This window comes from Aplidium turbinatum, chromosome 1, assembly GCF_918807975.1.
Source record: "Aplidium turbinatum chromosome 1, kaAplTurb1.1, whole genome shotgun sequence".
Taxonomy (NCBI): domain Eukaryota; kingdom Metazoa; phylum Chordata; class Ascidiacea; order Aplousobranchia; family Polyclinidae; genus Aplidium; species Aplidium turbinatum.
The window spans coordinates 46,998,649-47,070,737 of record NC_137472.1 but is presented as its reverse complement, the minus strand read 5'-3'; the positions used below and the strand labels follow the sequence as shown (position 1 = coordinate 47,070,737).

General features: G+C 36.3%; 2 protein-coding genes across 2 annotated transcripts; one reads left to right on the top strand and one right to left on the bottom strand.

Annotated features, from left to right (window-relative positions):
• The first annotated feature begins 12,560 nt into the window (after positions 1-12,560).
• Positions 12,561-47,511, top strand: LOC145766441 (CD109 antigen-like). The gene is made up of 34 exons (XM_082578157.1): positions 12,561-12,569; positions 13,010-13,190; positions 14,842-15,038; positions 15,753-15,877; positions 16,523-16,631; positions 18,443-18,673; positions 18,992-19,074; positions 21,310-21,445; positions 22,795-22,974; positions 23,326-23,523; positions 23,890-24,042; positions 24,552-24,665; positions 25,088-25,142; positions 28,022-28,157; positions 28,717-28,831; positions 28,997-29,110; positions 29,426-29,653; positions 30,634-30,778; positions 31,069-31,264; positions 31,554-31,779; positions 32,607-32,687; positions 33,222-33,390; positions 34,041-34,255; positions 35,618-35,785; positions 36,550-36,725; positions 37,015-37,171; positions 39,067-39,172; positions 39,502-39,591; positions 40,144-40,332; positions 41,047-41,160; positions 41,995-42,184; positions 42,668-42,736; positions 45,304-45,494; positions 46,508-47,511. Exons 1-34 carry the CDS (start codon positions 12,561-12,563, stop codon positions 46,798-46,800), a joined length of 5,139 nt encoding a protein of 1,712 aa, XP_082434283.1. The 3' UTR covers positions 46,801-47,511.
• A 108-nt stretch (positions 47,512-47,619) lies between these two features.
• On the bottom strand, positions 47,620-71,281 carry LOC145781326 (CD109 antigen-like). The gene is made up of 36 exons (XM_082593105.1): positions 71,163-71,281; positions 70,677-70,840; positions 70,459-70,487; positions 69,297-69,468; positions 68,538-68,734; positions 68,261-68,385; positions 67,843-67,948; positions 67,245-67,475; positions 66,866-66,948; positions 66,422-66,653; positions 65,270-65,461; positions 64,867-65,070; positions 64,478-64,630; positions 64,261-64,371; positions 64,030-64,087; positions 62,579-62,771; positions 60,272-60,386; positions 59,675-59,788; positions 59,229-59,450; positions 58,616-58,760; positions 57,709-57,904; positions 56,952-57,177; positions 56,478-56,558; positions 55,840-56,008; positions 55,196-55,410; positions 54,629-54,787; positions 53,981-54,156; positions 52,635-52,791; positions 52,260-52,365; positions 51,957-52,046; positions 51,593-51,775; positions 50,825-50,950; positions 50,115-50,307; positions 49,366-49,434; positions 48,327-48,520; positions 47,620-48,100 (listed from the first exon to the last, which is right to left on the bottom strand). The coding sequence occupies exons 1-36, from the start codon at positions 71,273-71,275 to the stop codon at positions 47,820-47,822; spliced, it is 5,580 nt and encodes a 1,859-aa protein (XP_082449231.1). The 5' UTR covers positions 71,276-71,281; the 3' UTR covers positions 47,620-47,819.
• Positions 71,282-72,089: the final 808 nt, after the last annotated feature.

Genomic DNA, 72,089 nt, shown 5'->3' with positions numbered 1-72,089 from the left:
GTTCCTTAAAGCCCTTAGCTAAACACACGCGCAGAAGTATGCTCAGTCATCTTGGACAAAATTTTGACCCGCTGGGCTTTGGAGCGCCATTTTTTCTAAAAGCACGCCTTATACTTCAGCAATTGGCGATAGACAAGTTTGATTGGGACACCGAGGTCCCTGATAGCTTTGTTAAAGAGTGGGAAGAGTGGGAGTCGTGGCTTCGCTCTTTGGACGTGCTTAAGGATTTTTCGTTACCGAGATGGTATTTTGCAAACTCTGGTGTGTGCAGTCCGGATGATATTGTTTCATATCAATTGCATGGGTTTAGTGATGCTTCGAATCAAGCTTTCTCTTCTGTTGTTTACTTGCGTAGACTGGTTAATGGAGTTCCTAGTGTGTCTTTCGCTTTGGGTAAATCTACCATTGTTGTAAAAAATCAGTTTTCTTGGCCGATAGCTAGGAAAGAGCTTGTTGCCGCTTTGAATACAGCAAGACTCGTGAAGCAGGCCTACGAGGCATTGAAGATGCCTGACTGCATTAAATATTTTTGGTGTGATTCTCGTACTGTGTTGCAGTGGGTTAAAAACCCTGATTTACGTTTGAATAAGTTTATCACGCGTCGAGTTGAGCATATTTTATTGTTGTCTGGACCCCAGGATTGGCGTTATTGCCCTACCGATATGAACCCAGCTGATGTTGGCACAAGGCCAAATCTTATTACAAAGAAAGAATTTCGAGAGTTGTGGTTGAATGGTTCTAGTCTTCTCTATAAGTGTGAAGAAATCCCATCTGTAGAAAATGCCACTCCAGTACCTGTCCATAGCCTATATCTTCGTGACGAAGAGGAGTCGCTTGACGTTGGACAGGGTGGTCTTCACAGATTGATCGAGGCCGCACCTTCTTTGTATGTTATGAAAAAGAGAATCGCTTATTTGGTTGCTTTTGTTGAATTTTTGTGCTGTAAAACTAGAAAGCGTAGCTTTGTGAGGCCAAAACTGGATGCATCTTATCTTAACAGTGCTTTAGAGTTGGCTGTGAAGTTTGTTCAGAAGAGCGTGTATGGAGATGTGGTGCGTTTAATGACCAAGGGATCGCCGGATGCCCTTGAGGAAATGATAAAGCGGGGTAGTGTTGGCGCTTCGCAACGTGAGAAGGAGCGCTTGAAAGAATTACGTTCACTTAAAAAGTACAGACCTTGTGTAGATGACGCTGGTGTAATCTGCATTGAAGGGCGCTTAAGTAATTCTCCCGAGATCTCTCTTGAAGCAAAGCATCCGATTGTTTTGCCTTCGAAACACCACTTCACTAGGCTTGTTGTACTGACGCATCATAATGGAAATGCGCACTGTGGAGTACAGCACACTTTGTTGTCTACGCGACAGAGGTTTTGGATCGCTAATGGTAATGCCTCAGTGAAGAGGTATCTTAATGACTGTGGTGTATGCGCGATTGAGAAAGCACGACCTATAAGGCAGCTCATGTCTGATTTACCTTTGTCTCGCACAACTGCGCATAGGAAACCCTTTTTTTGATTGCGGCTTAGACTATCTTGGACCATTGACCTTTGTTGAAGGTAGGAGTCACAAAAAAGCTTGGGGACTCTTGTTCACATGTATGGCATCTCGCGCTATTCATGTTGAGCTGGTTACGTCATTGTCGCTGAGTGATTTTTTACTTGCCTTTAGAAGGTTTACGGATTTACGTAGGCAGGTTAATGCTATCTATTCCGATAATGGAAGCACCTTTCAGGCGGCATCTAAGAAGTTACCCGAGTTGATAAAATCAACTGAATTTCACAACGCCCTGAGACAGAAGCAGATAAACTGGGAGTTTATACCTCCGTATGCTCCAGCGCAAGGTGGCGCTTGGGAAGCAATGGTAAAACAATTTAAAATTGCATTTTTTCACATTTTGGACTCTTCAATACGTAAGCCCAATTTTATTGAACTGCTTACGTACACCAGCAGTGCTGTTCGGATCGTGAACGAACGCCCTTTGGTACCTTTGAGTGACGACCCTAGGGATTTTACTGTCATCACCCCTGCCTCCCTTTTGACCTCATGCTTAGACCCATACTGTGCTGTTGGGAAACCACATGATCGTGACCAACTAAGAAGGGATTATCGGTTCAGTTTGTCACTTTCTCAGCAGTTTTGGAGCAAATGGATCAATTTTTACTTGCCAGGTCTTCAGGGCCGGAAAAAATGGTTAAAAATGGCCGAGAATTTGGAGCCTGGTCAACTTGTAGTGGTGGGTTCTCTCCAAGACATTGGTAAACGTGGGAAGTATCAACTTGGGAGGGTGCATGAGGTAGTTCCACAAATTAGGAAAGGGAAGCCTGTGGTTCGTAGAGCTAAAGTTGCCGTCTGCAACTATGATGAGAGTACGGGGAAAGTAAAAGTAGACTACGTGTTGAGGGATATTTCGTGCCTCGCCCCCGTAAAGAACACCTAAGTGTTACGGTTTGAGCCTGGTTTTGTCTGCGGTGGCCGACACTTGTCTGAGGCCAGAACAGTCGGTTATTATCGCAACTATTGTATATAGCGTCAATTTAGCGTGTGCCTATGGTACCAATTTCATGTACCTTCGTGTATTATTCGTATTGTTGTTCATTCTTTGCATGCCCTTTGTATTTGCATATTAACTTAAACGTGAGTGATTCAAACAATTTGTGTATCGTGTGTTTTTATTCATTGGCTCACAATTGTCGTCAATTCTTTTTTAGTTATGCCATGTCAGACTGTCATAACTAGGGGCCGCAATGTTCCAGCCAATTGTTCACCAAATCAAACGTCATATAAAAACCGTTATGGTCTACTAAACCTAGCTGGCATCTTACGTCATGGAAATTGCTAGAAAATGTCCAAATATTGCACCATCAGTCGTAAGACCTGATGAAATATTGCATCACTACCTTTGAACACCGGTTTGAATTGCGTGACAATGACTTTCACTACTGCGTCACAGTACTGTGTACGTGCATTTGAGATATTGCTATCTATTCTGGTCATTCGTGAAATGGTTGCTTGAGAGTTAGTCGCACATGTAACTGTTGGCTTAGTGCTTGCTAGCTGGACAAAAATTCCGTCTTTTATCTAAGTAATCTGTTCTGTAGTGACAAGTTTTAGTGGTGTACGGTGTTGCACCCCGATTTTCGATAGCCGCGGGCTAATTTTACAGGAATACAATTTGGAATAGACGTTTCAAAGGAGTGTTTCTTTTTCGGTCATTACATACAGACGAACGGATCCGGAACTTTATGTTACAATTTTCCCACGAAGAGATTATGGTTTACCGCTGTGACCAGGCTGCCTGGTGGAAAAATGTAGCCTACAAATTCAACATACAACAACGAACTATCCTAAGAACGTACAACTTTAACAAAGAAGTCTCTATTAGGGGAGACAGGGGCAAGTTGTGCAAGTCCCCGTTTGAAAGGAAATAAAGAGCGTAATGAATCTTTAACGCCATTATTGTATTTTACCTATAATGCCTTTGAAGCACGTGAATTGCAGTTATCAGTTTTTTGGGCAGGTTAGGCTTGATCAACGATATAAGGTGTTTAGGTCTTAGGATCTAAATTCTGATGCAAACAAAATTTTGATTTTTTGGATGCACAATAGAACTAGTCAAACTTTAGCAGCAGGGGTCAGTAGACATGTGATGTAGCCTAGTTGTATTTTCGCAGATTAAATTTTTTTGTACATTTGTTAGTTTTCTTGAAATTTTTTGTTCTTTAAAAAAAAAAGTGTGAATGGGGCAAGTTGTGCAACTGTAATATGGTCGTAATATGTTTCTCAACTTGCCCCTGGCATTAATGTTGCTCAACTTACCCCATGGTGCTACACAGCTTGCCCACCATGGTGTTGCACAACTTGCCCCGGAAAATAATCATGGGCAAGTTGCGCAATCGTTACTTAAACTTGAATACAGTGCAAAATAATAAATAAAACCAACCAGTTTTTGTCTTAAAACTTGGCTTATTAGCATGTTTTTGAAATGCAATACTTGAGTCTTCGAAAAGTTAGTAAAAAAAAAAAATTAGATTTAAAAAAAAACCTGCTCAACTTGCCCCGGTCTCCCCTACGCAAAAAGGCAAAGCCAAAGACGGTTGCTCATGCTAAGGGAAGCATATAAATGTACAGAATTTATAACAGTGTCTGGCAGTTTTTCTATCACCGGTATTATAGAAAAAGTATTATTATAAAAACAATTCTTATGTTAGTTTTAGAATCTATAATAATTTGTAGAACTTCAAATAAGTTGTGATAGGCATAGGCAACTAAAATTGCTATTTGTTAGAATTAGTGAGATTTATGAAATTGTCGTTTTTCTTTAATAAAAGTTTAGTAACTTTTTTCCTTAACTGTTGTAGTGAGGCTGTTATTTCCGCAGCACATGGCGGGCCGGTTCCGGCCCGTGGGCCGTAGTTTGGTGAGCTCTGCTCTAGACAAAAATGTTACGTTTTACTACCAAAATACCAGAAGACATCTGACAAAATCAAAATAGAGTAACATATTGAAAGCTATTGATGCAACATTGAGGCCTTTGAAAAAGCTGTTTTTCAAGGATGATTTAGATGTAGCCTAGTAAAACATTTCAGAAATGCACAAATTTATCAGCTAACAATGTCACAACTACTAAAAATAATGTTGCTCAGCGGCTACAAGACAACATTTAATTATAGTCTTGTTCCATTTTTCCCGATCATGTAAGATTTCAATAACAACCTTAAAAGGTGTGTTTTAAATCGTCTTTCAATTTGAATGATCTTGTTGAAACTCAGTCATAAATAGCAGCAATCCTTACTGACTGCAGCTTAGCCGCAAAATGAACCTTGTAGTTAACCAACACTAACGTCTAGTTAGTTGCAGCTTATCGTGCTATGGCGCACGTATGCCAAAATATAATCTCCTATAATTGTATTGCTGGAAAACATGTTTGTGTGAAACTACTAAGAAAGCAAACGAACTTGATGAACTTTATGTTTAGATATTTAGTCTAAACTCTGAGTTAAGATTTCTAAAATTATTTAGATGGTGGGTCCTTTTACGTCTTTGAAATAATGGCACATTCTGATTAGGCTAACTTTTAATACAAAAAAGTTACAAAAAAACAAGAAAAATTGAAAAAAATTCTCGGTGCAGTAAATTTTTGGTGCTATAAATTTTTCAGTAGGCTACAAATTTGGAACAAAAAAAAGCGTTCATTAACATGTTGTCATCACTAAGGCCGCTGAACTCAAATCTGAAGTGAATTTTTCTCTATCACGTCAAGTTTGTACGATATCAGTAAGCTAGGGCTACCACATGTCCGCTTTTAAGAGGATTTGTTCTCTTTTTTCAAGAAAAATGAATTGTCCTTCGAGGACACTAAAAAATGCTCAAATGTCCTCTTTTTTGACAATTTGGGTTTTCATGCTTATATTTTCAACGGGATTATATTGCTTGATGACGTTTCAACGACGGCTTGTAGGCTATTTGTTTTCTAAACATTTTGTATACCAATGTACTGTAACATGCTGATTTATAAATTCTACAAGAAATTGGCACATTTTATGGAACCTTTGTTGAACGTTCATTGGCTGGTACACTGTAAGATATTAAATGACATTTCAAAGGCAATGCTCATTGCTCACACTTTCCCAAAAAATTATTCTTTTACCTACATACGTTTTACATACGTTTGGCGGTGGGACGGCGCAACGGATAAGGCGTTGGCTGTCCAATTATGCAAACCTGGTTCGACTCTCGGCTTCAGCCGGTTGTTAAAAACACCGCTCACCTCTACCCAGGCTGTAATAAATTCGGTGGGCGTAGTTGCTGAAGTAAAGGCGGTCGAGAGAAAGGAATTGGCCACCCTACTCTCCTTAGTGCCGAAGGCTTAGTACAATGAGAACCTTATCTTCTCATACCCGACACTCGAATCAAGTATGGAACCCCCCTTTACCTTTTACATACGTTTTAGCCTATATTGATATCGTACAACGCTGGTAGACGTTGTTGATTACCAACTCAGTTTGATACTTGAACAAATCGAAACGAATGTTTAAAAACTGTGCAATGTGTGTAACATCTAACCTTACAGCAAAAGAAATCGTGGCATGGATAGGCGTACAGCTTTGCAAGGAAAGGAATCAGCTTTTTAGTTTACGCCGTTTTTAGCATCTTAACGGTTATGTGCAGCCTACTGTTTTAGTCATAGGCTATTTCTTGCAAATAATTTAACAATTTTGTTAAGGCACATTTTCACAAAAATTATTCTTTTACCTTAGTGACCATTTCTTGTTAAAAAAAAGTTAAGGCTTGACCTGGAGGTCACATTTTGCAGATTTTTGCAATCATTGCTGTCTGACTGAAACTGTCCAAAAATTAGGTATTTTTTCACTTTTTGCTTACTCTTAAAAATATAAAATCGTTTGTCGTCTTAAGGAAGCACTAGAAATGAGAAAAAATAAGTTGAACGTTCAGTCAACCTGTTTTCTTGTTTTTTTTTTTATAACTTTTGCTGCGTAGGGCTATACCGTAATGATCTAAAAGCATGTAAAAGTTTCTTCAAGCGTAAAATTTACTTGCTGGCGAAACGTGTCCTCTTTTTAGGTGATGAAAATATGGTAGGCTTAAGTAAGCACCATATTTAGTTATTTTCAGCGTAGGCCTACAACAAAAACTCGAAAGCAAAAAAATGATAAAAAGTCAACAAGAATGTTAACAAGCAAAACAATGCTTTCAATTGGTTTAAACAATGTCACTAATTTGCTCATGCTTGAATTTTTTTTAAAATATCGTCAGCACTGCCTTTAATCCAACCGATCTTTCTAGCATGGAGGCTTAGCCAGTCATTAAAGACAACGTCAAGCTAAGGGTGCCTGATTTATAGTCCTATAAATCTAAAAAAACAGTTTGGCACCAGTTTTGCTAGCAGTACAGTTATGTTTCTAATAAACAAACTCATCTCTGCCTTAACCCATAGTTTTCACATATTTTTTATCAAACGAACCTCAATACAAATCGTAGACAGGTGTACTATTTCTGGTACCTAAATTAAAAGTGTAGGCTACGCTTACTCCCAATTATAGGATTTTCCTTTAGTGGCCAAACTTTTATAGCATTGTAAGAATCTCGCTGGTTCATCAATTAGTAAGAAATCTTCATTTCTAGATGGAGGAAGCTCAATAGCTATCTCAGAACCATGGTAGAAGATGAAGAGTTAAACGGCAAGCTAGATAATAAACTTAAGATTTCTTTCTGCTTAAAATTTGTATATTTTTGTCAAACAAAAACAACTGTTTCTTATGATAGTAGTTTATTCTTGCCACACCATTGACAGAGTAGAGGACATTCTCTTCCTTTTACCGTCATGTGTTATGAAGTTATGCGTTAGCCTACATGTACAGCATTGCAATATGTAGGCTGGAGCAGTGCTCTTCAACCTACTTTGCTATGATCCACCCTTAAAAAATGTTGTGACAAACTCATGCACCTTAGGCTATTTAGTAATTACGCAATATAAAATATTCAAACAAAATTAACAAAATCATATTCAAGACTCTATTGTGGTTACTTGTTATTAGTCAGGGCACATCGTGAATCTAGGATGGTAAAAGGAATAGACCCTCGACCCCAAAGGCTCACACGACGACGACGAAGGCGAATCTATAAATCAAACCGAAGAATGCTCTCCCTTTCAAACGTTTCCCTCATCAATGTGTGTGACTGAATTTCGTTTTTGAGACTTGATTTCACACAAATAAAAAACACTTAACGCATAAAAATGTCGTTGGCATTTAAACAAGCATACACATTGCCTTTTCAGCTATGTTTCAATAGGCATTAATTGTGGCGTGCTGGCATAGCAATAGTTGTCAAAATTGTCTTGCAACAAAGATGGGCATCAGTAAGTGGAAGCATTTGATCTTGAAAATGTTTATGTTTTTCATAAAGTTGTTAATGTGTTAATTTTAGGCTGAAGTGTTATGTTGCAGTATGGTAGCCCATGTTGAATAAAAAGTGAATTATTATAAAATCCTGATGTGATAGTCAAATTCTGATTTCAGATTCGAGCTCAACGCACCAAATGTATATGGAAATGGTTGTTGGTTTGTCCTGTAAAAATTTCTTGTAGACCAATGAACCTACACACGGATCGTAAATCAACGTTTGCGATCATCGTGGGTATAGTTTGTCAGCTGATGAGTTTCCAACAAGCTTGTCCTACAACTCATTATTTTAAAGGGATGCTAAAGGAAAAACCTGACTTGGCGATTTTCCACTTTCTTTCTGTTTAACATGCTACCATAAAACGATTTTCAATGAAATTTTGCCCCATTGCGGTCTGACCACCATTGCGCGCGTGCTTTTGTCAGAGCCTTCAAAACTAGATTGGGCTTGAGCAGCGAAGCGTGCGACTGTACAGTCTGCGTCACTAGAGACTAGCAATCAGCTGATCTCGCAATAATTGTTACTGCGGCGATTTGACTGTAGGTTATGTATGTATGTATATCAAAACATCAGACAGTTTGCTCAAAACACCAGATGTGGTAACGTGGCTTTTGTTATTGCTGTCTGTTGTGACGTATTCTCGAGCAGTGTTTGCACTTTTGGTTATTTTGAAAAAAAAAGAAAATAAATGAAACATTGGACTTTGGGCCTTGCCAGCACCATTGAAAACATTTTTTTTTCGGTAATTTTTCTTGAAATGTATTCTTGAATGTTCAGTTTACGCATTTTAATGCTTAATTCCCGTTTGAAATTTTCATTTAGTATGCCTTTAAGGCTGAAGAGGAACATTCCTCAGGTATTCACGCACCACTTACACTTTGTGGAAAATTAATGTAAAACTACTTTAAATTAAATAAAGCCAACTTGAAACTAATTAGTATAGTAAATACTTGTCAATTTTTTGGCAGTACAAAATCTACAGAATGATAGGGATAAGGTAATGTTCCGAAAATCTTTCCACAATTAGCCTTATCAACATTTGTACATAATGCAATAAATACAAAACTAGTGCAAGGCTGAAGATGGAGCCAACAAATCAGACGCTTTCACACTGATTCAACGTCTGCAAACTGATTTGCTGATTCGATAAATTAACAAGCTGCACAGGCAAGATGTGTTTGCTTCTGCAAGACCTGTCGGCTGCATAGCCAAGTGGTGAGAAACCTAGTGAGACGAAAGGGATTCCAGTTCGACACGGCTCAAGAGGATGCTGTTGTATGTTCCCGTCCATTTAATCTAAACCTTCAACCACCAAGCATAGGCGTGAATACGGCAAGGCCACCGAGTTGACTAAAAATGTCTTCATAATAATCGCTATCAGAATAAAACGTGTGAATTACCGTACAAGCAAATTTAAAATGTTGTAATTTATCAATCGTGCTGCAAGTTCGAAAACTTTCACAAACCCCAAAACTCTTTGCGAATCCAAGTTGAGAACCGCTGATTTAGTTGTTTAATGATGTCAAAGGACATTTATGTAAACTAACACCAAACAACTAACAAGTCTCGAACTAGAAGATAGATTTCAAGTTGCTTTCTTGCAAGCACAAACTAACATTGCATTTAGCAGCAATCAAGAAACTGGTTATACCTGTTGTTCAGACTTGAGGTTGACCACGAACCGGCGCTTATTTTTCTCATCAGTCTGGATTAGCTGCACATAGGCTACGGTATTTGTTGCAATAATTCATTCTGATACATTAGCAGTGTCATGTTTCAAGTATAAGCCACACGTTCGTGATGAGTTTCTGTCTGGTTGCGGTCTGAACAAACAACCAAACAGCCTTATTTTACATTAGTCGAAGAGTTTTTTCTAAATGTTTTCGATTAGTTCAACCAGTTCAAACATCGCTTAGATGTAAGCAATAACATTTCCCTTGCCTGAGGTGTTTCAGAAAGGTATATAATGAAGCACTTTTAGACCAACAGTGTAGTGGCCGATTAGAAGTTATGAAAGTACGAGAAACCGGTTGAACATACCGTTTTGACGCCACAAAACGTTTGACCAAATGACGAGTGTTTGTCTACTTGTCCTGAAATGCTGCAATTTGTCCACTCTTGGACAATAAGTCAACTAGCACCAAATATATGTTTGCTCTTTTTATTGAATCTTTATCCCAGTACTGATAAAGCTTCTTTGAGACATTAATCCTGGCAGTTTTGCATAGGCCTACTTGTAGGGGCTTTGAACCTATGACGCAGGCCCGATCACCAAGTTTGACAGAGTAAAGTTTTCGATTGTTCAAGTGTTGTTTGTGAATTATTCCAGCCATTAAGTGCCGCTGAAGAGCTGTTCTTGAAATGCGTGCACACACCCGATAGTAGAGCCAGTGCCGCTTGATCTTGCAGCTTCTTTGTTTGTACAGTCAGGCGCTTGACTAACTTTTTTGTAATTTTGCGTAAACATGCAAAGTCGTTTTAGTCATTAATTTTTCCTGCATTTTACAAAGCTAATTTAAAATGTTTTTAAAACGTATTTTATTGTTTTTTTTAAAAAAGGTTTATTCAAATAATAATCAACATGTTACAGTTTACCATTTTGCATTTGGTTACTATTGCGGCAATTTTCCGATTGAACGTTGGATCAGCGGAAGCCGGTTATAGGTAAATTGTTCTTAAACAGTGTTCTTCGTAAAACAATTGTTCGCAAACAGTTGTTCGTAAAATTAAATCTGTAAAACAATTCTTTGTAAAGCATTTCTTCGTATACATCAATTCTCAATTGCATGCACGAAGAAATGCCTTGGAAACAATTGTTTTACGAAAAATTAATTTTACGAACAATTGTTTTACGAAAAAAGCGTCGGACACCATCGAAGCCTTACCGTAGTAGCCTAAATGTTGTAAAAGCATAGTTTAAATGTTATGTATTTGCTGCAGCTTACTTCAAAAAAGTAAACCTTGGTTTACTGCTTGGGCTTGTGGCGATAGTCCCTGTGTGACGTTCGTAAGGACGTAGATTCGACACTGCTCAAGAGCAAGTGGCTGTGTCTTGGCAAGAAACATAATGAAATGAGAAGTGAAAGCAGCCAATGTGACAGCTTTTTGTTGCTTTGTATCTCCCGGTTTTATTGCATAGCTTTGAATTGCATGTGCTATCTGCCGCATTACCAAGTGGTGAGAACAATCAAAAAGTTATCAGATTCTTATTGTTGATCTCCCCACAATCATTTTTAGTTCTGAGTCAAAGAGGACAACGATAAAAAGCTTTTCTAGACATTACAGAAAATTTATAATTTGTTTACCTTTTTTTGTCCTATACATCTGGTTTTATTTTCACCAGGCCCTGCGTTTGAAGATTTAGTGGACATGCTCTTGAGCTGTGTCGAACCAGCGCCCTTTCGTGGGTCGCACCAGTTCAATTACAGTAGCCTACATTGTTTTGAAATTTTCAAATTACATACAGTATGCAATCATTTTGAAATGTAATTACTTTCACGTTTCAATTACAAAAATTTGATGTTGTAATATTTATATTCATCGATGATTTTTTTTTAAAGTTTGATTTTGTCAAAGATAAGTAGAATTGTCTTTGAGAAAAATTAGTTTGCAATGTAGAAGCCTCTTTGCACCCCAACTAGTGTCTCAACAAAATTTTTGATATATTGCATGCAACTGAAATGTAATTGTAACTCGGATGAAAATTTTTTGAAACTTTATGCTATTACAATTACCCAGCAACAAAAAGTGCCCATTACAATTACATGAAAATGTGTAAGGTAATTAGGTTTACTGTGATGCCACTGTTCCGATAGGTGCAAGTAAAAGAGCTCGCTCCAGCTGAGAGGTGTTTATCTACAGTATGTGCATTACAAGTTTCTTTCAATTTAGGAACAACACGTATGCGCTTTACATATCAGAAGTTGTCCGGCCCGGCTATCCAATTCTGTACACTCTTTCCAACCTTGTCGAAGGAGACAATGCGATCACTGTTGAATCATCTTTTCGCACAAGCGACAACGAATTCGTCCTGCAATCATCACATTCTGTGCCAGGAGGGGAGTGCCATTCTTTTATCAGTTCTAGTTTTTATTGAAAATGAAATTAGAATACACTTGGTATTGGTTTAATCAGATTAAGCAGTCTTTACAGTAGACTGAGTGATCAATCAGTTATAGCATCTATTCTCTTGTTCTAGTAGGTTTTGGTTCCACTCCAGGCCTGGTCCAGACAAAGAACTTGAAAATGGCACCAAGTAGAGTTAAACCTTATTGAATCGACTGTTTATCAATTTGAAGTCCGAAAATAAAATCTATTTAGCTCAAATTCGTAATGAACTTGTTAAGTGCGAGCTCACTCGGCTACTTTCTTAATTTTGAAACGCATTAAATTTTTTAAATCTACTAATAAATTTATGCTTGGTCTAATTGTACTACCATTTTAATAAACTTTTAAAAAATATTTGAAAAACTTCACATTTTGTTGAATCCTACATCTAAATTAATGAAAAATTGAAAGTAAAAATCTCAATCATGCAACTACTTTGTTTATTTGAACGTACCATTCAAATAAACTGCGACGTTACAGTTTTGTATTTATATTAACATTGTTTTTACAGGCTCTACTGTTGAAGTTAATATGGGAATGGTAAGAAACTTTACAAAATCATTGTTATTGTTAAACATTGTTTAAATCACTGTTATTGTTAAATCATTGTTATTGTTAAACTAAACTGGATTACTAGTACAAGGGTTGGTATTGTGTATTCAATTTTTATATTGGCAGAACAAAAGATGAAATAATGATTTTTTGTCATCCTGTGACTTGTATTTGTTTTTAAAGTAAAAATCTTTTTTGGAGAGAATAAGAAAATCTTTAGCTAACGTAGCTAGCCTCCCAGACAGCAAAATTCGTCATTTTTACATAGATTCGAAATTTGTAATTTTACGTCTACAGACGTTGAATCAGTGTAAAAATGGCGGGTTTTGTTGTTTGGGAGCTATGCCGTTAGTGTGATATGATTTTGGGAACACAAAACAGAATGATTTACCTTTAGTAGTCTGTTATAGTAAATTTTGTTTCTTCAGATACCATTTGATTTGGACGAAAGTAAAAATTTCATTTTCAATATTTCGGCCACAAGAAGGTCAGATTCGGGAGAAATGGAACTAGCTTTCAATGATTCGTCAACACAGTTTAGATTCGTTGTCAAAGCATTTACTGTGCTCATTCAAAGCGACAAAGCAATCTATCAACCTGGGGAAACAAGTACGATTGGATATTAGAAGGAGAGTTTTCTAGAAGATAATGTAGACTAGATTCAAGTATACTAGGATATATCTGACCAGTAGGCCACATTGACGCTCTTTAAAGTGGGAAGGTAAAAGACACTAAATTTCTTTCTTTCTTCTCACACAACCGAACTCTTCATCATTTACCAAAAGCTTGTAGCTTATCATAATTATTTTAAAGCAGACATTTGTGTTGATAAAAAATACTTTTTTACACTAAAAGTATATCCTGCTGCAAAACTGTCTGCCGTCCTTTTACCATCTAACTACAGTTAGCCGTACTGTGAGATCGCAGTTCATTCAATCTATTAATCTCGAAGAACCACAACAGTTGAGAGATATCAGCTCTTATTTCTTCAATTATATTAGTCATGGGTTTGAACACAACCGCATTGAAACATACTAGTAATATAGTAGTAATATCCTAAAATACACTAGTAATATCCCCAGTTCACTACGTCCCAAAAATTCCTGAAATTGACTTTCGGAAATTTCCGAAGTTGATTTCCAGAATTTCTACACTCTATACACCAATGGTTCTTAATCTTGTTTCCCTGTGGACCCTTTTAGTCAATATTCAAATCCAAATCTTCCCTACAAATTTAGTTTGTAAAAAATTCGTTTACATTAACAGTTTATGTGTGAGCTAGTTAAGCTGTCAGTTTCTGAAATGTTTAGATTTTACCATATTTTTGCTGTAATACTGCATGATTCTTTAGTATTTCTTTTAAAATATTTTCTTATCTAGGCCTGAAAAGGGCTGTATGACTAGCCGAGAACGTTCGCTTATTGATTTTTGTTTTTATAATGTTAAATGTAGTGTTTTTGCTGAGTGATGCCTGTTTATGGTTTTAAAACGCGAAAAGTAATTGTCATTGTTGGGGGGGTGGGGGCGGAAATTTTAAAGTTTTTCCAGAAGTCTGTCTTGTTGTTGTAGCCTATTTGTTGTATTCTAAAACCAGGGCTAAAGTTGGATTTGAAAACAAAAACGCCGATTATAACCCCCAACCCCCGTAGTATCAGCTACCTAAAATTCTTTGCGTGTGATTATTCGCTTTCCCAAAAAGGCGACTCTAGTTATGATATGGGCTGCGTAGTATCTGTGACATTACAGAGGCTGTCTACTCTTTTCATTACCAATTGATGCTCTCGACTTTTGAATGAGAGATATGAAGTCGCAAGGTGTATTTAGTGTGTGGAAACATCTTAATTCAAAATTAATTCGAACACGCTCTAAAGCTCTAGTCTAAGCCAACTTACAAGGCTTGAAAACTTCACAATCTTCAAACAAAACTCCCCCTACGAATCTCAAAATTTCCCTTTAGTGAAGAATTTCCCTCCGGTTGAGAACCACTGCCCTAAACAGCGAATCAGAAAGTTGCTTTGTGCCATATAGATAGATGTTGGCTATGTACTTTACCCGGGCGCTTATTTATAGAATAGGTTAGTCGTTGGAATTGCATCAGAGTGTTTCAAGCTTTTAGCTTTTTAAAAATAAAAGAAAGCCCGACAAACCCTTACAGCTCGTACAGTTATGTTTCTCAAGTTTGTAAAATTTTATTAGGGTCAGTGCATTCTGCTTTTTTCATGCTTGTAGGCCTACTGTTGAAATATATTTTTCTTTTCAGTACGTTTTCGTGGACTCTGTTTGCAGCCCGATCTTCGACCTGTTAGGGGAACTGCTGATTATCAGGTACAGGATCCCAATGGAAATGTAATTCTTCTGCAAAGAAATGCTTCTCTATCTCAAGGTGTAGTTGGGAATGAATTGCCACTGACAAATGAAGCAAGCAACGGAGAATGGACAATCACGTACACTGTTATGGTAATGTAAAATTATTTCAAAAGATGGTCTAATGCTCAAACAGTAGGCTAATCGTAATCTAATGCTAATGCATGGACAATCACGCCACTCTCCACATTAATTTTTTTCTATTTAAACTAAGTTACAATGGGCCTAGTCAACAGCAACACAACTATTTTGTGGCTTTCCAGAAAGAATTGATTTACTTGAAATTTTGTTGAGTAGTTTTAAATATCGTTTTACTTGATTCTTTGTTTTGTGTACTAAGACGTGGGCCCATGTATCTGATATCATACAAATATTGACAATCAAGGTAAAGACATGAGAAGAAAATTTCTGTGCGTTTAACGAACATTAACTCGACGCAATATTACTATTGAATGTAGAGTAAATATTTGGCACGTGAAAGAGAGTAGAAGACCTACACTTAAAAAAATTAAAAAATAGTTTTCAATTGGATATAGCCTAAAAACCGCTAACAATGGGATACATATGATTTTAACAAAAAACAAACTTTTGACAAACAAATTTGACAACAATGGAATAAGTGGCCTAGAAGTGCAAACGGATCTGTATTTGCAACATCGTTTAATAAGGTGAACAACTGAACATATGCTTTTATAGAGTGCTTCGAGGTTACAACAAGTTAACGTATATAATCACTTGAAGTGTTACTAGCGCATTAAGCAAACTAAAATCTGCATATCTACGATTGTATTGTTTCTTTATTTTCAGGGATACAAAAAAAGTCTTTCTGTCGTTGTTGAGTTTTACAAGTTGCCAAAGTTCGAAGTGTCAGTAGAAGGACCGTCATACATATGTCCCGAGACTGAAAGATTTACCATCAAATTAACGGGAACGTAAGATACCGTACTGTCATAATACAAATTCATACGTACAAGTAGGTTATGTTAAAATTTAACCGGGCATACGTAAGCTAAATGAAACATTAGGATAGAAACACTTACAATGCAGACGCAGAAAACGACGCTGGTTATGGGGTGCTAAAGGGATAAACTCTGTTCCAAAAGCTCAAAAAATACAAGTCATTGGTTTATTTAATTAATTTCATCTTTTTTATATTCTTAAAAATGCATGACTTTAATGGTACACCGCACCAAAAGATTGATGATATAAACTAGTTTGAACCGGTTAAATCTACATAGTTTCTATACTTTGCTTCGTGAGTGAGGAATGAATCTTTTTCAGAAATACTAAAGCAAGTAAAAGAGACGGTTCCATTGCTTTCCGTTTAAGCGTAAAGTGTGATACAATTTGAACAACTCTAATACAAACTCTGACACGTTTTTAAATCACTTAATTTTTAACAGTGTTAAAATCGAGTTTAGAAATTTTTATCAAAATTGAAATCGGATTCGCAATTTAGATCGTAAGATCATTGAAGTTGGTTAAAACTACTGGTATAAATATAATGCAAGCATATAATTTAATTTAATATAATTTTAGCCAAACTATTTTAAGCACAAATGAGCACTTTTTTCCAGTTATACGTATGGTGAACTTGTAAAAGGATCAGCTACCTTGACCCTCTCCTTGGAATTTGTGTACGGAAGATCAGAAGCAACCACAAGAAGAATTCGAAGGACAGTGAAGGTTGTAATGTAAAGCCCTTATAATGCATTGTTAAAAACTTATTTCACATGTCAAAGAAAGAGTTTTGGTTCAGTTCTGAGACTGGTACAGCTGGCACTTGAGAAGCCCTTGATCTTGGGGATGGGTTTCAATAAACTACAAACTATACAAAATCCTTTTAATCTAAATAAACAGACATTAAATATTTTAATTTTTTTGCGTCCAGCATCATTTTAAAATCATGCTCGTAAACAATTGACACAGAGTTTTGTTTTTAACAAAATAACTGAATAGGTATTGATAACTTTCAAAATGCGTGTCGTAAGGTGAGAAATATGAAGGTTGTTGGGAACAAAAAGTTAGAATTAGGGAATTTTTTAGATTTTAGGAATTTATTACAGAATTTGAGCCTTGCAAGAAAGGTTGCCAGAATTGCTTATATTTTTAGACCAAACTATAAAAATACGCTTGGCTCAAAAGAAATAAAAGGTTTCAAAATCGCAATATCGTGCAAGTCACCATACAGCCAAGCATCACTGTGTCATCTACATTAAATGTGCATTACAAAACAACATTTTGCTTGGTCTCATATGACTGTGAAACAAACTAGCTAGGCAAAATAGAACCAACTGATAGTGGGTTGTACGATTTTATGTTTAGACGTTGAATTATACATTTCTGATGTATCTTGTCATGTTGTTAACTCTGGAATACATGTGTGAGAAGTTATTAATTACTAGAACGACGTGAAAAAGTGTATACCGCTAACGACGAAAAGTGTCGAATCGATACCTTCACTATTAGCGAAACAACATCACTCTAGGTCACGTAAAATATTTATTTAAGCTGACATGTGTAGTTTTTGAGTTTCAGACTAAGTCAGGACAACAAATTATAAGTTCTTAACACTAAAACTGTAGTTTTTTGACAGTGTCCTGACAATTATTATTGATGCGCGACACATTCTTTGCATTCAATAAGTTTCTTATCACCAGTATAGCATTTTCCGCCGGTTGGCTTTCAGCAGTGCTGGCAGTGCCGGTCTGAGGGTATTTCGGGCCCTGTGCGGAATACGCTTTGCGGGCCCCAATGACAATAATCCGATTCAGTAGCGTAGCTAGGTATTTTGAAAGGGGAGGGCTTTTGACGGCCGTGTTCGCCGAAAGCGACACCCAGCGGCGGGGCGTCTGGGGGGCCTCCCCAGAAATTTTTGAAAAATTACTTTTAACTTGGTGCATTTTGAGAGCATCTTCGACAAAAATACCGGTACTTGGATACCGGTGCATACTGCATTCTCTGATAGGGACAGTAGGCTACATTACAGTATGATCTGCAATCCCTAATTTTTTGAGTAAAATTCGGCCCCCCTATGTTGCGGGCCCTGTGCGATCGCACGGTTTGCACACCCCAAAGACCGGCACTGAGTGCTGGCAAATGGTTACAGTGTTATTGTTGTCCAGCACATTTTCGTCGCCTTCTGAAAGATCTGGGGAGTTCTTCCTTTGTTCTGTTATGTATAATTTTTGCATTTTTGTCTGCAAAGACGCTACTCAGCTCATCAACCAGTTGCAACTTCGACACTTTCTTTGTTAGAGGTATATCATCTGATAAAAAAAATGATTCTTTTCACAATGTCTATCAACACAGTTCAAAAGTTACGCCATTGCCGTTACATGAAGCTACTGAAACTCTCATGGTGATAGAACTGGCGAAAATTAGAAAGTGTCAATTTCGACACCTCCGTCGTTTCAGTGTTAACTATTGACAAATGAAGATACACCCTCTAGATCCATTATTTACAAATAATTAAACTAATATTTGTTATTTTTCAGAATTTTGATGGACAAATGGAGTTTTACTTTACTAAACAAGAAATCATGGATGCATTACAATGGGATGGAACTTCCCGTAGACGCTTGGCTGCAGTTGGAAAAGTCACTGAAGCGCAAACTGCTATAGAGTTTACGGGTATCTCTGTTGTTGAAGTTATGGAAACCAAAATCAAAGTCGACACATTGTTCCGGCTGGACACGATTAAGCCTGGCCTCGACTACACTGCTTATGTAAGATTTTCCAGGTTTCTAAATAACGTTTATTTAGTAATCGTCTACTGGCATGCTTAAAAAGCTTTATTAGCCCATGGAAGCAGGAAAACACAGTAGGCTGTATGTAGTGTTTAGATTTTCATATGTACATTTGTCAAAGACCTTAATTTGATGTCCAGTCTTCGTGATGCTTATCAAATAATACTTATGTCAGTAAACGCAATTGATCCCTATAAAGTTTCAGAAGTTAATTGAAGTGTTGAAGTAAGCTCTTAGAATTGTATTTTTTCGTTTTTTTTTCCAAAAGATTAATTGTTTTTTTACATCTTGGTTTAGATTAGAGTTTCCGAGCAAGATGGAAAGCTTTTAATGAACGCAGATAAGCAAAATAACCAACTGATTGTGGAAATTCAATATAGGTAATTCTTACAACTATCTTTTGCAGCCTACCAGCTGGTTAAACATGAGTAGCAACCCCGTGCTGGCGTGCATTTTTTAGTGTCTTTTAAAGCGAATTTTTCTTAGTAATTTATATATCGTAACGCACTGTTTTTCTACTGAATAACTTAATGCATAAACCATTTCACCTGCAAGCTAGAACCGTAAAAATTTACTCTCTGTGACTTGGCAGATTTATATCTTGTGTCGCATCGTAGGTTATTATTGCCTTACTGTTTATTAATGAGCCCCAGACAAAAAATATACCAGTTACAAAAAGTGATATACCTCCAGTCAGCAAGCAAGTTACCGAAAAAAAACGACTGAAGTTCAAAAGGTTCTGAGCCAGCGACTCGACTGTGAACAGCAGCGATTCTGTTTTGCGCTTAAACCATGGAGACATACAGTATACATACAAACCTTACCAACATCCAAGCTTCAAATCTTATTGGAGGCTCACCTCTGCGCTAGATAGCAGTCAAAGGCGCTAGTACCGGTACTGTACATATCCGTAGTTGCTTGCTAAGTCGTTTGTATTTAAACCGATGCGGTTAGAACCTAAAGATGAGTGGAAAGTTTGCAATTTTGTTTGTCGTATCCAGGCTTACACCCGGTGGTTGAAGATTTAGATTAAGTGGACGGGAAGGCAAGGAAGCCAATCTTCGTGTCCACCTTCAGACATGCCTTTAAGTGTCCTGCCACAGACACAGCCGCATGCTCTTGAGCGGTGTCGAACCGACGCCCTTTCGATTGCTGTTTCAGTATTCAGATTTCAGTGTCGGCTGCATAGCCGAGTGGTGAGAGCCCTGGAAGGGCAATCAAAAGGTTGCCGGTTCGACACCGCTCAAGAGCATGTGGCTGTGTCTGTGGCAGGACACTTAAAGATATGCCTGAAGGTGGACACGAAGATTGGCTTCCTTGCCTTCCCGTCCACTTAATCTAAATTTTCAACTACCGGGTGTAGCCTGGATACGACAAACAGTTTGCAATAATCGAATAGGTCATAGTCTATTGAAAGCGCTTTCAGTTAGACCTATTCCTTCTCCTCTCTCGCTTCCATCGCGCGTCCGCTGTTACGAAGGAACCAAAATAGTTGAAAGAAGACATTTGCTCAATTGTACACGCGATCTGCCCGGTGAAGTGTAAAATAGGGTTTACATTTTTGTAGCGAGTAGAATTCTTCTGGGACTCTAGAGTGGTGAATATTGATTTCCACACAAACTTATGTTTAAGATTCAGGAATCACGCTACTTTCGTATAAGTTAAAGGAAAGTTGTGAAACTTGGACCACTGTTTAGTTTGGACCAACACCCATTTTATATTTAAAAGTGTTTGTTGTTCATGGTTTGTAAACAAATTGAATCAAGAGTTGAAATAATCCAAATCAACGAAATTTCGGCACATTTGATTGAGAAATGTGGCAGCCTTGTTTGAATTTTTCCTACCCTTCGAATTAATTTAATTTTGTTGCACTTGAGATTAGAAACTGGATCCTAGAGCTTCAAGCAATAAAGTTTTTGTCACTTATTATGCTGGTACACTGCTTAGTGACTAAGCTTGAAGTGCAGCAGATGTAATATTCTAGTTGCATAGTTAAAGAAATAATTAGTATTGCTAGATGCGAGAATAAGAGTATGTAACTCGGAAACAGAAATGTGTAACTTGGACCAGTCTTTTCGTACTCACCTAAGGTTGCTTCTTGTACCATGTACATGTTTTAGTCAGGGCATTTAAGGTTGCCTGACAACGCTGGAAACAGTGAAAGGCTTTAAATTTTTTTATAATATCATCGCACATTGGCAGATTGGTTTCTCGAAAGATCGCAATAGTGAAAACAATGGACGAACTATTCTTTGGCAGTAAGGGACAGCCCCAACCACAAAGAATGTCATTTTACATCGTTTCACCATCTCTACTGTATTCGTCTGATCTCTAGATGTTGAAAATATATGTCGTAGGCTAAGTGGGACTTGATGGATATAGCTAATAATGATCTTGACTCTAGGCCTACAGGTGCAAAGTTGAAAAACAAAAACCTGAAAAGAAAAGCAATGAATACAGTAGATGTACGATGAATACTGAAAGATGGTACAGATAGTACAGTTTGGTTTTGTAAAAAAAAGGTTTTGTATGCATGATCAAAACAATTGCTGTATTTCGTGGATACTTTGCACGACTTGCTGTTCTGATGAAAATGTACATGAATTTATTTCCAGATATGTCCAAACTATTGGGTTTGATGCTGAAGATCTCCAAAAAAATGAAGCATTGGTTTTCGACATTCCAGACAACGGAGTCATTGTATTAACTTTGAAAGCAAGAACAGACAATTTTACGTCCGTTACGTTTAGGGTAAGCATTAAAAACATAACTATACAAAAAACACAAATATTTTCAGTAGAATATGATTAACATCTGTATGCACATACGCGGAGCCGTGTGAGCACCATATCGCCCCTCCACTAGTGGGCCCCTAATATGTGTAGTGATTGCTACGACCAGAAAGCGTCTAGGGCGGCAAACTCATTCAATGTAGGGAAAAAATTTACATTCATCATTTTAGCAAAGAATAAACAAACTTTAAGATTTTATGAAAACAAACAGTTACTAGTCTATGCCGACAATGCAGAAGGGGATCAAGAAAAAAAGTTTGGAAAGGATCAGAGTTTCAACAAAGTAGAATTTATAACATAACTAAACAATGCGATGCAAATCTTAATGTCCAAATAAACGAACTGAAAGGGGGTGTGGAGGACTTGCCCCCAGAAAATTTTGACAAATACAAGCTTGTTTTGGTCACTTTTTAGGCAACTTGTAAGATAAATTTGACTTTGCACTAAACTGTAACGACACTCCGGACTGAAAAGCACAAACTGAACAAATGATGCAAGAATGATTACAAGTAAATTATACGATGAGAAACAGGTCACATGAGGGGTAAACTACATGCATTTGATAAACAATTAGAACACACACAAAAAGAACAATGAGCCACAGGCGAATAACTACCGGTTGAGAGACGGATTACGTTTGATTTTTAAGGCTTCCATGATCTTAGTCAGAAAATCAGATCTGCCTCGAGAGATGATTTTAAATCGGTCGATCGAGACATTGTCAGTGCACGGTTTACAAGAGGCCATGTGCTCTTTAATTGCACTTTTGGTTGTTAAGTTTGGGTTTAAGTGCTTTCCGGCCCTTGTCAACAAATGTCTGGTTGACACACCAACGTATATTATGTATGTCTGGTTTGCGTCACGCAAACAACTAAATTGATGCACAACATTCGAAGAATCCCAACGTATAATATACTCGTAATCATTCTTGTATCATTTGTTCAGTTTGTGCTTTTGAGTCCGGAGTGTCGTTACAGTTATAGTCAAATCTATCTCACAATTTTTCATTTTCTGTTTATTGCAGAGTTAATTCTTGATGACACACGTACGTGTCGAAAACGTTTAAGTTATTATGTAGTATATTTTGTTTTGTGCGTAATGCATTATGTTATGCCGCTAAGGTTATTTTGTTTTGTTTGTCTAGTATTCGAAACTGTACACCAAAGAAATGCTTTTGAAAATTTTAACCGGCATCCAACATTTTTTGATTTTATAATAATAAAAAAAAAAGGATTGCTGTCCGCCATGACGTAGCCTACCGTCACGATGTCCAACAATCGGTGCAAATGATGCATATACGCTTTTCAGCCATATGTCAACGAAACAGCTGAAAACATCCGCTATCGAGCTCAATGGACGGCAAACCGCGCTGAATCTCCTTCGGATTCATTCCTGCAAATTTCAACAACACAAGGCACTGTCGAACCCGGAAGCTTAGCTCACCTAAGCATCAGGACGACAGAACCTGTCAGTCAGCTCAATGTCCAGGTAAAAAATGCTTTCTTGTGGAGCACCATGCAGTATTTTAAAGTCACTTTTGAAACCACGTGCAACCGTATGAAGAAACTTGCTTTGTCCTGTTACCTGTAGGTTACAATTTATAATGTTTGTTTTTTATACTGTAGCCTACATTACTCTGCTGTGTACTGTGTAGTGAAGTAGACCTAATTGCTTTGCAAGTAGTTCAGTTTTAAACTTGATGAAACTTGAAAAATTGCTGGACAAGGTTTATTTTTTGCAGCTAATTTTACTTCCTTAATTTCCTACAAAAATGAATTTTTAATTGACATTGTACTGTATTGTACTAAATCGAATTTTGAGCACTTGATCATATTTTAGATAATTTCTCGGGGACGAGTCATCAGACAAACTACTATCTCAGTAAAAAAGAACGGCGAAAAAGTATTCCCTTTTCAATTTGAAACTACTCATACAATGATTCCGAACGTTAATGTGTTGGTTTATTATGTACGAGAGGACGGAGAAATTGTAGCCGATCAAATCCGAATCACTGTTTCCTTTCAACTACAAAACCAGGTTTTGATGAATTCATTATATTAGTGTTAAAAATCTACATAAATAAATAAAATATTTTAAATACCTTTATGAGTTTCATATAGCTATAATTATGTCGTCCGTTCTTTTTATCAGTACAACGTACTACGCTGCATGCCTACCATCCTACCAATCAAAGAGCCTGATTAGTAGCTGACAGGGGTACAGGTTGGGGTAAAGCAATCGCAACAGCACGTTTGTAGTTAGTTTAATTAGTTTCAGGATTTTAAAATTTGAGTTGATGTAAACTGTGTGAATTATTCAATGCAACACATGTTGCCTCACAAAAAAACAAAAACAAATTGTGCTTTTGTAACTTTATTTTATTTTTTTGTGTTCTTTTGAAAGGTCACAGTTGAGGGCCCTTCCGACAGACTCGATGTACAAACGGACGTGGACATTCGCGTCCAAACTTCAGCACCGGGCTCATACATCGGCGTGCGAGCGATAGATGAAAGCGTCCTTCTGCTGAGAACTGGAAGCGACATCACTGAAGAAAGGGTCAGCTTTAATCATGAACTTTAGAAAAAATAAGCTGTAGCTTGTTTGCTGTTACTTGACGAATGGAAAGTTTGCATATCAACAAACAAAATTTTATTTATTCTTTCCTTTGTCATTTTAGCTTACTTAAAAAAACACGAAAGCACTGTTCTTGTACTGCTAACTACAGCAGTTTGTACTAACTGTCACTAAATACGTCGCTGATACGAGCGTGCGCTGAAAAAATATGAAACCTTAAGTGCTAAAACGTAACGCAAAAATCTCAAGATCAGGCTACATTGATATAACTGCAAAAACGAACAGTCACCAATTAGCGCACGAATTTAATTGTTATTTATTGGGAGACTTTGGTGTAGATAGAGTACTTCTAGTGCTTTCACGGAAAATGAACACGATAGTTGCTTTGTACACTTGTGAAACGTTCTAGCTGTACTAGTGTAGGTCATTAATTTTTATTAAAATTGCTTTAATTTCTCCAAGACAGTGTTTTTTACAATTTTTTTTTTCAGGTTTCCGAAGATTTGAATGAATATTCTCCTTCCAATAATTTTAACCCTATTCTATTCCGCTACTGGTACTTTCCCATCCCATCCGGTGCCAGAGATGCCTTTACCGTATTTCGGGTATGTTAAGTTGTTTGTTGCACAATAAACAATCATGTTGATTTCCTTCATGTAAAATCGAGACTTATGCCTGGTGATTAAAGATTTTGATTAATTTGATGAGAGGGCAAGAAGCCAATCATCTTAACTACATTCAAGCATGTTACAAGCATCTTGTTTAGTCATGGCCGCGTAATTTTTAATCGGATCAATCCTATGTCTTTCAGGGTATTGTACGGCATCTCGCAAATCCTGTCGACATTTCAGCCATCATGCGGTTTCCTGCCATCATTTTTATTTAGATTTTTTACAGCATAGTATTTGTTTCATAGCAAGAGCCGTATTTTAATCTTGTTGAAATATTACTCGTCAATCAACAGAAATAATGTCTCCATTTGTCAATTTAGAATATTTTCATGCTTTTGTCTACATTGATTTTACAGGAAGCTGGGATTATAGTATTGACGGATGCTTTCCTTTATCAAGCTCCCACTCCAAGTAATGTGATAGATGATTTTTTCTTTTCTAAAAAAAGTAGCCTACTCATGATTAAGTAGCAGCACATTTGTCCCCTATCACAGATGTTTGATCATTTTCTCAATGGGGTTTTTCATGCAGTCAAACTAAAACACTTTTCCCCAAAGTTGTAATTTGATCTTTCAGATACAACCGATTGTAGTTTAAAACATGAAGATAGTTTTAATTTTGTATGCGTTGCCTTCAGTTTCTAGGTTTCTGGTCAAACTTTTACCTTTTTATTTTCTACACAATATTTTTAAAGTTTAAACCAACCTTAGAATTTTGTAAAAACATCACATAAGCAGCCAATAAGAGGCAATGAATGATTCTTCATTCAATACAAAGTGAGCCTACAAATGAAAAAAAAAGTATAACTTATCCACTTTTGAAAAGTTAAATAAACTTAAAATTGCCTGTCAGTTGCACAAATTGTTAAGGTCTAATCGCTGAAGGAGTAGTGAAGCTCTTCAAAAATGACCGAAGGTTAAGCTTTGGTGTTTTGAGATTCTATGATGCAAATACAATGAAAAGTTAAAAGATTGTGCAGATTAACGGCATAGAGTAGACCGAAGACTATACTACTGTAGGCTACTGTGCAATAATCAAATATTATATTTAAGCTGGTAGTTATCAGTAATCATCAAGCTTAGGCTACAGTAGGGGAGGATGAGGTAAGTTGAGCCACTTTTTACTTAAACGCTTCTACTAAGAAAACCGCTTGGTTTACAATAAAAGTGAAAGTGGCAGCATAATGGTTGATGCTTTGGCTTTAATTTAACAAAATTTTTTTTTTCATATCTCATAAGAATATTGAAAAAAGACATGTTTTAAATATTATGTCATTTTGGCTCAACTTACCTACCCCACGTGGTAAGTTGAGCCGGGGTGTGAGGAAAGTTGAGCCACTCATTTAAGTTCAATAACAAAAGCTGTAGCAATGGTAGCCTACATATAAAATGTTATGCAATTCATATGTTCACGAAATTATTGCCCAGCTATTTGTCCCGAATTGTAACATGGACTGTGACAAAATGGTGACGTCATCATTGCGATGCACTGTCATGCTTGAGCGACAACCTCTCATTATTTTTTCTCTATTCACTAACTCGTGCTTTCGCTGCTTGGCGAAACGTGGTTCGGCCTTTTACGATGTGATGATGATGATGGCATATGAGCAATCTTTCCAGGCTAGATTGGAGGGCAGGAAATCTTCAGCCACTCAGCAGTCTCGTTGTCCAGGACCCTCAGACCATGCGCACCGTGTGGAGGCCGGTGGGTTAGGCAGTGGTGGATGACATGGTCTGCGGTCTGTTCCGTTGCACCACACTCGCATTCTGATGAAGGAGCCAGGCCCCACTTGTGCATGTCCGAACGAAAGCGGCCGACACCAGTTCGCAGGAGGTTAAGCCTGACCCACGCAAGCCTTGCGAGGGACATCCATGGTGGACGGGGATTGGCGTCGGGTATGAAGTCACGGAGCGTGGAGGTGTGATTTTGCCACTCCGTGTTCCACATGTGGTTCGTCCAGTGTGCCGCACTTAAACCAAGTTCTTCTGCGCTCTTAAGTACGATGTGATAAATCTTTCGGACGGACGTATTAGAGTGTGCAGTGACTATTCCACTTCACAATTGATCCAGTCTCTTGTTGACAATATGTAATCTTCACTCAACACATGTGGAACTTGAGTCGAAAGTAAGAAAGAAGACAGGTTGGGTAGCAGTTCACTTAGCTGCTACCAGGAAGAAAGAGCAACATGTGAAAGGATAAATTTATTTTGTTGTGACAGTTCGACTGGAAATTGCGCACTTCCCAGCCATCGTCAACAAACGTCAACAGACGTTAAATCAATGTAGTACTAGCAGATCGTGTTAACTGAGCTGCAGTGCAGAAAATAAAACGATGAATTAATACACAATCCTGATTAAATAAACCTCCAAATGTGAATTTTCTAAATCAATTTCCGTTGTCTGTCAGATCTAAACTTATTCCATATGCCACTGATCAAGAGAGCATGGAAACCGGAATTTCTGCTGACGACAGAAAGTTTCTCCAAGTGGTCGTGTGAGGAAGCTTTAACAACATTCTCTTTAAGAAAAGCACACTCATCGTCTGCTGTGAAGACAAAGGACAACTTTTCCTCGGACTCTCCAGGCACTTTTTTTAAAAAGTTGGCCTCAATTTCTCCATCTTCATTGAAGCATTCAATTTACCAATGTAATGCACAGGTCGGGTTTTCCCTTGCATGTTGCTAGTAGGCTTCAGGTTACAAATAAGTTCAAACTTCAATAGACTAATGGACAAATTATTTTTCCAGAGATTTAGACTATTAAAAAGTAAAATACACTCTGTTATCTATTTAATGACTACATATATCATCACTTAACACTGGCAGCTGAAGTGAGGTAAGTTGAGCCACCGGCTCAACTTACCTGTACATCACTGGCTCAACTTACCTCAAGGCCGCCAGTAAAAGTTAAACGGGAATTTCTCCAGTCATATATGAGCTAGCAACCTCACTTTAATAGTTTCTGAATAAGCTAACATTAGTGATTACTGTTAGACATATCAATACAGGTGAATGCCACAGACATTTTGTACAACTCAAAAAATCTTTTTTTTCAAAAAGTTCAAAAAGCTTCCCAAAATCACTAAAAACAGTTTTTCGGTCTTTCTACGAGACAAAGGCCCATAATATTTACAGAACAGCTCCATATAAAATAAACGGTCAGGTAGATGGCAATAGAAAGTTGATGCGATTTTTATTTTTGGAGTTACAGGGGGTGGCTCAACTTACCCACTGGCACAACTTACCTCACCTTCCCCTAAGCCCTACATAAACGCATTGCTTATGTTTCAGACTTTCCTTATCTCGAAATTAGCAGAGTGACTGGTGGCAGAAGCGTCCTTGAAAGTAGTTCAGGTGATGGCCAGCAAGAGAGCAACGAACGATCTGAATTTCCAGAGACATGGATTTGGGAAAATACAATTGCCGGGTATTGCAAAAGTTAGATCATAAAGCTTAGATTACTTAACAATTGACATATATTGGTATAAACGAGCAGTAGGACCCACGTTAGCCAATTTTATCGATTGTATATTCCGTTGTAAGATGCGTCCAAGAAATTTGAAATAAAATAGCTTGCTGAATTGAATTAACACAGGACTCTTGCTATTCCGTTATGTAGCAGACATCACTGCTCACTGGTAGGCTACCCTAAAAAATTTAAAACAAATTATACTAATGATGGACTGCAGAATTCGTTAAAAAAAATAACTAAGGAGAAGATATCCGCATTAATAGGATACGGAAATAAAAATATTGTTGTTAATGCACAATCAAAGCAAAAAAAGGATGATACCTAGCAGAAGTTAACGAGACCAAGTAAAAAATGCTTTTCTATTCATTTTTTTGCTAATTTCATCATTAAAAACAATAAATATAAAGTAGAAAACTAATTTCTCTGCATATTTTTCTCCATTTTTCTTTCATTGTCAAACTGAAGTCTTCCAATCACCTTATTTACGTCTTAGTGATACTTTACTGTTTCGCAGTGATGACGGTTCAGCAACTATATCAGCCAAAACACCGGATACCATCACATCTTGGGTGGTAACAAGCTTCTCTGTGTCGGATGAATATGGTCTTGGTGTATCAAATCCTTATAAAGTAAGCCTATAAGAATCAAAGTCTTTGTATCATTGTTTAACAGTTATAAAACCCTTAACTTGTGGTTTAGTTGCTTAATGATTTACTTCGCTTAAGGCCTACTTGCTTGTTGCTATTTGGTGACTGTTTGATTATCTACAAATTGAATTTAATCTCCTTTTTTAGCTCACCGTATTCAGAGACTTTTTCATTTCAATGAATTTACCTTTGAAAGTTACTCGAGGAGAAATTGCCATTGTTCAAGTTGTTGTGTTCAACTACTTTGATCGAGACCTTGAGGTGAGTGATTGTTCTCGTCTGGCCAAAGAAAGTGTCAACTGAAAATCAAAAATATGAAAATGTAATAAAGATACACTTTCATGGCTACTTGAGTTTGCAATATAGAAAAGTTAACTTCAATTATATACCTCTTTCTAATCTGCAAGCCGTGTTGTAAATATTTTCTGATGAGTATTGTTTTGTCTATTACATTCACAATGTATTTGGACATTGTAAATGCCTATAGGAATAATCAAAAAAGTACAAAATTATACAACAGTAGCTGTTTTAAATCAACAAATCTATCGCCTCATAATAGTTAATTTATATTTTTAGGTTGATCTGACATTACATATAAACTCTAAGTTTATTGCAATTGACTTGCTAAGACCTGGAGACGACCCTATGGCAGCTGGACAAGTCCGTAATTTTGTTATCCCTGCCGGAGGATCCTATTCAGTAAAATATCCGCTCCGCTTTAATCTGCTTGGAGAGTGGCCTATTCGAGTTTCGGCAAGGTCCGACCTTGCTACTGATGCTGTGGTTCGCCACGTTTCAGTAAAGGTAAATGAAGATACAACAAAATAAAAAGATCACAAAATGATGATACAGTACTAGCAGTGGATCTAGAAAAACAATTGTAGGCGACACCAAATCGAATTTAAAAAAAATCTAATTAAAATTTGTAAAACCACTTTGATAGGGGATTAGGGAGTTTGCTTTAAAATACTTCTGGCAATTTTGACTTTGTTCTGATTGCTATTTGTGCATTAATATTTGTGAAATGATTTGTTGTTCAAGACCCATAGGCTACTATTTATTTGACTAAATTTATCCAATGAAAACTAGATTTGTGTAAAATTTGTAGCTATAGTCTATAAAATTGAAATTGAGTGTCAATAGTTTTATTCATAGTACATAAGGATTTCAATAATCTAGTTTTGGCTAAGCTTTTTTTTTTTTTCCATAGTCGTTGGAACAGCTAGCTATCATAAGCAACTTTAGTTTTCACGCTAAAAACGTTTTCAAAACAAAAAAATTGTTTTATTTTTACGGAAAATTCTTTTGTCATCTTTTATTTCGAGATCGTAGCAAGTTGGTTTCGCTTCGCGCATGAAAGAAACACGAAAGGCCAATGCATTAGAATCGTACCATGCAGAATGCGTCATGAAGTAAACATACGTTAACAAATCTAAACAAAACCCCCTAAAAAAATTAATCCTAATGAATCGAACTCGTTTGAAACAAAATCTCATCCAGAAAACTTCATATTTGTTTAAACACAAAGCTAAATTGGTTAAAAAATAAATATAATCAAATTCATAAATGAAACCAAAAATTATATTCTTCCATAAAATCTTGTTTAATTTTAGGTTAAGGAACTTTACAAATCTGAAAAAGTATTGAAGAAAGCCAGCCCAGGTCTGAACAAAAGATTTTAAGCAGAAGCTAAAGTATTTAAATTCATTTAAAACTTTTGCTTCGGTAAGCCGACATCTTTCTTATTGTGTGTTTTTATAAAATAAATTGTCTTTGAATTGCAGCCTGAAGGCATCCAACAGTGCTATTCTGCATCATCTTTAATAAACAGGGTTGAAAATCATGCGGAACCTACAACAGATGAACTGGTGGTGAGGCTGCCAAGTGGTGCTGTACCGGGTTCAGCTGTTGTCAATTTGCACGTCTACGGTAATTTTTGGCTTTATTCTAGGATTTTCATTGTAAAATTTTGGCTTCTTTGCTATGTGCAATAGTGAAATGCTGTTTATGCTGTGCAGTAAAACTACAGCTAGTCTAATAATCAACTGTGCAAGTCCTTTTCTCTTGTTTATTTTTTGAAAATTTGTCTTTCTCCTGTTAGAAACGACAACAAAACAAATTGATCGCTTTTTATTATGTCACATGTTAGCAGTTATTATACTTATAGGCTACTTATAACTAGTACATTGAATGCTTTGCAAACATTCTTTGTTGAATAGGCGACATTCTCGGGAGCGCAATGAACAATCTTCAGAGTTTATTGAGAGCGCCAGGTGGATGTGGAGAACAAAACATGGCGACGTTCGCTCCTGACGTTTTTGTGACGTTGTATTTGAACCATGCCGGCTTGCTAACAGAAGAAAAACGTGCCGAAGCTTACCGGCATTTTAGAGATGGCTATATGAACCAATTGAAGTAAGAAGTGAAGCAGTATAATTTTTTTTCAAAAATGAAGCACGCGACAAGGTGTGGCCTACAAAGTGTTGTTTCGTTTGATAGAAAATCTTTTCATATTTAATGATAAAATGGAAACAGCAACGAATTATTATAGGTAATGATTATTATTACAAGAATTATTGGTTTAAAGTCTTTTTAATCCGATTCTTTCTATCAGTGGAAACACTTTGGGGAAAACGAATTCTCTACTTATTTCTTCCAACGTAGAAAAATTTGGTTTCAAACATTTTTTGTTTCTCTTTTTCAGATATAAACGTTCAGATGGATCTTTTAGCACATTCGGGCAGAGAGATAGAGCTGGAAGCACATGGTTGACAGCTTTTGTGGCAAAGTGTTTTATATTCGCTCAGCAATTACAACCAGAATTAGTTGAAGAGCGAGTTTTGACGGAAGCTCTTTCATTTCTATTATCACAACAAACCAAAAATGGATCTTTTGTTGAGAGGGGAAGAGTTTGGAGCACTGGATTACAGGTTCAGACATCCCATTTTTGTGATATCCTTTATTGACTGATCATTATGAGCATAACAATGCGTGTTTTAGCGGTGTATTCGTCGTAGAAATGCATTGGTTTCAGCTCTTTTACAACCGGCAGTGTTCAACGCAAACGTATAAATAAAAGCGCGGCCGAGTACATTATTACCGTGAATTTATTCTATTGCTGAGCGTTCAGCAGAAATAAGATTCTTTACCACTTTCAAAGTCTTTGGTATCATCAGATAAAGTACTGAACACATTCCTACCAATTCAGAGGCGGCTACTAACCACCAAGCGGGATATGACAGCTTATAAAATAAGTTTGTTGTAGTTTAAAATCAAAAAAGAAGATTAGCACAGCTTGTGGCTGGTGTGGTTATGAATCTTTATCCTTGGACTGACAGAGCCTTGATAGGTTCTTTCTGATAGTTTTGCATTCTTGTAGAGGCTTTAGGCGCAGGGCCGGTTACCTAGACTGACAGAGTGAAGTTTCCAATTGTAAAGTGTTATTGTCTAGGAATTACACCATTCATTAGGTGCAGCTAAATGGAGAGCAGTTCTTAGAATGCGTTGCTCAAGCGCACACCTTGAGAGTCGAAGCAGCGATGCTTGATCTTGAAGCTTCTTCGTTCAAAAAGTCACACGCTAACCAACTGAGCTATTGGGCGGACGGACTATGGTTCAAACATATAACAAATACCCAAAAATAGCTAACATGAAAAGACTTTTTTTATCTGAAAAAAAAAACATTTTATGTATATTTTATATTTTTAATAAGATACTTATAAACGTTTGAAAATGCTTTAAACTGACTGATGTGCAGGGTGGAGTAGACAGCACACTTACTTTGACAGCATATGTGGTGATAGCTCTTCGAGAAACATTTTACTATAGGGAAACAAAGGTAAGTGCTGATGATGTTGAAAGCCTACTAATTTCCTCTTTCGGTCTTGCGTTTTGCTTATGCTTTTTCTGGTCATGCGTAGAAAAAAATATTTTAATAGTTTTAATAGTTTAATAGTTTATCAACATTTTGTGGCCAGCGCAAAATGTTTTTGTTGAAATCCGCTAATTTTTTGTTTCATGAAGTGTCCACAGTGCATTAATTAATTTGAAGCTATCTAATAGATTAGATAAAAAACAATGAATATGGCAAATTGATGAAACCATTGAAAGTAAAAGAAACTAGTAAAGTAATGACAAATCTTTGTGAACTCATTGTCATAACTGAGATAAGGGAAAGAAAGCAAAGCTAAAGTGATCCACTGACAACATTATTTTTTTGCACACTGTATTTTAACTGTAATGTATATAAGCTAAAAACCCAGCTTAAAGATTTATTCCACCTGTTGAGAACTTTTTCCCTTTCAATTAGGCTTACGCAGCCCATCCGCCTACACGTCAGCAACTAAACGTTTCTATGATTTCAAAATTGCAGGAAATCATTGACGCTGCTGAAAACGCTCGCGCATACTTGGAATCAAATCTCAACGCGACGTTGAATGATCCTTACACACTGTCTCTACTCACCTACGCACTGACTGTCTCAGAAAGCGGACAAGCGGGAAGAGCTCTTGAAGCGTTGAACAAATTGGCAACAAAACAATGTAGCCAATGAAGCTTTTAAAAACAATAGTGTTCTTTAGTGTTCTCAAATTGTTGAATCTTTATACTTCTTGTCACAAACTTCAAGCAATTAGTAGATTTTAGGCTACAAAATTATTATTCAGATACGAAAAAAAACCTTTCACAAGATGTCGTTTTTATTCATTGGAGTTTTTGCATCTTACTTCTTTAATTTATTTTTTTGCATTGGGGCTAACTTGATGCTTTTCTGTATGCCTGATTTAGGTACAAGAACCTAACCAATTCTAAGGCATTTTAATAACTTACCTCTACTTGGTCTATGCATTACGTTATTATAGTAAATAATACCGACACCTAAAAACACACGATCGACTGGATTGGCAAGAAAAGGGGAAGGTCTTCCTCTATAGCAGTGGGCTACCACAGGCTGAAAATGATTATGATGATTATTATTACAAGTCTACATATGACAGAAAAGATTATATTTTCAATCTTTATGCATAAAAATGTAAAACTATGATGTTAAAAAATAATTTGCTAAGTGCTAATTCTTATTCAAATTATGAAGTAAGTCATGCTTTCCCATGTTCCAATTTCTACTTTTTAATCAGAAGAATTTTAAATTGCATTTGCAAGAAACTTTCCTTTCTTATCGTACATTATTTTTCAGTGGGATATAAATACTGGCATGAAGAAACGAGTGGTGCATCTACTTATTCTTTGGATTGGCGTCCGCCATACAGACCAACTCCAACTAATGATATTGAGATGACAGCATACGCTATGCTAACCTATACAAGGCTAGGTAATGTTAATGAAGCAGCTCCTATTTTGAGATGGCTTGTTTCCAAGCAAAATGATCTCGGAGGATATTCATCTACACAGGTGCGGTTTACTTCTACGTCTTCATTTTACATTGTTACACTTCAGTAACGGTATCACACGGACTTGCTTCCAGGCAAAATTTTATTTTTAAAATAATGTTTGAAGAGAATTTTTTCTAAAGCCAAAGATTAAAAAGTATTAAAATGTTGGCTCTTTTAGGTCTTTGTACTAATTACAAAATTATTAATTAATTAACTAATTTTTCATTAACTAATTATTAAATTATTAATAAGCTAATTATTTATCATAAATAATTAATAAATTATGGAGATATAGATGATTCCGAACAAGGGTGAAATTCGAATATGACGTCTTTTATTTTGGTTCGATCGAGGCCTTAGAAAAAATAAGCTGAATGTTCAATTTGAACATAAAATATGATATTATTGTGTCAGTCACAAGAGTTCAAATGCACCTTTTAAATATCTTGTATTCACAAAAAGCTTTTCACATGTCTTCTGTTGATCCTACTGTAAATTTACAAGAAAGTGTACCATTCTTTAAATTTCAAAAGAACTATGATATATTCCATAGGCTATGTGATTTAACGAACCACAAGGGTCGTGTCACAATTCTTTCTAGTTCCCACACGTAAAGAGACTTTGGAAAGAATGGTGACGTAGTTTATTGGAATATTAGACTGTCAAATAAAGGATCGAGTAGTTCTATTGGTGAGATGATAGATAAAAATTCTTAAACTGTCAAATGGTTCACTATTTCCCAGCAAGTAAAGAAAATAAATTCTGATCAGCAAACGTCTTTGTCGATTTTAAAATAAATAGACATAGGCCTACTACTTGCAACAGCTACTTTACAATTGGCAATAACTTTCACTTTTACAATCTATTCAATATGGGCTAGAACACTGCAATCGTTTTCATTATACTTTTCATTACAATTTCATATCTTCATAATAATAATTAAATAATCAAATCATGCGGCTATTTGTGCTTGAACCAGAAGCTTTTAGAGACTGCGGGGTAAAATTACTCTTCTGGTCAACAAGTCAAAAAAGTTTCCAGAATGTCACATGCACAGAAACTTTCTAGAAGCAGATGTCACAATAACAGATTGCGTAACTAAAGGTTACTGTCGGTCACTAATCGTCGAAACACCACAACAAAACTACGCAATAAAATAGTTCACGCATTTTAGAGCAAAAGCGTAGCTTGCCTCCGGATTACTCATATTGATTGTGACAGGTTACCTTCCACAGGCTTGACACTTAAAAACTTGGGTTGGTCAACAACTTAAGTATCAACAATCATCATCTTTCATTTTTGACAATTTTTTTTACACTTAAGTAAGTCTTAATTAAAGTCATAAGCGTTTGAAACAAGTAGATTACTTTATTTCTTGTAGGACACCGTCATAGCAGTGCAAGCTTTATCTACAATTGCTCAATCTTTGACAAACCGAAAACAAGATTTATCCATATTTGCAAGATTTGAATCGAAAGACGCTACCGAGGAAAAATCCGCAACTTTTATAATCACTGAAGAAAATTCTCAAGTTTACAACACTGAACCAGTGAGTAGCCTATCTTAGATTCTCATTATTTCAAATTTAGATATACTGTATCATTTGACATTTTCTGTGTTTCTGTTTGTTTGTTGTCATAAACTTTAGTTTTATGGCCCTGCTAGCTACAGAATAGCCTTTCGTGAACGAAGAAGCTTTAAAATCAAGCGGCGCTGGTTCGACTCTCTGGTGTGCGATTGAGCAACGCATTCTAAGGACTGCTCTCGAATCAGCGGCACCTAATGGATGGAATAATTTCCCAGCAAAAACACTTCAACAATCGGAAACTTCATTTTGTCAATCTTGGTAACTGGCCCAGCGTCAAAAGCTTCTACAAGAATGCAAATTGCCAGGAATAACCTATCAAGGCCTTGTCAGTCTGAGGATAAAGATTCAAATACAAAACCAAACCTACTGTATAACCTTTCTGCCCAAACAACCTAATCATGCACGTTTCAAACCCAAATAGGTTTTACAACGTGTTGGCATAACGCTTTTACAGCTACTGCTGTCTTCGTCGTTCTGGAAACGTTAATGACAAAAATAAAATCGTATAATCATCCCTGGATATGGTGTAATTGTAGGCTACAATCAGTGTAGTACTGCAGTCTCAATTACATATACAGTTCTATACCCACTACCGATTTCTAACTGTATTGCCGTCGTACATCATGGCGAATTCCCATGGATAAAACCCAGGTTAGTTTTCTAAGTTAAATGGAAAGGTAGAAATCTTTGGTAATTATGACATATCCTCTTATGATTTGTACCAGATTCCTGCATTGGATGGAAAAGTTTCGATTGATTCGTTGGGAACTGGGATAGGAATAGCTCAACTTTCAGTTTGTTATCACATTCCGTCATCTCCTTATGATCAAGAGCCATTCAACTGCTCTGTTGATATTGTGAGCCCAAACAACAATAACGCAAGGATTTCTTTTTGCTGTGGGTAAGTGATAATGGAGGAGATAGCAGCTTGTTTCACTATTTAGCAAATATTTAAGCTTAAGCTACTACGGTGGAATTGCCAACGAGTGTATCAAGCCATTTTGTTTGTAATAAAATCCAGTCATATGCGCCTACTGACCGATACCTAGCATACTCAAGTAGCAGTCACTTAACAATTATTTATGTCCTTATGAAACTTTTTTCAAATGGCAGTTGCAGCTTTGTTTTCTCTTTGCCCCAGTTTAGTCAATTCATTGGCGGCAAGCAATAAAAACTATCTTTGGTTTCAGATTGCGCTCAGACGACTTGGAACCAACTGGCATGTTTCTCTTTGAAATTGGTCTTCTGAACGGATTCTCGGTTAATGAAGAAGAAACAAGAAAAGAAAATGGCCTGGCAAAGATGGTTGAAATCAAAGATGGGAGCTTAAACGTGTATTACGATGAAGTGAGATATGTAAACTTCATCCAATTTTTATTTCACATAAGTGACATTAAGACAAGATAAAACAACATGCCGACGGTAGCAGTGGCCGAGTGGTTAGCGCGTTTGGCTCGCAGTCGAGAGCCTACATGTTCGACTCCAGCCACCCGCACTTGCTGTTGTTTCTCTGGGCAAGAAACTTTACGATAATTGCCTCTACCCAGTGGTCGATTTTGAGTAATGGGTAGTACCAAATTTAAGTCATAAGTAGAGTAGACAACCGGAAACAGACATTGCCGTCGGCTGCAGCGTGGGTCAGAAGCAAGGATGCCAGACCTTGGTTTTTCCACCTAGATCTGGGTTTTTTTGACCAAATCTGGGTTTTAAGTTTTTTTATTTCAAATTTAGGTAAATCTAGGTTTTTTTGGTTTTTAACTTTGTACAGAGCTTGCACGGTATTAAGGCACTGGGATCTTCGATAAATGGTCCCCACTGCAACACAAAAATGATAAGGTAGCCTACTGGTAATGTTTTTTTGCATCAGCTACTGCAGTCAGTGAGGTACAGGATGCTAAAGAAATGATCCAACTTTATGAAAATGTGGATGACTAAAAATTGGAGTAGTACAACTATTTGTGTGACTGAACATTTACTTATTGTGAATTTGAGTTATTCTTTTCAACATTATGTTCAAATGAAAAAGGCTAAGCAGGGTTTATTGCTAAGAACCAAGTTATCGTAGTTGTACACCAAGCAGTAAGCAGGCATGATGATTCTCCTCAGTCGCAGTCTACAACTCACACAGCAAAAAGTTTAGTTCAAAAGTCAAAACTAACCTTATTGGTTTTGTCTAGTCAGTTTTAGAAATTTTGGTTAAACACGCACTGAACCTTGCTAGCTAGACGCTTTACCATAAAGGTAATTTTGAACCAAAATCTTTGCTGTGAGCCCATATAGGCCTACCAAGCTCTTGTTTTTGTATATAGTTATATTACATATATATTAACTACCATACCAACATAAGCATGTATATATATTGTATAATTATATATATATACCCATGGCCACCTAAAGATATGGCCTGATTTGTCACATTTTGCAGAAATTTCTAGGTTTTTCTAACTTTGAGCGAACGTTTAAATAAAATTTTCTGAAAAGTAGATTTTTACGCTTTCTTTATTCTTTTCCTCAAATGACACAATAGGTTTTAACATCCTCACATGTTGAAAAACAAAGAAAACTTGATTTCGAAGATTTTAGTCAGACTGTTAATTTTTCAATAACAGTCTGATTTTGCGTTTTTCAACTTGCTTTTTCTCATTTGCTACTGCTTTCCCAAGGCAACAAAAAAGTTTTATGTCATTAGATAACCGCAAAAAGTAAAAAAATCTCAAAAAATGTCAGTCAAGCACTAGCAGTAGCTGTAATCAAAATCTGCAAAATGTGACAAATCAGGCCGCATCTACAGGTGGCCATGATATACCGTAGGCTACGTGTTACTATTTGTAGCTTTCTGAGGCTTCCGTGTAATGATTTAAAAATGGTGCTGAAAGCGCACGCAGGTTTTTTTAACCGCTTTACTACATATTTTCTGGACCTGGGTTTTTTTTGCCTCATCTGGGTTTTTTTTAGCGCACAATCTAAGTTTATTGGAAATTTGTCGCTGGCATCCTTGGTCAGAAGGTGTACGTCGGAAGGCGTACACCGATGCATAGCGCTCAAGTCCGCTTTCCCGCAATGCAGGATAAAGATAACAAACAAACAAAAAACAACTTGCTGATCTTTTTGTTACAGTAGGCCGCAGAAATAGTTCATGTAACTAACATTCAATGCAGGATTCAAGTTGCAGTTTGTATTAGTTAGAATACATAAAGGTAGACTACTATAGCGACTATAGATCCTACAATTTGTTTATTTAGCTTCTACCAAGCAAACGCTTGTGCGCCACTGGTGTATTGGAAAGAACTGGGGACATAGCTTCTGTTCAACCGGCAACGTTAAGTGCTTTTGAATATTACAAACCTGGTAAATCTATTAAATATTTAATGTATTTGAACTGCACTATTCTGTACTATCCTACGTTCAATCTCAAGAAGGAATCACAACAATTTCTTTGGACATGTCTTAATTTTTCTCCGGGTTGCATCATTGGATAAATTTATCGCCAAACGTTTTTGCTTTGTGGCCATACAAATAGCCTACTTTCAATACATATAATCGGTATTGAAAGACTTCCACTTAGCTTGCGTCCGTTGTTAACTTAGCTTACTGCATGTGCAAACAAGATTGAAATTCGCTTTTACAAAGGAAAATAATTTGTCTCGAGTGTATTCACATAGAGGTATAACTTTCAGACAAAAAAGTAACACGTCAGTACAACAGTGAAGGATTGAGCGAAACAGGAGTATGTGACATCTGTGGATACGAGTGCGTCGGTTGCCCAAGTATGTCGGTTGTGATTATATCTTACAGTAGATCTGATTCTTTTTGTAGTGAAAATTGATTGGTGTTTCTTTAGATATTTTGCTATAAATTTGAGCGAGAAACTTCAATGGTGATATGCTTTCATTAATTTACATGCAGCTTGCATAAAAAACATATTAATTGGATCATATATTTCACATCATCTTTAGTGTACCACCCTGTTTTAGATTTAAGGCTCGTATACAATCATTTCTTTAAGATGTATTTCATTAAAACAATGCATATCGTTGTCAAGGAATATTCTAAAAGCCTCCAGTATGTATCAGGTTGGGTCTTATATAAAAATTGTTGATTGCTTATTGTCCCTAAAACGTTTCATCAAAAAGGATTACATGACTTTGGTAGTAGACTACTATATTTTGAAAACATTATCAAGTGGAACGAAGTATCAAAAGAAGATACAGTAAAACTGAAACGCTGTGAAGAGTTTCTTAGTCCAACCATATCCAACTCACAACTTATGTCGACAAAAATGGTAAACATCTTTCAAACTGAATGCTTTAACACGTCAGGTCCTTTGCTGAGTGAATGGAGATCGTTCTCTCCTTGTGTCAAATTTTGTGGCCAAGAGCAGTCTACAAGAATACGAGAGTGCACAGATCCAAGTCGAAACACTGTCGTCGACATAAGACTGTGCGGTTTACAAACAGAACCAAGCGAAAGTAGACCGTGTCCATTTGACCCCGATTTTCCATGCACAGGTAAATGGATGGAGCCTGATATAGATCAATATGTGTCGGGTTTGATAGAGACGTTGGCGATCATGGTCTTCCAAACCTCTGTCAAATGACCACCGTGTTGGTTTTAACTGTTCTGCTAGTGACCCATTTATTCAGGCTGCTTCAAAATATTAATAGGCTACTACAAAAAGTGATCAATGCTAAGCAGAGCCAATTACATCAAATCCAGTTACTACTCCTTAACAGCTTGTTTCACCTCATTAGGATTATTAGAAAGTATTTATTCTAATAGATTCTTTTTGAATGTAAATTCTCTTTGAACGAAGGTGAAACATGCTGTTAAGGTTTTTAGTGAGTATTACTGAATTTGATATTAATTTTAGTCGATATTTGCTACTAGAGAAGTCCACTGAGCTAATGGTGGCTTATTTTAAGAGTAGCCTACATTGCAAAGCGGTAGGTTGATAACAATCAAAAATAACTGAAATTTTGTATAAATTTCACAACCTGCGACGTTTGTAGACTAAAGTGGAATATCACAGTTTTGACCACAAGTCATAATTACAATGTGTCTCATTGCCTTTGTTATCAGTTTAAAGTATCAGAAATGCTAATAGCTTTGCATTGGGTTAAATAACTAACAATATTTTTGAAAACTTACTTTGAAATAGATGCAACCATGGCCACTTTACGTTGCCATGATGCAACAGTCACTATTTTGCACTTCTATATCAGAAAACTACGAAGGCTTATGGTACGACCTGCCATCATCTTTTGGAAGGTTTTACTCTGGATCTGGCACCTGTCAAGTAAGAGGAAGAAACCGGAGTCCAAGAAAAGGAATTCCGGGTAAGATACATTAAAATAAGCTGCTAAAATCAGGAAACTGCAGCACTTGAAAATCACGTTGCAAGAACCCCGTTAGTTAGAACGTTGTTTTCATGTGCAAGTGTTTACCTTCAATTTGATTACGTTTACGTTGACGTATAGCATGTGATTTACGTTGCTTTACCATGTATGTTGCAACGTGATATCCATGTATCAAAACTACTTTGCCAGAGCATTAGCTTGGAAAGTTGTTTGTTATATTCAAAATATGGACGTGGGATTGGTTGAAGCGTGGTGTAGATATTTTACAGCCACGTTCGTTCAAACCAGTACCCGGAGCCTGTTTTGTCATTTGGCTTCAATGTTATCCTACCAGATTACCACGTTAGCTTCAAGAGATAGGCTATTTACGTTGCTTTGTAACTTGATTTGAGCCGTGTACTCTACCAAACCAAGTCAAACGTGGCATTTGCATTACACTGCAACATTTGGTTGAACACCACTCAATCACATCCTCACAAAGTTTTAATTGAACGTAGTATTCAAGTTGCGCAATCATGTCGCTATATTGAGCGAAAGACATTATGGGACATCACCAACGATGTTATGGGATTACACGCGACCATGCCCAGACAGTAAATCTGTGGATTTTTGCAATGATTTAACGTCTGCAGATGTTGAATCAATGTAAAAAAAGCAGATTTGGTGTCTGGGTAGGGCCCGACAAATGCTGAGGTGGTCAACTTATCAACCAATCATCTCTCTTTAAAGTAAGCATAAATGAAAAACGGTCTATTTCATTCCTAAATTTTAAAACCCTATTCTTTTAGTTCGCTTTCTATTACAACGTTACAGGTGCTGAATTTGATGGTTCATTTTCATACATTCAATGTACTAGTAATGAAATTTTGTCTCACACATCTGCATGCACAATTTCTTTGCTGGTACGAATCGATAGCTTTCCCGAACGGAGGCCAACGTTTATAGCATATATCGGCGACTATAACAGCGCGTTTCCAGCAATATCTCTTGAAAAGTTACATTGGTGAGAAAACCTTTACTACTGCAGTTTTGGACTTAGCTTTACGTAATGCATCATTACTTTTTTGTATTATTTCTCTACTGGATTTGTTTTATTATCCGTGTTAAGTTTGTTGGAACACAAAAAATAGTCAATCAAATCACATTATCAAGGATGTTGTGAAAGTTAATGTATCAACTGGCCTATTTGATTGCTAAGTGTTGATAGACTACATTAATATCATTGCGGCGTTTAAAATTATTATTTCGAAAAGTATGCCTAGATTGCCTAGTTGATTTTGAGTATTCTACTTAGAGAAGAAGATATTAATTTAAGTTTATTTTGAAATAGCGAATTAATTTTTGATTGTTTGGAGTGCTGTTGCATAGCTGCAAAATTGCTTTCGCTTTTAAACTGCACAACAGTTTCCGATCTACTTCGTTTTTACAAATTTATAATATGCTCTGAATAGGTTGCGTTAATACAATACGGTACATTATGTTCAAGGTCACCTTATTTACGGGCTACAGTGAACATTTTGAACGTGCGAGAAACCGTGGGCATGATTCCAATCAGGTATCTTTTTTTAAATTTCAATTTTACCAATGCTTAGTAAATTTTCTAATTCCATCGATCTTTATTCTAATCCTGATTCACCAACCTTTGCGCACAACTCTGGGTTCAAGGTTAAGTTGTTTTTTCATGTTTCTATCGTTTAGACTTTAAAGTTAGGTGGTCATCCATCATTTTTTTCTTAGTGTTTAGTAAAACTTTTAAATCAGTCTTGGACCCAATTTCAACCATTTGATGATCAACTTCAATTAGTTGATGTTCAATTTCCAAAATTAATGTTTTAAAAGAGCTCAAGTTTTCAGTTGAATATAAAAGACATGAAAGTTGAGTTATTCAACTTCTACTGTAGTTTAAATATGAGTTTGCAGTTTGCTAACCAATTGTGTCGATATTATTGCAGTGGTACTTACCACTGGTAAGTTATATTTTTTTAAATTTCTATTAGATTAGCCCAGGGCCCGATTAACCATGAGGCACACGAGGCACAGGCCTCAGGCCCCCTGGTTTTGGGGGCCCCCATTTTTTACATTAGTAGGGAAAGTACTATAATTTGGACCACCCAATAAAAAATCTTAATATTTTTAAAAAGATCCACAACATTGGGGTGCAACTAACTTTATTTGATTAGTTACAGGCCAGTTGTTTTGCAAAAACAATTCCAATCAAAAAAACATAACACAAACAAAGAAAACTACATTATTATTTTTTTTTTATATAGTGGTCCATATTATCAACCCAGTTTCTAAAATGGACCACCTGTTTCATAATATGGACCACCATACTGTAATATGGACCGTTGTCATGTGAAAGTAAATATATCAAGGAAGTCAAACTTTAAAGGCATGAAATAGAACACAAACACTCAATAAATAAAAATTGTCTGAAACGTTCATGATAGTCATCTCAAACAAGTTTCAAATCATTGATCGTTGGCACAACAGTAAAAATGAACATTTGATATATCAGCACAACTTTCATGGGCCAATTTCTTGCACTGACAACACTGAATCCAATCCTCATCAGTGGACTCGTCACACACAAGACAAGTGCATGCAGAAGCAGCATTGCTTGGAATAACTCTCTTTTTTGAAAACTTAAAGGTTAAAGCCTTTTCTCACTTGTTTTGCTGGTTTAGCTTTTTCTGTGAACTTGATTTTATGTTTGTATGGCGTACCTGTCAGCACAGTAGCCTTTGTAGTTTTTCTACGTTTTCTTCTCTTTGTAACTTGTTTTGGAAGTGGGCTTATGTCCTCGACAGATACCCTGCATGACATGCTAATTGAACAAGGTTGTAGCCTAAGTTCTTAACACTCAATGACGAAGGTCCTGGTGCTTGTGAGATTGCTTCATACGGTGCATCAGCTAAAGTTCCAGCATTTAATTCTGTTGACATGATAGATTTTTTTGCCACTTTCTCAATGTTTACCACATCTTGTGACAAAGGTGAAATGTTTCGATAAATTGCATCTTGAGTAGACATATCTTGATCATCAATTATCAGCGGTGATACATTGTTTGGAGAGGTGTCTACTTCATGAGACTTGTCAGTAACTTCAGCTGAGTGAAAATCACTTTCATCAAATATAAGAGGATTAATGGGGTAAATTCCTGCTTTTTTAAATTCATTTTAAATCCAATTTCCATGCTTAGACATGTCGTCAGAACTTAATCAAATTGTTTATAATATCAAAGTGATTATGCAAATTACTGGTAGTAGCTTTTATCACTATAAGAAAGCAAGTTACAAATATATTTTATGATGCACTCTAGAAAGTTTGAAAAAAATGCATAAATCTCATGGAACTTCATTTCTATGCCTGTCTTCATTACTGAAAAACAAATTTCTACCAATTAACCATAACCTGGACCACTGGTCCATATTACCAAACAGTTAGGTGGTCCATATTACTGTTAGCATAATCTTATGTTGCTTGGTGTCATTTAGAATTAAACAGTGGACATTTCTTCAAGATTTTGGCAGATAGTCATTAGTAACGCCTCTCCTGTAGATTACTTTTGTATGATCTTTTGTAACTGTAGCAATATTTGAAAAATTCTCAATAGTTTAGACCAGCAAAATAACATCGCAGACCCCCAAAACACAAAACCTCTAGTAACAACAAAGAACCAGCTCAATCCTTTGAATCTGAATTTCTGAAATAGTAAAAACTAGGTCAGTAAAAAAAGTTAATTCAAGCTGTTCACAAACCATGAAATTATTTACTTCAGTCATTGAAAAAACAGCAGTAGGCCTAGTCCAAATTCAGCCGGTCCACTTTATAGCACTTTCCCCTACCGTAGGCATAGGTAGTGAAAGTTGTTGTGCCAGTGTGTGCACACTTGTTATTTTTGAGTAACAATTTCAAATTGTGTAACGATTTTGCAGTAACAGTTGAGCACTCCTGCTCTGCATCGAAAGCGTTTGCCAATAGGGGCCCCAAAACTTAGCTGTGCCTCGGGCCCCCGTGAGCCTTAATCAGGCCCTGGATTAGCCAGAATGCGTTTGATATGTAAAAGCACGATTTTTACCTCAGTTTAATTACTCTTTTCTCAACAACTCTAAATTTTAGCGAGCTTCCTATTGGACAATGGAAATTAGTGACCTTCTCTTGGAGCTTTGATGACGGGCTAAAGGTTTATATTGGAGACAAGCAAATGGGAGTATATTCTCGAAAAGAATTTCCTTACAATCTTACAGTTCCTGTAACGTCTTACGCTATGTTTCTAGGAAAAGCAGCATATAATAACAGAAGAAAAAGCGGTGATTATACTATGCTTTCAAGAAATGACGCACTTATTAAGTTTTGTATTAAACCCGATGTGACAAATGTTCAACCACGTCCATAGCCTACATTTTTGCTCGCATAGGTAAAGATTAAAAAAAAAAAAATTAAACTATGTCAAACAAAATTTCTGATTATTGACTGAGCCGTATCGATTCCTATGCAACAAATTTATAACCGTAGCTTTCATTTTTGCTCATATAGATCTAACTGAGTTATTTTTAGTTGGGAGCCAGTCTTTCTGTCTCCTGTTAGGAATGCTATCTTATCGAGGTAGTTTGCCTTACGTTGTTTATTGTACACGGCGGGCGTCGTTTATTTTTAGAGTAGGTACCATAGCCTAAGCTTGCTCAATAGTCATTTTACATCCAAATATATTGTTATTTTATTGCTATTACACAGTAGCCTACACCGCGTAGGCTAGTAGATCCTAGAAAATGCCTAACAAGACATTGCTAAATAGTTACAGCAAATAAACTAGTTTTGTTAGGCATTTTCTTTCAAATCATAAAAAAGAGTTTTAAAGTCATGTAGTTTTCACTTCGCGTAGAGCTACATATGCTTGAGAGGTTGCTGATCTGTTTGTGTTTACTCACTTGTTGAATATACTGTATATGAATCAGTTTGTTTCCTTTGTGGATCCTTCTCTTGTTTCATGGGCCAATCCGACAAATGTTTTTAGTGTAATGTAACCTCGACAATATTATTAGTAATGTATTTGCACGGAGTGGGTTCACTCAACAACCATAGCTGTTGAAAATTATTTTCTGAAAACAGACTCTACTGAATTCATGTAAGTTTTTAATAAAAATTTTGTACATTGGGCAAGAACTTACAGTATAGATTTTCCTGCTGGCTGCACATCTAGGTCATGTAGGCCTACTTGGAAAAAGTAGGCAAACAGTTGAACTACCAGCTTATAATGTCTTTTAGAGAAGAGGCACCATATAGGCTACACAAAGAATTCAATATTATTTTTGTTGTTTTTAAGGTTACATGCATGGAGCAGTTTCTTCCCTCCTGGGTTTGGATTATGCAATCGAGGACAGGGAAATCCAGTCTCTTTACCGATTTTACGAACCTCTATTAGAGGCAGCCTCCTCCAAAAATGAAGAACCTGTACTTTCTGCTCGTCACCTGCAGGCATTTGCTCCTGAAAACGTGAGAAGCTGTTTCAACAGGCCATCAACTCTCTCTGATATCTACAAGCTTAACAAACCAATGTGTGAGATTAGTTTTGGGATACCGAACCTTCCACCTATTCCGGATGTCTTTAAACGTTAAGAGCAGCTTTTGCTGATTAAAAGAACAATCAAATGTGCTTATTGGTGAAGAACTGGAATGCTGCAGTTTGGATTGATTTTCTATACAAATGTATCAAAATTTGTTGATGCAAAACAGTAGCCTGCTTTTCACATATAGTAGGCTAGTTGACATTTGTTTATTCCCAAGCGCTAGTTAGAACGTACAAACGAAGAGATGCTTTATAAAAAAAAATCACTTTTTCTTTAAAGGTACAGTTCAGTTGCATTGTAATATGTTTCATAGATTTAAAACAAATCAAAGTTAACTGTCACTTCTGCTTTCCACACTTTTATTGCAGCTGCATATCTACATGCTGATGATGCTTTAAATCTTATTGTGTACTTATACACGCATTTCAAGTGTTATGTATCATGCTTCCAACGACATGTTTGACGACTGTCATAGTTGCGTCATAACATTTAAGGCTAACGATGTTGCCTCTTTTATCGTCAATAACGTGATTGTTAGTGACCTCATCAGCAACTAGCAATAGATATGGTGATATCTTTGGTTTTTATCGGAGTTTGGTGGAAGGAATACTTTATGTAAAATGGATTTCACGTTGCATGTAACCTGCTTAATTCAGTTCTAAATATTACTTTGAAATGGTTTCTAATACCGCGCCAAAGTTAAAATATTACCTACAGGCTTGAGCTGTCAATGTATATAAGGTGTTATTAAACGATTTCATGCTTGCAATCAAAGTTTGTTCTATGATACAGCACGAAAACCATACAAGAGATTTTTCACTGCATTTAAAATAGCTCAATTTTGTGAGAGGCAAATGGAGACTTAAGACTTTAAATGTTTTATTGGCATGGATAGTAGCTTAATAACAGTAAGCATTTTGACGTAATTGTGAGACGGCATCACCAAATGCAATGGGATAAAACGATCTGAAATATGAGACATCACACCTGCATTTTGAACATCAGGTTAAAGCGAGAAACAATAAAACTTTGTTATTAAAATATTTCTCCCATTCAACAGAAGCAGTTTTAGAAAATTGGTCTGCCAATGAAAATTGGCCCAGACTTGTCATCTGGGCACTTTCCATTTCTTCCAGCATAGACTTCTGAAAGAGTAGACGGTTTTATAAAGCAATGCTCTCGATTTGAAGGAGAAAAGTCGCGAAGATGGCGAACTGAAAGCTCTGGCTCTTCGCTGGTGTCGTTGCTACCCGTTATGTCTGAGTAGAAGTTCGCCAATCCTTCGACTTTACTGTTAGAAATCACTCCAGACCAGTAGTTGAAAGCTGAAATTGCTCCAGCAAGAAAACCTATGTAATAAAAAAATGAAATATTTATTGCTATGTTCATTATTCAATTTGAATTTATACTAAAATATTAGAGAGTTTGAAAAGGCGTGCTAAAATTACATGACAAATGAAGAGTCAAAATATTGAGAAAAGTCTTCCAACATATTCAAAAATTGAAAAAAATTATTAAACGGTGTAGGCTACTGCAGTTTAAAAAAAAATAGCTTAAAATTAAAAGCAAACTTGCCATGTTTCCACGAATCTCGTTCGCCAAGTGAGTTCTTTCCAATATAAAATTGTAAGTTTGCTTGATAAGGTTGGAATCTCTGCAAATTGAATCTTCGTGAACTGCCAACTTGTTCTCCGTTGATCCAAACTCTGGCTCCGGTCTCCGCATTCCATGCCAAGATCACGTGACTCCAAACGCCGATTGGAAGCGCTCTGTGCAAATTGGTTTATGGTATTCAACTACACATTATATAAGAGGGTGAGAACTTTAGATTTTATTGGTCAGTTTTTAATGCTTCGAGATATCGTAAAAATTTGTTATGCACACGGATTGTACAGAAATCCAAACGCTCAGTCCTGCAATTGTCCAAATGAGAACACAATTGTTATGAATACATAATAATGCGTTCAGCAAAGTTAATGCAGTGGTTTTGATAGAGAGGTAACTTTGTTAAACCACAAGCGTATAAAACCAAGCAACGATCTGGCATTTAACAAAATATAAAATAAAGGCTACGTTTTTTGCAATGTGCATATGGAAATTTATTTCAATTGTAGTAACTTAATTCAGTTTTTCAGATGCTTCATAAGGGTCAACGTGGTGTGCAGCCAAGAACGTTTGCATTTTTTAGTTTATTTTTGTGAATTATCTTAAACGTCGTAGCCAGGCGCGAATCTAAGAGTTTTTTTCGGGGGGGGCCAGAAAATTTGAAAATCAAATAAAAAGAAAGAAAAAGCTAAACAGATGTGAACAATGATAACTTACTACGACATATACGATATGCTAGAAAATAGACATTAAAACAACCATTTTCATCAATTGTGATGCCGAGGGACTAATATCAGCTGTTTAGAAGCATATCAAACCACTTGATGCGGAAACATACAATTTTTCACAAAATTTCGGGGGGGGGCCGGGCCCCCTGGGCCCCCCCCATAAATCCGCGCCTGGTCGTAGCCTACTTAATTTTATCCCTAAAAGTATAGTTTACTAATGCAAAAGACTTTGTGAACATTTAAATAACTCAATTTAAATAAATATGTCAAAACCTGCTCACCTAAGAGGTATAGTTTGGGTAGAGTATCTGTTAAGTCCAACACTGACTGTAAAACGCAATTGGTTTCTCCTAAATATGTGTAAAACAATTAATAAAAATGAAGTAGAAAACCATTTGAAATACAAGTAGCCTACAGGCACCGAATAAAGCTCGTTAGAGCCAACCTACCATCAACCTGAGCAGCAAAAGGTTTGAATTAACAATTGAATGTGCTCAGTTCTTTAGTTGAAAATTGCATGCTTTTCATGTCCTATCGTTACAAGACGGTCAAACTTTCACAATTTTCATTGTTGTGATACGGAACTGTAGATCCTTTCTCCCTACACTGCTGGTGCCATGATCACAAAGTTTTTGGTGAACTGACACACGAAGGTCAATCACGTCCAGAGCCCATTTTGTTGTTAATAATTGTGGAATAAAATTTTGTAAGCGTAAGCAACGCAGTAAGGGTGGTAGTATGAAGGTCAGTGAGTGGGAAATTGATAGCTTTTCGATGGGTAAAATTGGTGCCACGACCAGCCTCCACTTTGACTACGCCTAAATCTCACCCCAAAGCTTTCCCTCATGTTTTAGATAGAGGAAGATCAACATCAGCATTATGGCTTATTTATCTTTAGATTTTGTGTTGGGTGTTGTTTCATTCAAATAAGTGACTTGCAGGTTGCTTTTGTATTTTTAAAAAAAATTACAAAACTTATTAACTAAATTGGATTGAAATTTAGATTGATTGAGATACAGTTTTTACTTACCACCATAATTTTTCAAAAACGACTACTGGCTGTTCACCATTTTTACCAATGGCAACAAAAGTAGTTGAAACTGAAGCTTTATATGTACTAGGCTTTACTAAGAAAGACATAGTGAAGCCAACATCAGGCACTATCTTGTTCAGTTTTTCTTCGTAGCATTGAAAATATTCGCTGTTTCCATTTAAAATGGAACCTGAAAATAGTGAAGGGTTATAACTTTTTAATTACTTAAGATAAAACCAACGATAAAATGTAACTTTCAGGGAAATATTAACTGATTAAGAAATGTATTTTCTCAACACTGGGTGGTTAAGGCTTACCAAACTTTTGCATCGTTAGTTGCTGCTTAAACATGCTTTTAATCGGCTACTAGACTGTTTGCTTTCATAAGTATGCACTGTATGCACTTTTATGTATTGTATCTAACCTGCAGTACTTTATATCTAAATGCCTCTAGACTACTTTATGCAAAACAGTAATAAGCTTGAAAAGATGGTAGTGTATCTGATATTTGAATATTAAATCATAAGATGAAATGTATAGCTCTGTGATTTTTAAGCCGAGATAGTTAAGAACATAACGGCCTTTTTTGAAATTTAAACACTAGTGTTGCTTAATGACCGTTTCTTATTTCTGACTCTCGAAAAAAATAGCAGTCTTCCAGTGATAGATTTGAACGTAAGAAGAAGAACTACCGTATATCTGTTTACCTGGGATTGAAGTTTTGGGACTTTTTTGAGAGAATGTTCCACGAATAGTTCTAAAGTAGCATGGACGAGTATAGTATCTCCGCTGAAAATGACTTGGAAGGACGTGCCACAACCCATCAGACACGGCTGAAAGGGAAACACAAGAGTAGTCTAATGATGTGATGAAGATCAAAAGAAATTTAAATAAAGAATTTTGGCTGTCTTCAAAAAAAAAAAAAAATTGCAAATAAAGCTAAAGTAAAAATTATCAGTAGGCCAATGTAAGTTTTCAATTGCACTTCTTGGATATTTGTCTGAGATGCTCATAATAATAAATTGAACACTGAATATAAAAACTATGGAAAAAACATTATTATTACTGAAATGAGACCGTGCGTCTTTCTCACGAGAGAGAGAGAGAGAGACGCTAAATAAAAATGTTTTTTTCCATAGTTTTTATATGCGTAAACGATCTATTCACAAACATGTGCGTCAGACATATGTTGAGCAATTTTCTTTTACCCCGGTTTGTAAAACGCATGTTTACCTTTCCAGTTAATTTGTAGCGTTAATCTTTAATGTTTTGTTAATATTTCTTTGTGGCTATACAATAATTTGGTCGATTCTTGATTGAGCACTATTGGTATAAAGAAAAATTGTAGCATGGACAAGCAGCATCACAAATTATGTTAGATGCTCCAGCACCTTGTTCGGTATATCTGTTATCGTACTGGAAACCGACTGTAGATTATGTGTTTTGTAGCCTAACCGTTTCATTGCAATACTTACTTGGGCAACTAAAATTCTTTGGACAAGTTCTCTGTTCAAAAGGCTGAACATCGTAACCACACTTTGAAGCATCCACGTTTTTCATCAAGCTTGGATCAATGCAATCACGCGTACGAGAAGCTGTTTCCTCGCGACAAAACTCGACGCAGGGAGTCCAAGGTTTCCAATCAGAAAGTACAGGGACTGCAAAAATATGTTGCTATGTCAAAACGACAATAAAAAGAAGTTGTCACTTGTAAAGTCTTTTGTGAATCAAAAATAAAGTAAAAACTACACAAACTCAGCCTGCTGGTAACAAAGTTAACCCGCAGTAAGTGTTTGAATGATGGAACCTCTTCTTTAAAAAATAAAGCTAAATACTTACGTGGACATCCAACACACTCTGATCCACAAATATCGCAAGGCCCTGTACTACTCAATCCATCAACGTTGTACTGACGGGCCACTCTTTTGTCTACAATAAGAAATACAGCATTGAGTCATCATCTAAGTTTAATAACAAGTAAAGTATGTAAAAATTAAAAAAATATCACATAAGTTAAATCAAAGTTAGTTGATAAGAATAAGATAATAAGCCGCCACACGTTGTAACAAGAACTTTAACAAATTCCAGCAACACCATACTGTAACATAAATAAGCCATACAAAAAATGAATCAGAACATTACCTGGTTTGTAGTATTCAAATGCGCTGATTGTGGCTGGCTTGCTTGATCCTACCTCAGCGAATCTCTTCAATTGCACGATCGCACACAATCGCCGACCAGGGACAAGCTAAAATACATTTTCGTCAAATTATCATAAAATTAAAAATCTATAAAAAATGTCAAAATGACAAATTTCAAATTTTGAGACTAATTTTTAACAGCCAAACAACGTTCTGAAAAACTTTGCTTTGATAAAGAAAACACAACACTTTGGAACATCTAACTTTTAAACCCACCGTAGCCTATGCAAATACGAATATATTCTTCAAGCTTAATGAAAACGTAAAAAGTAGTCAATTCAATGTCTTTTTATTTCAACAATGAATATGACCTGACCTGATCAAAATAAATGTTAACACTGTCATCATCAACTTCAACCATGGATGCCAGTTTGTTCCTTTCCTCTTCTTCAAATAAATCGACCGAAAATCCGTTTAAAAGACCAATTTCAAATAAGAACATTCCAGTTGCTTCTGTGTCGGACTCACGTAAACTGGAGAATGCGTAAAACTAAAGTTGATGCAATTTCAAACAAATCTTGTATAGTTTGAATAAGAATATATTATCTGCCCTGTTCCCGATAGTACAGTGGTTAAGCGCCCGACTCGACCCGGTAGCTCAATTGGTTAGCGCGTGACTTCGTGAACGAAGAAGCTTCAAGATCAAGCGGCACTGGTTCGACTCTCGGGGTGTGCGATTGAGCAACGCTTTTTCAGGACTGCTCTTCCATTCAGCGGCACCTTATGGATGGAATAATTCCCCGGCAACAACACTTCAACAATCCAAACTTCACTCTGCCAATCTGGGTAACCGACCTTGCGTCAAAAGCCTCTTCAAGAATGCGAAACTACCAGGAATAACCTATCAAGGCTTTGTCTGTCCGAGGATAGAGATTCAAAACCAAAGCGGCTCAAGATCAAGCATCTGGTTCGGTCATCGAAGTGTGCGCTTGAGCTACGTATTTCAGGATTGCTCTTCATTCAGCAGCACCTCACGGCTGGGCAAGACTTCAACAATCGGAAGCTTCACTCTGTCAATCTCGGTAATCGGCCCTATCTCAAAAGCCTGTACAAGTATGCGAAGCTACGTGGAATAACCTATCAAGGCTTCGTCAGTCAGAGGATAAAGATTCAAAAACCAACCAACATCGGCTGTGCAGCCCGGTTGTGAGAGCAAGATTACAACCCTCAGATGGTTGTCTGTTCGATACCTCTCAAGAGCGAAGAATGTTCTTTTGGCAAAACACTTAATTATGTTTGTGAAGGTTAGTTTTCTTGACTCCCGTAAAGCCAAATCTTCAACCATCTTCAGTAAGCCTAGAAATGATAAACCGAATATTTCTGTCTGTCGCGTCAAGACTTATTGCAGGTGGTTGGAGATTTAATGTTCAAAATGTTATTGTATGATAGCCGGATGATTGCAATGACATCATTTCACCAATTTAATTTTTGTCGTTTAACTGTAAATTCTTATTCGTAAATTTTATCAATAAAAATTGATATTGATATTATTAAGTGGTCTCAAAACCAACAATTGCTGCTGCTAGCCTTATGAAACTCTTTGGTCTGGTGAATCGCTTTTATGCATTACACTACAGTAACAAAAGTAAACCACTTCATGGTCTTTTAATTTTTCTGAAAAAAGCCTTTAAGGTTATAAAAAAATCATGAAATAAGTCTTACCTGCAACAGAACTCGATGTCTGCTTTATCATTGTCCGAATTTTGGACGTTTACAGAACAAAGAAAAGGCTCATTATCGTAAGGCGCAGTAGGAATGTTGTAACAAACCGACAGTTGAGCAATACCGATCCCAGTCCCTTCAGAACGAACCAAGAGATCTCCATTCACCGCTGGTACCTGTCAAGAAAATCGTATATATTAGGCTTCATTATAATTTTACTAGCAGAGCAGGAAAAATGATGTTGAAATAAATTACTTTTTACTGAATTAGGTATGTTGATCATATTCTAACATCAAAGTGACAGATGCTAAAAGAATTTGGTGAGTGATAAAGAAAATCGACTTAAAGCATTTTCAGGCGAAAACTAAACCAACAATAGCATGCAACCTTCGTCTGAATAAAGTTTGTAGATGCTGTTGTTATATTTGCATGTATCCAGGATGAAGTAAACGTCACCACGATACTGCTGACGCACTTTTATTCGAACAAATCAAAACTCTTAAAAATGGAAGGTTTAGAAACCTGTCTGTGATTTATCTACTCTAATCACAAAGGCCTACTCAGTTTTAATCATTTCAAAATTGATGCATTTTCACGACTGTTTTATTCTAATATTTCATGGAGCTTAATTTGAATTATATAGCGCACCTGGCGAGTGTTATACACTATGGCATTGGACTCATCGATTTGGAAAGTTTCTTGGAAATTATCGTCCCCTGTGTGAGTCGCCGTGATGTACAAGTCTTGTGTCCGGTCACTCAAAAGTCTAGCAACTGTCGATAAAGCTTGAATAGCTATGACAGTATCCTGAAACAATACGGAAAACCGTTGTTGTTTATACTTCTCAATATTCAAATCTATATCTTGACACATAAAATTACAACTGTTTTTATTTTTACAAAAGCTGTAACAACAATATCAGTCTGCTCAGCACTGATGCATAATATTTGATTAGTAAATATTTTCGTTTGTGGACGTGACTTTATTTGAACCACGAAACCTAATAATTACATCTGGCCTTAGTTCCCACAACAAATAATTCATTTTTTACTGGCAGATGATTGAAAGTTATATTTACTTTGTGTTAAGTCATGTTACCACAACCTACGTAAAAATGTTACCAAAAACTGTTTGATTGATTTGTTCTATTCTGATACTGTGATAACGACGATCCACTTCCAGAAGGCAAATCCATCCGAACAAAATGTAGGCTACCTGTGTCGACGAATAACCTCCTAGATCGTTTTGCTTGGATATGAGCCATTTCAAGATGGGAATTGCGTTCGCTATGTCATCTCGTCGGGAGTAAGTGAGCAAAGCATATGCCGTCATTTCGATATCATTGCTAGGCGCTGGTCTATAAGGTGGTCTCCATCTATCGGAGTATGATGAAGCCCCTTCTGTTGCTTGATGCCAAAATTTCAGACCGTCTGTAATGCAGGGAGAAGTTCACAAAGTTTATATCAGCTACTCATAAATTTCATCAATTTACCCAAATTGAATAACATTTATACTGTTCAAATTTCATTTTGCTATGTATTTGCTACTGTATACAACATTTATAGTTACACACATTGCCATATAGTGCCCAACGGTATCTACTGTATGGTATTTACTGTATCTTCACTTTCAAAAGATTTGCAATACAACAAGAAACGATTCATATGTTATCTTACAAATTTTAATCTCTAACTTTCAGTAACATTTTGTGTCTGGTAAATGGGATAAACTGTAATTCAACACAATTCTATTTCATTAATGTACTGTAGGTTAAAAGACATGAATATTCTTTGTTGAAGTATAAGTTTAATAGCCTACCCAAGGCCTTAATTCTAATTTTATATCTTGGACTAACTCACTTTCTTCTGTGGCTAGCTGGTTTAGAGCAGTGAGGGCTGTGTTGGCAAATGCGCTTTCCGATACATGCAAAGCATATGTGACCAGTGATAAGACGTAAGGATCGGTAAATATATCATCCAAGCTTGACTCCAGGAATTCACGACCTTTTCTTATAACCTCAGAGATTTCCTATTAAAGAAAACGTAATTCATTTGTAAAGTTAAATAGATCATTATTCTATTGCAAAGTAATCGTTCCAAGGTGACAATGTTCGCGATTGTTTCGCGAAACACCGACATTAGATTTCAGAATAAAATGCATCTAAAATATAAATTAGCTTAGGCTTTAAAAGAAGTTGAGCCGAGGTGTTCACTTCCCACGACTTTAGATTGCTTGTTTTTCGATTGCAAGTTTTATTTTATGCAAACTGGAATGTTTTAAACCAGGACAAAAGAACAATTAAAAGTATTTTTTACTCTATATTCAACAGACTGCCAGGTTGAAAGCACAACTTTGAAACATCTACTTTAATAAAACTTTTCGTTCTCAATAACATTGAAAACCAGAACAGAAGTTGACAGACATCAGCGTCCACTTCATTACTAAATAAAAGCGTTTGAGTATGTAGCGGCCTAAATCTTTGCGGTTACATCCTCACCCTGTCTCCAATTGCAAATGGAGTTTCCGAAATAGTTATAAGCACATAAGCAGTCATTGTGATGGGACTGTTTACTCGTCCCTGAAAACAAAACAAAAACAATGTTTAGTGACGTATAAATACGTGTTACGTGCAGTAATTTGATCTCAAACAACCTTGCATGATAGTTCATACAAAGTTAGTAAGTTGTATTTATAGTTAGTTCATACAAAGTATGACAGTAATTAGAAACGGAATTAAGTCAAGATCATTTGAAAAATGATGATATCATGTACATGTTTTTTGCTTGTCACCACTAAAGAGCGGTATGCGAGTTGTAAGAAACTCGACAAAGATAGTCGAAACGCTAAAGTTCACTTGTACCAACTGATGAAATAAATGAAGTCGAGGAGCAAACGAGTAAAGTTTTAAAACTTTCTAAAAATTGATTAATTATATGTTCAAGTTTTCAACATAATATTTGGCATTTCTAACCTGCATTTCTGTATGAATAACTCGGCCCGGTTCATTGAAAGAACCGTCTTTGTTTTGTTGAGCGGCTAGGAACTCAATAGCTTCATCTATGATTCGGTTTTCCACCAAGGTCGGTCGCAACTGATCAGCAAAAATGAAGCATTTTGCAACAAAGGCAGTAAGCCAAGTACTACCTGAGCCATCCCGGGTACCAAAAGCACTGAACGATCCATCGGGATGTCTAAACCTAAAAGACAAGTCGTCTATGAGTAACAAAAATATGAAAACTGAAGAATTTAAGATGCTTGAAATAACTTAAATAAGTTATAAAATAAATTATAAAACCACTTCTAGTGACTGTACTAGGCTACCTCATGATGTTAAGAATGATATCCAGCTTTTATATCCGACGTTTTGTCAGACGTTAGCACGACTGAATTTTATGAAGGGGGGCTGAAACAAGTAAACACTACCTGTTCAGCAGCAAATAACACACTAACAAGTTACACAGGCTTACTATGTGACCTTACAAGAGTCAAGAATATTCTTTGGGAAGCACAAGTTGTTAATGTGGACAGGAGCAAACGATGCAACATCTCCTCAAATGCCCTGCCCTAAAAGCAAGGTGCTCTGCACAGAATTTGGCCGAGTTCAACGATAGAGCAAGAGCTTGCGTGATGCTCTGGGCTACGGCCGTGTGACACACGATGAAGAAGAAGAGTGAAATTTGTTACAAAGCACGTAACTTAGGCTATAATGTCGTGGAACTTCTACTTACTTTAATTCGTTTTGATAGCCATCAGTAAAGTGTTGGAATGCTTTCTGTTGTGTCGCATCATCTAATTGGTCAATAGCATCCAAGTACAAGGTTACGAAAACATCAGGCGCGAAACTCAACATGTTTTGTTCACCACATCCGCTAGGTGTCCTCAGTAATCGACCAAGATTGCTCATTGTACTGCCGAGAATGTTTCCTGTACAATTAATGTTTTTGAGTTCAGTGTGTTAAGATGAAACATATTTCAAAACTTTACTTAAGATATTACTACAGAAAAGTTAATGTCAAGCATGAACGTCATTTATAACAAATATATGAGGTTAAGCTATGAGGCTTATGTATTTTTTTTTTTTTAATTTAACATTTACAGTATTTAACTTGTGTATAAATAACCTGCATATTTTTGGGCACCATTTTTAGTATTTTGCTTTTAAGATCAGCTAAATGTAGATAATATTATGCATAGCAGAGGTTTAGTGTGGTGGCAGCAGCGTCAATGGTACCATATTTATGAGGAAATAAGTTTAGACTAGACCATGCCTAATGTCTATACTCTATATCAAAGTTTAATCATATTTCATATCAATGTCATAGGCTACCGATCTTTCATGGAATCATGTAAAGTGCTTTTGATGTTTTTTATTTTCACAGTAAGTTGTTGGATTTTCAAACATACATTTTTATACAAATTTATTTTTTCGCTTTTATCTTCTGCTTTTTCATAGTTTATTTTGATAGATTCTGTCCTGATTACTTTCGCGTAAGTTGAACTTTTATATTATAGTAAACCTACCTATTATATTATTACTAAAACCTATTATAATAATACTAGTAAACCTATTATATTATTACTAATCCTACAAAAGCAACGTCTTCAAAGCTATACTCATTTTCAAGGGCATCTCACCGTAAACGTGAAGATTTGCTCTTGCTGATCCAGGAACGATTCCAGTTGGGAGGTTAACTTCAAGACGGTCTATGGTAGGAGGAGCCAGCAGAGATGGTCGATCAATGAGAGTGGAGGCGGAATAGCATTGCTGGATGCCCTCCGGCTGAAATATAACAATGATGAGGCTGCTTCGATTGTAATTTAAAAGAGATGCTTTGTTTATTTAGTTTCGTAGTTCTCTGTTGTATAACACGGAATGGCCCGTTTCGGTGAGTCCGATTCGGTGAGTCCAATTCGGTGAGTCCAATTCCCTATTCGATGATTTTTTGAATTTTTTTTTTTAAATTATTGGGTACCGTAGCCTAATTATGATTGCCGTTTTAGGGTTAGGGGTTATTAGAGGTTAGGGTTATGGGTCAGGAGTTAGGAACTCACCGAATCGGACTCACTGAATCGGACTCACCGAATAGTAGCAAACCCGTATAACATGGTTAATCAATTTGTGAAAGTGCCAGTATTTGATATAATCTAAATTGTTAAATAAAATTTAGTTGTGAAAATCCGAACAAATGTGACCAATGTGAACAAATGATCGGTTAAAAAACGCTCAAAATTTGTCAGTAATTTTTACCTTAACAAAGACGTTTCTTGAAACTGCGTCACTAGATCGGTGAGACGAAGCTCGGACTCTGATCGGCACATCGCCTAGCACATTGATCCGTACAGGAAATTTTACTGATACCGCTTCACCTGCAGGGATAGCCAAGAGGCGAAGAGGACCAGCTGCTTCATCGTCATTACCAGGTCGCAACAGTTCAATTCCTGATTCACGTAATTGAAGTATCAGTTGTACCTGTACCAGAACCAAAGTATAAACAAAAAATGAGTGTGGTTCAATTTTCAGCTGCTGCAGTGTGATACAATTCACAATTTTTCAAATACCCAATACGTTTGTTTTCGTGTTCATGTGGTTACGAGCAGTTTCAAACAAGAAAGAGTTTTACTCAGTTTAATTTCAGGTTCAAGCAGTGGTCACCAATACAAAGTTGAAAATTTTTTTCTTGTATTATCACTTACTGCAAGATCCTCATCGAAGTAGTTGAAAACAGTGGCTTGGATCACAATGATTTCTCCTCGGGTTATTTTTAACGGCAAGTTTAAAGATATGAAGAACTTTCTGAAGACTGTCAACTGCAAATAAATAAATACAAGTAAACTTGACATCAATTTAAAGCAGGGAAACGTAAAGAAATGTAATGATATACAGAGCTTTTGAGATCTTAGCCTAACATAAGGCAGTAGTGGCCGAGTGGTTAGCGCGTTGAGCTCGCAGTCGAGAGCCTGCATGTTCGACTCCAGCCACCCGCACTTGCTGTTGTTTCCTTGGGCAAGAAACTTCACGATAATTGCCTCTACCCAAGTACCAAATTTAAATCATAAGTAGAGTAGACAACCGGAAACAGAGATTGCCGTCGGCTGCAGCGTGGGTCAGGTGTACGTCGGAAGGCGTACACCGATGCATAGCGCTCAAGTCCGCTTTCCCGCAATGCAGGATAAAGATATAACAAACAAACAAACAATTTTCTTTATTTAAAATGTAAGTTGTATTTCACAAATGTTACACTATAATTGTTAGTGAATTACACAATGAAAAACCTGTCATGCAAAACTCGCCTTATAAGTATCAGCTATGCCCAGCCCTTGTTGATCTGACATCGAAAAAGCGCTGATAATCCACGATGTGATGGTATCCGGTGCCGTGGCAGTGAACGTCGCAGATCCGTCTTGTCTGCAAAGCGAAATGAGCAATAATTGAAAGGTTCTTCAGAAATAGCCAATGGCGTGATTGCTCAAATGCTAGCTAATATGAAACCTTTATATGATCTAACTTCAAAAGCAAAAGTCAAAAGTCTTTGCAAGGCGTTGTTTAATTTTTTAACCAAAGTGATATAACAGATTAGTATACATAAAAATAAAAATTATTTGAAGTTCCAACAACTTAATCAGATTCTCAAACAAAGCGTTATTTTATGCAAAAATAAACCTTTCAATCAATGTAGCCTATCATGCGTACTCCAAAGAGCCATTTCAGTGCGAACAAAATTTGTCACTGATTTTGATTAATGTCAATAAAACCGTTGTTAAACAAACGCAAAAACGACATCTCAAAAACAATGATATTAAAACTAACGCAATTCAAAATTAATGGATCTTAAAACTATTCTACTGTCACTACTGCAGATGGGCACTTCACTCAACCTAGCAAGCACAATCCCATGGCAATGATGATATTGACTACCTGGAGATCTCAAGGTAACCATGGCACAGTACACAATGTTGAATTTTGATTCTTTTTTTTGCTTTGTTCAGCAAATTTTGAAGTCTATCATGTTTCAAAGTGTGATTAACATGCAAGGCCATATTGGAGTTCCTTCTGCGTAGATCTGATCTTTATGGATAGTGTTAGAACGCTATAATTTCTAAAAATGTAATTTTTTAGGATACATTGTGCTAAAGAAGGCTAATCAATCAATCGGTGTTTATTAATTATGGAGGGCTGTTGTTGCATTCTGTCGCTCACCATCGCAACCTGAACTTCTGCACAAACGCTATTTCTACTAAACTAGCAAATCAAACAGGTATAGCTTAACAAATGTATATTTTATAAACCGTCTTGAAAAAATGGAAGGATTTTCCAAAGTAAGAACAGAAAAAACGAAATTAACTTTTAAACATTCTTGAGGATAGAAATAATGAAAGAAAATTGGATGAAAAGAAAAAATTTTTGTTTGAAAGCACAACTGAAAGAACAGTAAGCAGCAATGATGACAAGTACAGTAGTTACTACAGAAGAGAATCTGCAGTCTACTGAACTTTTTATTTCGTAAAACCTTTGCTGTCATTTTATTTACAGTCACTACTGTATTGATAAAAGTAATTTGAAATTCCAGGACATTGCTTAAACTCTAATAAAGATTTTGAAGACGATCGTTCAGTTTTATAAACACAGTTTCAAAGAACCATGAAACTTTGCGTAGTTTATACATAACTTGTCTTCTTACTGCGATATTGCGTCTTCCCATATCCAAGTTTCGGGAAAACGAGATCTTACTCTTGGAGCTGATGATGTAGTAGAAGTACTTGTAGTGACCGTGCTTGTCTGTGTGTCTGTTGCAGCAACTGCTTCTAAACTTTGCAATACAGCTGCAGCAGGACGTCTCGCAAATAAGACATTACGTCCTCCAGGAAAAGGGAAAACTACAAGTAATAAAAAAGTGTATGGATAAATTTACAGAATTTTATTCCTTGTTAAATGCAACACATTACTTTCTATTATTATGAGAGGACATTGCAAAGAAGATGACATAAAGTTTCCTTATACAACGACAGACACGTTGCAGTTCCATCGCATGGTGAGCAAAACGTGTTCACAATTGATTTTGATTTTAAAAAAGTTTTAAGTCAGCTTTACGACAAACGCGACTCTTTTTTTTGCGAAAAAGTTAAAAATAAGAAGTTGAGAATGTCATTTTATTGTAGTGGTGGCTACATAGCTAACAAGATAATGAAGACGACACGATGTGTTTGAAAGAACTGTTTTGGAAAATGACGTGTTGTAGTTTAGGCCTACTGTTTTAAGAGACTTGTGTGAGTTATGATACTGATTTGCTGATGTAAGTTATAAACCCTGTTCTAAACTATGAAAAATTGTTGATGGTATAATAGCATTCAATTTTCTCTAATCGCAACTGACTTCTTCAAGGAGCTAGATCAGTTAATTTCTATCTGCTTAGCATCATTAGATGACAGAACCATGTTGCTGCATCCAAACTGATAAACAGCATCATGCACTTTTTAGGTGTGGGAGTATTGGTCAACACTAAGGATTCTTGGGTAAATTTAAGCTATTTTTCTAGCCCATCTGCAGTAGTTATAGTGAAAGTTTTTGTTTTCCATTTCGTGTTCCACAACAGAACGAACCCTGTGGTTGTATCGTCCCATAACCATGTCTCAGGAAACAGACTTCTAACTCTAACAGATGGCCCTCCTGACTCTGCAACAGCTTCTTTTGCGACAGCTCTAGCAGGAAGTCTGACTGCTTCACGTTGGTCCACAGCTACTTCAGCAAAACCACCTCCTCCTGCTTCAAACGCCGCAAAAAATGGACGAAATACTGCATAGAAAGCGTTAATTATACAAGAAAATTAAAATACAGCATGAAGTGAAATTAAGCCAAATTTTCAGCGTGTTGAAATTTACTTTTGCGTTTATATGGTTATGTCGCTCATGTTTTCATAATACATACTTAGAAAACTAACGTGATGGCACAAAGGCGATAAAATGGAAAACAATGTTTAACCTATTTTCTTCCGTAAGTTTCGTAAAGTAATTGAAACTCACTTTGAAAACCTTATACATTTTTAAATTTACATGCTGAAAATTTTTCTTCAACAAAATGAAACATTGAGTGCATTATTTACGTTACAATGTAACATATCTGTGCATATCTAGTTTTTAATCAGTTCATTAGTCAATTAAATCAATTACTCAAAACAACCTAGTCCCACAGCCTACTCTTAACAATCTTTTAAAGTTTCCATCAAATTTATCACTAGTCTGTAGAAGAAAAGAAATGGTCATGGCCTTACAGGTGAATCGCGAAGATCCTGTTCGAAGCATTCAGTTAATGCCAACTACTGCATATATTTCACTTTCGGTAGCTTCTAAACTCCATAGCATCAAAGTTTCCGCAATACGTAACATTTTTAAGGCCGAACGTAAAGAATGCAGTTAATTTCCTGATACTCTTCATAATGTTTCCTGATACTCTTCAGTGTACATCAAATTATTTTTGAAAAATATCAAAAATTATTTTACTTAGCACGAAGCTTCAGCAGAATGAACAGTTCACTTAGTTCAGTTTTTTTTTTAATTCTGACTATCACAACGAAAAACAACCCATGCTAAACATAGCGGAAGCTCGGAAAAAGGTAGAAGTCACAGAAATACGCTCGCTATAAGGTGCTTGAGACCAAACTCCTCTACAACAAAATTTTAAAAATTAAATTACAGTACAATTAAATTTAATTTTAAAAATTAAATTTTAAAAATTATTATTACAATTAAATTGTGCACAGCTGCAACACCTTAGTAGCGGCATGTAGTCTGCAATGAAGGGTTATGCAATATGCATGCTTATTGCTTACTGTATTTGCATGGAAAAATAATTTGAAAATATAATAATGTATGGTTTGAGATAGCGCTGTATTCATGCTCTCAGCAGATATGCGTTGCTCTCAGCGACTTATAAAGCCGACAGTATCAGTGCAGCCGACATATAGGTGCAGCCTAATACATCATGGGCTAGTATTTTTTACTGAAATGGATTATACGTCATCGTAACGTTAAAAACAAAAATTAAATCAACTTACTTCTGGGTTGTTGGAATTCATACAACAATGCATTGGTGAGAACTTCAATACCGGCTTTCTGCAACACAACAACGAGTTTGAAAGACAAGAAGCAAACGCAACTTGATGGAATCTCTACAAGTGAAGTAGGCTATATGCTGTTTGAATGCATCGCTAAACATCAGCTATGAAAGAAAGTGTTTGAATATCTGAATTAATATTTGTTTTTTAGAGGAGGAAATTTCAACATACCTTGAACACTTGAGTCGCGTCTCTTGCTCCAGAGGAGTAAGAAAATCTATAGAAAAAGGGTCTGAAAGAATTCCCGGTAGATTCGGAATAAGCATTCAAGTCTTCCACTACCTGAAGATCAAAATTCTTTGTTTGGTGAAAGAAAGCGAAAACAATGACCACGCTTGAACATTCTACAATCTGCAAAATCAAATCGACCTAACTTTAGGCAACCTACCCTTTCTTCTGTAATATCATTCCCAGTTTTAAGTAGAAGAACACTCTGATCAATTGCTCGAATACCAACGTACGACCCTGGTGCAGAAGTCTGGACTGTGATGTCAAGGTTTGTTCCGGCATCAACATTGTCGTCAGAGCTTGTAACTGAAACCTAAAAGACAAAATAAAGATACGTAAGATGCAAGAAAACACTACGTCACTATAATCCATATCTTATGAGAGATGGTTACGTAATCAGTTTTAGTAACTGTTCATACAAGGTTCTGTTATTCATTACTGCTTGAAACCATATCGCAAAAACACAAATTGGCAGACAATGGATATTAAATTGTTGTCTAGCTATGAAATTGCACAGTTAAGACTGCAAAGATACAAATGATGTCTCACCAAATTTTGAAGAGAAAGTTCAATATTAATTGTGATGTAATCAGCCACAATCTCGTAATCATCTGTCAGGTATGAAACAAGTACAATAACACTTGGTGTCATTTCTGAAGTTGCAGGGAAGGAATAGCGAGTATTTCGTGAGGCACTTTCAGCGCCACTTAAGGTTAATGTTGAATCTTGTAGAATTTCTCCTCTTGCCATGACCTGGTAAAAGCAGAAAAAGAACTTTCTTGTAACTTTACTAAAAATATTTGTCTAAACAAGAGAATAACATTTAAACATATGTCTCAAAACACTGTGTGATAGGAAAAGTTATAAATCAACAATCTTGCACTCGATTCATTAGTTGAAAGTGATATGTTATATTATTTTTATTTTTATGACCTATAGAATTATATCTTACCATCACTCTATACTGGTCGATAACGTTATTAGTTCTGATGATGACTTCAACAGTGTTGCCAACTGTGACGTCCCCTCTCGCTGCGTCTCCAGATGCAGTTATTTGAATGAAGGAATCGGAAGGAGACATTGCACGCGACGCAGTCCATTGGTTGCTGTGACTTTCCAGTCTTTCAGTAATGTTGGTATATGCCTGATCAAATGTATCATGGTTGTGGTTTAAAAAGCTCTGCATTTACTGTGGTACAGTTAATAATAATGTTGTGGTTTTTATTGTTGTCGCTCTATAACTGCCAAAGTGTTTAAGCGACAGGGCTCATTTTAAATTTTATATCAAGTTTAAGATGTCATTACATCATTTCCCGACTTATTCTCACTGCCTTATGCAAGAAAAAACAAAATCGATAGGCCTACTGTTTTCAAAGTTTTCGGACTGACCCGACCTGGAATCAATCTCGGATCTACCAGCACTAGAGCCGAAGATGAAACCACTCGGCCACTGAGCTGGATACTGTGGTAGTTAGTATAGCTTACCGAATCAAAATTTGAGAATAATCTGAATATGCAGCACAAGAAAATGTGAGAAAACAAATGTACGAATTCCACCCAGTGTTTTTTTGTAAAGTAGGCTATCTTTTTCATCTGTTGGAAGTCCATGTCCTACCTAAGTGTCCCCGAAGGATAGTCTACGCCCTACGGTATTGTGTGTCATTCTAAATTATAAACCCTTCCTCAAATAAAGAGGATGAATTGAAAAGCTCATTGAATAGAAATTCTTACCCTACAGTTAGGCCATTTCGATATACAATAGGCTACATTAAAAATTGCATTAAATTATAGTCCAAGTAAGCCTATAGCTTTTCTAGACCAAGAACTGTAGCTATTGTATCAATTTAATTTTTAAACTTAACAAATGACTGTAAGAGGCAAACAGCTTCTGTTACGTTAGTAGAGCAGGTGCTGTGTGTATTCAGAATGTTTTACTAAAAATAAATTGTGCTCAACCTGTCGGTTAACGCAAAAAGTTATTTAAGAATATACAATATCATCATGAATCCAAGCATGCGGTTTTTCAGCTGTTTTTGCTCTGTATGGAACCATTAACTAATGCGTTAATTACGTAATAAAATCATGAAAACAAAAATGAACATACCCGGAAAAAAACTGTGGCAAAGTTGTCATTCTTTGCCTCAATATCCACAGCTATGATTCCATCAACAGGGATGTCGAAAACCAAAAGCTCCCTTATGGGGGTTGGTCGTGGGGGTGGAGGAGGGAACGGAGGGGAGACATCCGGTGGAGGGTTAACTGCAATGCGTGCTGGTCTTACATCAGCATTGTCAAATGCACTAAGTAAAGGAATCGGTCGAGGAATACCATTGTACCTGCATACAACAAAGTATAACCGTTACGTTTGTAATCTGGAATCTGGATAGCCTTTTGCGCTTTTCTAGAAAAAAATTGAAAATATGGAAATCTTTCTGAAATAATAGCTAAGCGAAAGTAATTGAGGACTATACACAAACACTTTTCACAGATCAAGCCAAAAGAAGGGTAAGTTTAAACTAACAACTAAAAGACAAATAAATAAACTCACCTGTACGTAACTTCAACAATCACTTTATTTTTTTCTCGCACAGAATCCATCAAAAGATCACCATTTTGTTCTGTAACTCTCATCTGCAAGTGCAGCATAATGATTACAGCAGGCAACAACGACCTTTCTTTGGAAAGTTCGGTCTCTTTAACAATTTAGTAAATATGGCACTCTAAGACAAAACAGCCTACTTTTCATGCAGTTTCTATAAAGTACATTTTTGCGCTTCGTTAGGCTTTGGTGTTAGACTAACTGGGTTACATTGTTCCAAACTTCAAATTTATAAAAGCATTCTTCATTAACAAAGCTTACTGCTTTATACTGAACTTTTTTATGATCATTTGTTAATACAGATGTACTTCAATGTCATTAAAATTACCAAAGCTTGGTAAAGAAGTCCGGGTTTGATGACTTCTGGCTTTGACAAAACTTCAAGTTTAACGTTGTGGCGTTTCACGTCAATGGTTGCAGTGTCGTTGAATGTTATGGAAGTCAGTCTTTCAGTGACAAATCCCAAAACTTCTATTTTCTTTTCTGAAGCGCCATTCCACTCTAAATCATTTGAAATCTGGTCTTTTGTGATTGTGAAGCTCGCTTCACCATCAAAAGTCTAAAATATAATTTTGAGGCAATTAGATCAACGACTTAATGCAGTCTGTTATCGGTAAATAAGTTGTAAGATATTCTTCCAATTGTATTCTAACAAAAATTTACTTTTACACTGCTGTATAACGATTAGCTTACTAAAAATTAGATGTGCACAGGACTTGCTCAACGTCAATATTGAAAAACATATTTTTTAATTCAATGATATTTTATGAGATCAATGCTGCAGCTATTGCCGCATTGTCGTATCAAACACGGCATTTATTTTGCCAATGCAAGACAGAAATGTATACCACACTCAATCACTTTTTTTCAGTTTGAATAGATGACCACAAGCAGGCAACAAAAAAGATATACTGTATACCACATACCGCATGTTCTAAAGTGATGATTTTCTTGGGAAATTCAGATCCATACAGTGGCTTCATCTCCACGGTAACTTTGGCTCTTCCCTTTACCGGTTGTCCGAAAGTGTAACTGGAGAAAAAGATACAACATTTTATCAATAAAACATATTGCACTGTGCGTAAAAATTATCAACATGTCAAAAAAAAAAAAACACTAGAAAAAGTGATTACAGGACCAAGTCAATTAATATCAAACACAAGTGGTTTGATTTGTGATTTGGAAGGCATAAGTGGGAGCAATGATTTATACTATAAGTTTCATAGAATGAACGTTAGTAGTGGTAGAAATAATGATAGTAGTAATTGATTGATTGTGGGAATTTTTTTCTCGTTTTTTTTAAGACTAGGCTACGTTAAATAACACAATTTGACAACAACTCACTCAGCTTTCAAAGTAATAGTGAATGCCTGTGTTGCTGGGTGGATGACAGACACAGTGTCTATTTCAACTTCAAATTTTGGCAATTTGTAAATTTCAACAGTAACTGGAAGAGTTTCTTTGTAACCCTGTAAAGCACATGCAGTACGTTATTATTTCAAAAAAACGGGTAGGCTTACGTCAGTGAATTACAAAATATATATGTTTATTTTTTTCTTTGTCTAACAAGTTGTGGGTTTCCAAGACAATGTGCAATAATAAAAGTTTTCTTGCTACTGACCTGGTATTCGTAGACAATCTTCCATTCACCTTGAACCGCTTGTTTCGAAAGGGGAAAGTTTCCACCAACCACGCCATTATTGAGCAAATTGCTTGGCTCCAGGAGTACCACGTTGTCGTTGGGATCTTGCACTTGATAAGAGATGCTTCCATTGTTGGGTTTCAGTTCAGGTGTCAAACACAAAGCTCGGAATCGAACTGAAATTTAAACGATAAATATTTGGTTTGGTTTTAAATCTTTATCCTCGGACTGACAAAGCCTTGATAAGTTATCCCTGGCAGCTTCGCATACTTGTAGAGGCTTTTGACGCAGGGTCGGTTACCGAGATTGACAGAGTAAAGTTTTCCGATTGTTGAAGTCTTGTTGTCTTGGAATTATCCAATCCACTAGGTGCCGCTGAATGGAGAGCAGTCCTCAGAATAAGTTGCTCAAGCGCACACCCCGAGAGTAAAACCAGCGCCGCTTGATCTTGAAGCTTATTTGTTCACGAAGTTACGCGCTAACCAACTGGTTCGATCACCAATAAACAGGAAAGATAACTGACTTTTCCTGAAAAGGTTATAGTTGTTTCCATAAAAGATTTATAATTAATTGGGTCTCCCGCATCAGAAAACGATTGCAAAGTACAGCCACATGCATTTCTGAAAGTTTGGTTTGCCAATTTGGGTGAAATGAAAACAGCCAATCAACAAATCTAAACTTTAAAGCATACTTTGCCTTGATAAATCGTGTTCAATTCTTTTGAGTGAAATTACTCACTTATTTCTCCGGGTCTGTAAATGGCTTTGTCCGTTTGAATCATAATGGTCAAAGCTTTGGAAGCAAACTGGAAGCTTTTCGTTGAATTCGAAAAAAGTTCTTGTCCAGTTACTGAGTCTACACCAGTGACTGCCAAACTAAAAGCTGTACTTCCGTCGTATCCAATGGGAACCTTAGTAAAAAAAATATGAACTTAAAAAAAAATGCTATTTTGAAGTAAAATTATTTGCTTCAAACGTTTAATCCATTCACGAATATTAAAGCACGCAACGAAATGATCCAAATGTCTAATTTCTTTCTAGCGTTTTTTTGCAATGGTTGATCAGGTAATTCCTAACATTTCAAACGCAGAAGCGATTAAATTTGTAGAAAAGAGAAACTACCGATTTTTATGAGGACGTCGATGCCTGGTACAAGCGTGACAAGTGAAAAGAAGAATTTGACGTTTTTCCACATCGAATGCTTTCTTTTTCTGTTAGCCTTTTGATGAGAATAAACGCATCATTGGTGTAATTTTAATGTAGTGCAGTCGGGGTTTATTTTTCTTGCAAAGGTGCAGTTCGAACGTGTTAAATCGTGTTTAGAAAAACATGATCTGTAACATTATTGTTTTCATTGCTTTTGTTGGCCTTTTTTTTACTATGCAGTTGTTGACAGTTCTTTTTGCTGTGCAGTTGCAGCAGCATTAAACACATTGCCGCAGCTGAATTGTCTAATGAGCTACTTTGATTGCACGCGTTCGCACATGTCTAGCACGGTGACACTTAATGTCGCGGCAAACAAATGAGTTTTAAACCAGACACGTACCAACAGTCCAAAAAGGTTACATGCTGTTGTTGATAATTGTTTGCCGAAAGAAATATTGACCAAATGTACGAAAAAAGTCGATGAGGTGCAGACAAAATGCTTTTTCCGGTTAATGTCACTTGATAATTTTTTGATTAATGGCTAGACTTACTATTTCACGCAATGGAAATTTTTAAAACTTTAACCGAAGCATAAATCAATCAACTGGTTTCACCTATAATTATTTAATGGAGGAACCGGCTTCGTTCCAAAAAAAAAAAAATACCAAGGTCTACATTTTTCTAATCTTGGTATTCCACTAAAACTCAGTTTGATCATAAAAGTCTCCATGATTAGCCTATATAAAGAAACTTACTGATCCAAGAACAATTCTTGAACTTGATCCTGGAAAAAAAAACATTTTTTTATTTTTTAGCAAGAGAAAACATTTAGTTATTTTTATAAACATAAAAAACATTTCTTTTATAGTGACAAGATTAGCCACAGACTACCAAAGAAAAAAATAGTAAATTAAATTATTTTGTGTACAGATAGGCATTTTCAGTTTGTGTGTTGCATAACTAGGCTACTTACCGCTTGCAACATCTGCTTGGGCTTGGTATTGTACTTCATTGTCAGATGAAGCAAAAGTAGCACTCACTGTGACAGGATACTGGGCGCTGATGATAGCCGCTGTGAAGGCAACGTCAAAACCAGGTCGGACGATCTTTGGCACGTAGATGGCATATGTAATTTCTCTAATAAGCAAAAACAGTTGAAGCAATACAAGATCGCATGTAATGGTATACTCAATTTGTCGATGATTTTAACGTGATTGCTTAAAATCATAAACATGATAAAACGCTGTTTTAATTTAAAATTTAATAATATTGAAACAACTGTAGTATTTTAGATTCAAATAAATAACTTCAGCATTTAACTGAAGGACCATCATTTCAATTGTAAAAAACGTTTGTTATCATCGATTTATTACCGCTTTAATACGGTTAGGCAAAAACTTTAATATCCTATTATTTTTGTTGAGATTACGTTGGTAACTATGAAAGACATCAGACTCACGGGATCTCTTCCTCGACAAAATCCTCTGATTCTTCATCAATGACAATGTTGCTTAAAGCGTTGGTCTTTGACAAAAAGAAAACCAACAAAGTTGTTGCTATTATTAGACGCATTTCTAGGTTTCCACTACCTCTGAACGATGTTGAACATAGATGTTTTAACCCAGATAGCAAAATCTGTCATTTTTACATTGATTCAACGTCTGCAGACGTTGGATCAATGTAGAAATAACGGATTTTGTTGTCTGGGAATGCTTTTGCACTGTAGGTTGAGGTTAGCCTACTGCTCATCAATCAAAACGTTGTAAAACAAAATTGTCATCAGCATTCTTTAGTGACTAAAATAATTTCGACTCTATTGAAATATGATCCTCAGTTACGTATGAGTAATGGGTGAAGTTTGATTGAAATAGAAGCAAAAGAACTGACAAATGAGCTCCAAGAAGACGAATGCGTGTCAAAGATCTTTGGTCTCTTGTAGCTCTGAAACAATTATTCTGAAATAACTATTTTTCGGCTAAAGTGGGTGGTTTTTATTCAATATTTAAGTAGAACAGTCTGATTTTGTTATTTAAGTTATATCGAAAATTAGTTTTATTTTTAATAAAATACTGATTTAGACAAAATTAGAATGCAGTTTGTTTATTTCTATGTAAAAGATAATTGTCACACCTCTTATGTGTTATGACTAAACGCCATAGGCCTAAAGCAAAATATCCATCGAAAGATCAAACATTTCATTAATTTTAAAATATAAAATGTATTTTCAAAAACGTAATTCCATCGTTCAACACCCTTCATCCAATCATGGAGTCGAACTGAGAAATTTCATTTGTTTATGTCATTTTGTTGGTCTGTACAGTAAAATGAATCGGCCTACTCCCAACTGTTCAGCCATCTCTCGCTATACGTCTCAGGCCATGTTAGC

Excerpts from the sequence above, each read along its gene's own strand:
- LOC145766441 (XM_082578157.1), top strand. Across the intron at positions 13,191-14,841 it reads CTATCAACCTGGGGAAACAA|TACGTTTTCGTGGACTCTGT; the intron begins GTACGATTGGAT and ends TTTTCTTTTCAG. Across the intron at positions 35,786-36,549 it reads AAGTTTACAACACTGAACCA|ATTCCTGCATTGGATGGAAA; the intron begins GTGAGTAGCCTA and ends GATTTGTACCAG.
- LOC145781326 (XM_082593105.1), bottom strand. The coding sequence starts at position 71,275 with ATGCGTCTAATAATAGCAACAACTTTGTTGGTTTTCTTTTTGTCAAAG. Across the intron at positions 60,387-62,578 it reads TGGGACGATACAACCACAGG|ACAAGACGGATCTGCGACGT; the intron begins GTTCGTTCTGTT and ends TTCGCTTTGCAG. Across the intron at positions 51,776-51,956 it reads AGAGTGTGTTGGATGTCCAC|TCCCTGTACTTTCTGATTGG; the intron begins GTAAGTATTTAG and ends ATATTTTTGCAG.